The sequence below is a fragment of the Aptenodytes patagonicus genome, chromosome 1 (assembly GCF_965638725.1).
Source record: "Aptenodytes patagonicus chromosome 1, bAptPat1.pri.cur, whole genome shotgun sequence".
Classification (NCBI taxonomy): domain Eukaryota; kingdom Metazoa; phylum Chordata; class Aves; order Sphenisciformes; family Spheniscidae; genus Aptenodytes; species Aptenodytes patagonicus.
This window is the reverse complement of record NC_134949.1, coordinates 16,335,106-16,407,194: the sequence shown is the minus strand read 5'-3', so window position 1 is coordinate 16,407,194 and position 72,089 is coordinate 16,335,106. Positions and strand designations below refer to the sequence as shown.

Below are 72,089 nucleotides of genomic sequence, written 5' to 3'. Positions count from 1 at the left end.
CATGCTGTCTTATCAAATTCATACACATGAAAAAGACAGCTAGTATATCATCTCATTAGTGACTATTGTTTTTGAATGTATGTATTAAATAAACTCTTTTTAGCCACATACAAGCCACAATTTATTCAGTGATTTTGGAATGACACACCACGAAGCCTAAATGTATATGCAAATATATGTATATAATACATACATTCTAATGAGCAAATTTTTTTTTCACATTCATTCATATGATAGTTTGAAAAATGTGGAGATTTTTGCTCATGAAATTTTTTCTATAGTTTTCTCCTTGTCTGGGTCTGTCGTAATTCTATGAACTGTGTGACCCAACAGCTGCTTGTATTCCAGTATCTTCTGGTACAGGAAGGGTATCAGGACTCCCATGAAAACTGGGTTTCATGAGCTGTTGCTGATGGGAATTAAGTCAGCAACATTCACTCGTCAGCAATAATCACTCCACTTTATTTAATAAACACTAAACTCTTCATCATTAATGTATACAGTGCTTCCAGGTTTCTACTTGGCAAAGTCAAACCTCTGTTTGTGTTTTCCATATGGTGCCTCAAGCTTATGCTTTGACCTTAGGCTTTTCCGTAGTCAGCTTTTGAAAGATCTTCACTACATATGACACTAAACTTCTAAAAACTGTTACATATTGATTTTTAAGGACTTTCTAGAAGTAGTTTTTTCTCTGACTGGCTTCTCATTTCAACCTACAGGTCTTGGAAAGCAGTCAAACTTATAAAAGGCATTTCAAATGCTTTCCATTTTCTTCCCATCACTCACTGAGACTTTTCATTAAATAACAATGAGGAAAGAAAAGTGTTAAACCACTCTAAACTGGCAGGCAGAAAAGTACAACAGGGGAGTCTTTGCTTCCAATAACTGTGGAAAAGAAAGCAGGCTGCTGAAGGAAATTATCACTTGGTTCATGACAGGATGGGGGAAGGTAATTTCAAAGTTGAGAAGGAAGAAAGGATTGCAAGATGATGTTTGTATAATCAGAATAACACCAGATGAGGAAAGGAAACAGGCTGGTTTAGTACAGACAATGTGGAGAGAAGATGGTAGAGAAACCAGAAAGGACAGGGTGGAGAAGGAAGAGGGATCTCTGGAGTCGAAGCCAAGCAATGGCTCTGCAGGGTTATTTCTGGAGCTGGTGAGCGCATGAGGAAAAGCAGCATCAGGCACCACCAAAGTGAGAAGAAAGGAGATGGGGTTTTTCCATTCACCTTCCAGAAAATGACTGAACTGTAAAGGAGAAAATATAATGGAAAGAAACACATGATTAAGGGATCATATCTGGAGCTGAGCAGAGGATTCAATGGGAATAGAGCTGCTAGCTACACCACTACACTTGATGAAGAAAGAATTTCTTTATGTACTAATGCCTTTTACACACAAAAATTGTACTGTGTTAACTATACCTCTATTAACAAAGCAGTACAGTTTTCCTCTGCTCCTGGCAGCTCAGAGTGTTTGTGTTATATGACAAAAATGTGCTTATACCCATACACTTACTTATCTTTCTTCTGGGCCTAAGGACTGCTGTAGTTTGTACTACTATAACTGCTGTCTACACTAAGATTATTATATCAGGACAAATATTTTTATATAAATATACATGTTGCATTATATCCCATGTAGTACACATACATTAGATCCCCACCAAACCAGCGCTGCTAGAGCAGAAGAAAGCATAAGAAAGAGAACAGGGCTAAAACACATCTCTGGGGAAAACCTCCCCTACGTGATCTTAACAGACTCACGACTCAAATCAGTGGTTTTACACTAAGGATGAACATGCCTTTTATGTCACCGCATTTTAAGAATTTGTTAGTTAACTGAAAGTTGCGATCAGCTGTTCTGCAGTAAAATCTTGCAAATTGACCCCGGCGACTGGAAGTCCCTTCAGGTATTACAGGAAGAATATAAATAATGGAGATGAGGGGGAAAAAAGATCAGAAAATAGCCTTTACAATAATGTAATTTAGTTTAATCATTTATGATAACACTATTCAAATCTAGCACAGTATGAAGAAGAAAATAACTCAAGTCTTAGCAGGACAAGACTTTACTGTGGCTTTGGTTTATTAAACATCTCCTGAGGTGTAGCCAGGTCCTTCAGTGTTTGGCAGGGACTCCGTCCCATGGGTCAGAAACTTGTGCTTCTAAACCTGATCTTTGGGCCTGATTCACTAACACCTTGAAATAAACCCAAAATGCTACTAGATCAGGGTGACTGAATGTTATGCTTTCTTCATGCTATTGCAAAAGACTACAAAATATCTCCAAAGGAACAGAGTAGTAGGCCAACTGTTTTACAGATCTGAACGAAAGCAAGTACGGCTTTTCCCCTTTCTCGTATGGGGAAACTGAGGCAAGAAGGACAAGGGAATCGCAGATGCCCATAGAAGAAATGGTTGTCAGACCCAGTATTAGGGCTGACTCCTGTGACTGTGCAAACACTTTTAGACTACACCTTAATGAGACAAATTATTAATACAAAAGCTGCACAGGAAATTAATTTCTGCTGCCTCTCACCAGAACCAACTGTTGAGACTTGAATGTGTCGCAGTTGCACAATACAAATTTTGCCTTAAGGATACGGTTGCCCAACATGATGGATTTTTCATAATGTCCCTCCCAATAGTATCCTCATCCTTCCTCTGTCCTTCACCCTTCCCCCATCACCACCATGCTTTCAATTTTTGGTTCAGCCTTGTGGAAGATACTGAATGACGGGAGTCCTGTATGCTTATGGTGAGCACAGCATTAGCAGTCACAAGGCAGCCTCCTCTGGGCAGCCTTGACAATCTGCCCTAGATAAGATAGAAAAAAATGAGTTTACATATTTAAACAACAAGCATCAAACCCCTAGCACATTCCAGATTAAATAAATTTTAAGTTCTCCATCTCTGGTAAAATACCCAGATGAAATTAGTTCCATCAAGGCCAGGAAATTTTCCATTTCCCTGCAGAGCCTGCTAATGACTATTAGTAGAGGTTAGTCGGTGACCAGTTTTATGATCCCTCTGTGTAAACATCTTGTCCTCCTGTGTTGTTCTCCCAGGCTTCCTCCCACTTGTCTATGTATTCACTAGTCATGGTGTGCCTAAGCCCCAGATGGTGAGTTAGAGGTTTAGAGGGTTAGAGCTTGCTGTACCGTTTTTTACGATGAAGTCCTATTTCCTAATTGGCGTCCTTAGGCATTACCACAATAAAAACATTAAATAGTAATAACAAAAAAATAAGGATGGAAGGTGGGTGAAGACATGACTAATTACCTAAACAATATTGGGACCACAAGCCACAGGCAGCACGGGAGCTTGGGGAAGAGCGAGTGGGTGGAGAGTCACCTGCATAACAGAGGGTTGGGCGGGTAAAGAATAAGTCTTGCAAGACAAAACTGAGAGTCTTTATTTTGATAACATCATGGAATTTATAAATTAAGGGATGACAGCTGTACATTAAGCATGGCACGAGTTGCTTTACTCTCTATATGTGTGTAGCCTGGCTTGGCACTGTCACACAGACTCATGAAATAAAAAGTGCAGTTGAAATGGTGATGTAACAAGCCAGGAGATGTGAGAAGCAGGAGTTTGCAGAAGGGTTTGCAGAAGGACCACTGCTGTACCATGTGCTGTACCATAGCAGCGGCAGCCAGGGCCACTGTGCCAGGCTCTGCGGCAGGCTGCAAGCCTCCCCTCCCCTTCCCACAAGAAAACATGTGCTTCCAGGTCTGTGCTGGGCTACACGTAGGCAGAGAAGAAGCGTTCACTTATCCGCATAGCAGCCGCAGATGAACAACCATTCCTCACCTTCCCCTGGAAAAATGCAACAAAATGAGCGTTGTTTTGCTTAATATTTATTTGAAGTTGTTTTCATACAGCTGTTTTCATTGTGTATGTATCGCTTGGGAACACTTCGGCCAAAGGATAATACTCAGAACAGTGGCAGGCTGAATCTTATGGAAATTTGCATTTATGGACGGGGAGTGTAGATGTAGTTTGCTCCTGAAATGAAAAAGCACTTCTTTGCACAGCAGGTAATGAACTTCCGGAATTCATTGCCACGGGAGGTTGGGGACGCAGGCTATTAGCCAGCATAAAAAGGAATTAGACAAGATTTGTTAACAATGCCTCTATTAACAGATAACAAAAGGAACAAGGCAGTTCCAATGACTGTGATCTTAGGAGACTGGACCAGAGGAAGAGGCCAGGTACATGTGCTCTCCCAGAACAGCATCTCCAATGACTGTCACTTTTCAGGCTTTGCTATCTGAATCTGCCTGCCCTGTCTTGGGCAACATTGTGCTGGGAGCCTGGAGTACCTTGCAGGGTCTGCTGGGGCCTTCAAAATTTGTCGCTTGATCAGGGTAGATGGCCAGCACCTGTGCAGCTACCGCAGTGCCATCACGGGCATTGGGCAGCAATAGCATTTGTGGCTGTTGGTCTGACCCAGCAGGGCATTTCTTAATGCTCTGATGGGTTAAGTCCTAAGTGGTGCTGTTCTCACCAAAGGGGCCAGCAACCAGCATGGTGGACTTGGAAGGGAGTTGTAAAGAACAAAAAGGAACTGGCTTTAACAAACCATCCACTGAGGCTCAGAAGAATATAAATGGAGGAAGACAGAAGATTCTGTTAATACAGTATGAGTTTGATAATTGTTTGGGATAGCATCAAAAGGGCTCACTCTCCAAAAAGTGCATGAAAATAGATATTTCTTAATTTCAGAGGTGACACTGAAAGGAAGAGTGGACAGCAAACTAGCCATGAGTTTGCAGCTGTCTCTTTTTCCAGCTGAAGGCTCTAACTCCATTTGATTTCTCCTCAAACCATTTCTGAGCCTATTTACTGCCCTTCTCTGGACCTCTTCCAGCTCTGTTACATCTTGCCTGAGATCAGGCAGCTGCACTCAAGATAAGGCTGCACCATGGATTCCTAGCCCAGCACAACCATGTTCTCTGTTTTTCCTAGTCCTTTTGCAAGTAAGTCCTGAGATTGTGTTTGTCTGCTTGACAGGCACTGAGCTGACATTTGTTATCTACCATCTAACATCTCCTTCCTGCATAGTAATAATGAGATATTCTTTTTTCCCCGCAAAATAAAGACCATTTTCTCCTCTGTCTTTGTGCTCTGAATTTCATTTACCACCTGTTATCGCTGAGTCATTCTGTATTAGGAGATTCTTCTAGATCTTTTAATAACTATTAAAGTTGTTATCTCATTGTCTGGCTTTTCATGGAAAACATAGATCTTAGCAAAGATTCTTACGAGACTCTGCTAATAAAAGCATTGACAGATTTGTGGCTGTTTATAGAAAAATAACAGGAATGAGGAAGACCTGTGATGACTGGTAGACTGCTATATAAAGGAAAAGACTTAAAATAACTCATTATATATATATATGTATCTCTGACTAAAAAACAGCCACAGAGCACATAACTAAAGAACAGAAATATATGGAGGGAATGAATGAAGAATGACTTAGGGTGGAACACAGACTGTGATTGAGAAGAAGAATGCAAAAGTGAAGGGAACATAGAGGATCTCAGGAATAAACTTCATGACAGTGACCTATGTACAGATCCAGGAGAATCTCTTTAGGGAAGTAAGAAATCCCGCATCACTGGGACACTGCAAATAGCACTGGGAAAAAAGGACCAGGAGCAACAGCAGTGAGCACTCACAGAAATGGACTGCATGACCTGATATATATCTCTGGGCTTACGGGTGATGACTAATCAACACAGGAAAGCATTCTGGTTTGCTTTACATTTTTGCTTATGAGCTTTCTGTTCTTTGAGTGAAGTCCTACTGTAACAAATGGGGCACAGCGTCATAAAAAAAGCCCACTCCTCTCACTATTGAATAGTAATTTAGTAGAGAAAAGAGCACCACCTAGTGCTAAATGCTATTTGTTGATGCCGAAGTGTATCCATGTGCTCTATCTTCTGCATGTCTTGATTTTAGTGTTTTCCCACAGTTTATCCAGCCACAGAGGAATTAATCCTTAGCAGCAAGGAGCATCCCAGCTCCCGATAAGAGTAGCTGGTTCATCAAGAGCTCAACATCTCTCAGTTTTGTGCACACTAAGGTAATGCCTTAGGCACCTGGTTAACATAATTATGGTTATTTGTCTGATTCATTCAGGCCAGATTCTACTACCTTTACTCACCCAGTGGAGGTATGTGCTTCACAGATAAGCCTCACTGCTTTCAGTGGAGTGAAAATTAATCAACACTTACAGGGCAGGCTTAAGAAACCCACTCCAAATGCTTGCACTTTTAAAAATGGGGGGGATTCATTGCATTTACTTCCGATTCTACACTCATCAAATTTTCAAGCTTTTCTTACAAATGTGAAAGCTGTACACTTTTTTGCTTGTTTGCCTGTTGCCTTTTTTTGGGGGGGTTGTTTTTTTTAGGAGGGAGGTCTTCAAAGAAAACGTTGCTTTCCATGAGAGTTGCCTTCATTATCATGAATATAGATCATGTGTAAACTTAATTATTTTTTCAGCATTTATGGTTAAAATCCACTACTGTTGGCTTTGTTTTCTTCTGATTATCAATCCACATAATGTTAGTGTTCATATTTTTGGTCTTGAAACCTTTCCACTTTGTCTCACAGCATCAAGTTTTCTGTCACAATGTAATTAACATTTCAAAAGAAGGGAAGAAACAGGTAAATCAACTTAGAATGATTCTTCATCAGCTATCATTATGTATTATTTAAATAGCTCCAGACTTGAAGATACATGTAGGATTGGTTATGTGGGTTAATTTACATAAAGATGTCTACAGTAAAATGTCATTTAAATGTCTTACTCCATTTAGATTTGTGAGTTTCCTAAGTGATCTTCAGTGACAGCATGCTACCATGGCTAGATTAAATTTCCCTTATAACAGAACTATTTCTTCTCCCCTTGAAATTATTCAGCACTGCACCTCTCATTTGAACTGGAAGATGATGAAACTCAGCTATCCAAATTCCTTCCACATCCTCTGATTTGCAAAACATAGTTTAGTCCACAGAGCTTTTTATTTCTGTCCTTTATAATCCTTCTACATTTTTACCCTATCAGGCAGTCTTCACAAAGCGTGTTCTTCAACTGAAAAGAAATGCACTGGGTAACCTGCAGCTGTTTCTGCCATGTTGCATCTGTAGCTTCACTGTTGCAACTATCGCCAGCCACTTATGACCATTTCTTACTTGGAATATTATTTTCCTTTCTAAAATATCAGGTGACTTGTTTAGGATGTTTTTCTTTATAGGAATGTTTTGTTGTTTGGTTTCTTTTTTTTTCAGTGAGTGGGATCTTGATTTATTATTACAGATTTATGACCTTTACCAAGAAAACACAGCAGAATTTGTCTGCGTGAGTACATATATCTAAATATATGCACAGGCCATTGAATAAGGGTGGTACAAAGTCTGGGTACTTACAAAATAACCACGGTGCTTGTGTGTGATATGTGATTGGTGTGCATTAACATTTCAAAGGCCACATGACTGCAGGACTCCAATTCCCCCTAAAGCTGCAGGGGTGCAGACCATTACCAGTGTAGCTGCAAAGGCCGCAGTCTGGGGACTGCTGGTGCTCACTTCTGCCACAGACGTGGCAGGACTATGTACAGCACCTGCTAGGGCTCCGTGGGACACCAACATGGAGGTTGACAAAAAAGCCTGATTCAGGACATCTGTAACCATGCTGGTTCCCCATCCTACTGGGCAGGTCTCAACCGCTTTGTGGTGAAGTAAAACTGCTGTACAGCTTCTGCTCTCTCGGTCTTGGGATTAGAGTTGCGTCTGCACCACCTACGGGCCTCAGAAGGCAAAGGGGCTTTCTCCTCCCAGTCTCTTGAAAATATATGTGTACTATCATATGAAGGACACACTCATTATGTCAAGATCCCATGGCTCTGAAGTAAAAACATGACAGCGCACGGATACATGTTCGCCTGAGCATGGATACATAGGACTTATGCCTGTAGCTGTGTGCATCAGTTTCTGGTTCATGGGAACCACCAGCCTGGTACGCTGTACCATATTCCCAAGGATGCACCGCTCCCTCCACAAGCACACACACAAGATATGCAAAGGGACTCCCAAGAGATGATACTGCAGCGATCTAGGAGCTGTGCAGAGCTGAACATCCCCAGCTCGGCTGGGGGATTGCTGAAGACACACTCCTGCCCTGGTGTGTCCAAGAAACACCGACCTCCGTGGCTGCGGCTGCACTGCTTACTGTGGGTCACCCGTGGGTGTCATCAGGACTCTTTAAGGGGCGTAATTTCAAAGTAATGTCATGATATAAAATACTTTGGAAAAGGCTGGCTTTGTTTTTGCATCTTTTCTGTAGTAACAACTGTGGGGAGCGTGGGAGAGTCTGTAGGGAGTGTTACCTCATTGCACGTGGGTTTAATTCTGTCACCGCACTCAGCAATAGAATTTAACATCTATTCATAGCTACACTAGTGACAGTGTAATTAACTAATTAGTAGGGACTAATTGTTAAGAATATGGTATTGCAACTACACTAAATTAAATAGCCTGTGTACTTCTAACTGGGAGAGTTATGAGCCCATGCTTTTTCTTCTTAGGAAACAAACAAACTCCTGAAAATAAAACTAAACCCAGAAATTCAAAGCAAATTTATACTTCGCTATGACTAAACCAGGAACAATAAGATACTCTGGCAACTGCTTAAAGGTCAGGTTTATGGCTTCATGCAAGGAGGAGAGTGTGTAGCCATACGTTCATGGCACCCAGAAGCAGGTAAGATCCCTGCTGGCACCAGGGGCCTGCGGTTCTGCCCTCTCCAGTCTGGCACCTTGGCTTTTTGTTTTAAAAGGAAGCAGAAGTCACCAACCCTACCCTTCAAACTGCGTGGTGCTGGGCTCCCTTTACACCAGCGCAAGGAGAGAGCAAGCCCTGCTCGGGTCCGCCTGGCAGCTGTTCAAGCCTCCTTCGCCTGCTTGCTCCACACTTCAAACCAGAGGTGCTGCCAGGTTCTAGGGAAGAAAACCCCCACCTCTTAAAAAATACAGCTGTGTTAATGCCAGTTTGGGAGGGTTAGGTTCCCCCAGGGGGACCTCTTTCTTTGCCCTGACACTATGCCCACTCTCAGGAAGGTTCGGCAAGGGTGAGGCTAGTTGCAGGCAAGAAACAGGAGTCCAGCTGTGCTTTAAGGATAGCTTTTGCAGGAGCAAACAAATGGCATCTATTTAAAAACTGTTACAGACCAAGGATTTTTTTCCCCAGACTGTCTATTTGTTCCCAGTCATGGTTTTGTTCTGTGTTTTCAGCGAGCATGTAATTACCATGAATTATATAGCAGAACAGGGTGTGTATAAGGCACACCTTGAACAAGCTGGTTCTCATTGGCTTGAGCAATGGCTTGAGAGGTGCTGTTTCCCAAGCACGGCTTCCAAACCCACGGTCTGGGAGGCCTGTGCGGAAAACTGTCTAAAGTTTTAAAGCTTTAAAAAGTGACATATCATACCTCCTGCAACACTGATAGTGCACTCTGTAGCTCTTGGATTAACTAACTATAGCCCCACCTTATAACAAACACAGAAACATTAAAGCTCACAAATTAGAACGGTATTAATGCAGATACAGATATTCACTGTCAATCATTTTTAGCAGACGTCTAATAAACCCTTCTTTTCATGTTCGGGCAGGGAAAAGTACCCATCTTGCAGATTTTGAGCCATCACCGTATTTCAGTTTAGCCCTTAGATTATTCTGTTACAGAAGTCTTTCATGAAGGCATCCTGAAGGCTTCAACACGCAAGGTGATTTTAAAATGATGATGCTGTCAAAAACTAAAGCAAAGAGCAAATCTTTGACTGAAATGCTCAGTAGCAGAACATGCTGGTAGAGTGAGCTCACCTGACTGGAAATCAGTGCTGTTGCTCAAGCCAAAATAAGAGGTAACGCATTATCATTATAGGCACAGGACTAAAATATATAGGGAATATATGTTGATACTTAGTCTTCCTATTTACTTATTTCTGCATAGACCTGCTCAGTCTAATTTCCCAGCTAGGTTGATACAGCAGTGATTTAGAAATTTGACTGAGAACTTGTTACGGTTACTATTTGTGCTCCTTGCTGACAAAGCAAAATGCGGTAAATCCAACCTGCTACCTATGCAGTGGTTTGCTCAGGTGGTAGATGGGGGCAGGACATGAAGAAGCTCCGGGGCTGTATACAGAGGATTTCTAGATCGGTTTCAACTCCAGTATCTTTCACTGCTGGAGTTAAGGTTTTCAGGCTGAAGAGCTGAAGACGGTCTTTCTGGTCTGAATTAGCCTATTTACCTGGTAAAACAGTGACCACATTTTACTGCTTGATGAACTGTGGGACAAAGTCCTACCTCGCTTTCCTTTTTGTTCAAGCTGAAGTGCATGATGTACACACAGGCCTGGAAACGGGAAACATGTCCAACTAACCTGTGAAACTCCCTGCCATGTGATACCATCAGACCAAAACCCCCAGCGACATTCAGAAGAGAGCAAGATCTTGCTGTGTCCTTGTGCGAGGTGCTCCTCGTTTGTACAAGCTTGTACAAACTTCCTTGTTTGATTTTTGGGTGGCAAATACTATGATTTATGTACTATGATACAAACCCCTTTTTAGTAACTAATGAAATCTTGTGAAATATTTTCTGGGAGGACTGAAATTTTCCAGGCTTGACTCAGTTCAAAGGTATACACATAAAAGAAAAAAAATAATCTGTTTTGTTTTGTTTTGTTAGATGACATAGATAAAAACAATTTTTTTTTAATTTTATAAAACATTAGTTTTGCCAGTTCTTGTAATTTTATCAAGAATTTCAAAGATTTGATGTTTTCCATAAAGCCCAAGCTCCTACACACCCATAATTATGCAAGAGTAAAATCCTTCCGGATTAATAAGAAAGTATCCAGCACTCATATTCGCAAAGAAAATAGGAAAATTTAGATTAGACATATCCTGAAGGCTCAGAAATCAGAAACACAAAGATAACAACAATCCAGTATTTGTTGTTTTGTAAAAATATCACTATTTTTAAGCAAAGCTGCTTGAGGTGTGGCGTTAGCAAACATGAAACCTTGCTCCATTCTTCTTCATGTAAGTATCAGAAATGTTTGTCATTGGAAGCAGATTATGCAAGTCGTCCCCAGCATGTAGCACCTAGTTTTGAAGCATGAAGAAACAGGTTTTGAATCGCCAAGGAAATGGTACTGAAATATCTCTCGGTAGGAACAGGCAGGGAAACATTTTGTCACATTCCGTAACTCGTAGGTCCAGCTGGCTGTGGCACGTGCAGCAGCACTCCTCAGAAAACACATTTTCCACGTTTATTTACACAGTATCTGAGGCATGCCTTGACAGCCATGTCAAGGCAGCGTCTACTGGATGGAGAGGGAAGACTATGCCGAAAAGGCACGAACACCATAAAACTTTATCCACATATTTCCCAGGCTGCAGCAACCAGCAGTTTAGGAACATTCCAGTCTTGCCATTGCATTCAGGACACATGTTTGATAATCACCAGGGGACATACCTAAAGATGTACGTGGGTGTAAATCAGTGCTGGCAACGTTGAGTGGTGCTGCATCCACATGAGGCATAACAATAGCTCTCAAAAGTCTTGATTACAGTGGAAATAAAGAGTAATTTCACATCTGAGCGAGCTGGTTGGCGATCCACCAACAGCCTTCACACACTGCTTTGTGTCTCACCCACACAACAGCCACCCAGTTTGACTATTCTCCTACTCTGGGGACGGAGTCTGCTCCTCAGGGCGATGGGGAGCTGGCTGCTGTGGGTACTCGTGTCAGCACATGCCACACACAAAGCATTAGGTGGCCCTTGCAGTCTGTCCCTGTGCCCCACACGCTCATCACGCTTATCGCTGGTCCCAGGTGGGTGGCCTGGGATGAGTGTCTTCTAGCACGGCAGAAGGATGGTGGAAGTGCTGGTGTCCAGGCAGAGAAACCATAGCATGCCAGAAAGGCATTCCTGTGGTCATGGTTGGATGTGGCCAGAGGTTCCTGAAGGCATCTCGTGTCCCATAAGGACCAGGGATTTAAAGATGTTCTACAAACGGGTTGAAAAAGAAGCATTTAAACTATCTTTGGCCCATGCAATGCTGGCTAACATCCTGTGGTCCAGGGGCTTGAAGTCAGCCTGGTTCTAACGATTTGCTAGAGGTGGGCAGCAACTCCCCTGGCTGTGGGCAGGCTCTTCTGGGGCGAGAATGAGATCACTCCACACTGGGAGGAGTGGTTTTCCAGCTGCCCCACCTCACCCTTGCGGTTGATTAGGGAGTGGGTCCCTGGCTGGCAGTCCCAGCACTCTGCTCTAGCTGGGGAGCGGCTCCTTACTCTCATTCTTGGTTGACTTCATGGCAGCCCTTGCACAATCCCTGGAATTACTGCCAGGCATCTCTGTTATGTGAACGCCCCCAGAGCACTTATGTACTCAGCTTGAAACAAACTTCAAAGATGCGCTGCTTCTGGTCTTCAAAAGAAAGTTGCTGCTGCCCCCAGAGGGGAAGCATTCCCTGGCTTCCCTCCTCCCTGGCTTTCTCTTTCCTCTGCCGCACTGCTCGCTTTTCTCTCCCCCGAAGTGCAGCTGCCCTTTCAGCCTCCCAGCCTTTAACATCACCTCATCAGCGTGAGATAGAGACTAATGTATTCCTCCTTCCCCAGTCGTTTTCACCACGGCAGGGGGCTTTAGCAGAGAGGCAGGGTGCATCGGCAAGGTTTCCTTGCCCAGAAGCGCTGCAGAAGGACACCCCACCATTGCTGCTGGCCTCTGCCCTGCTCCTTCACTGGGGCATGGAGGACATGGCGTTTGGGGAAGCCAGGCTGGCAGCTGTGTTTGCAATACAGAACAAACATTTAAGCTGATAGGGGTGCGGGGACTAAGCTGTTTTCTCAGAAAAGCAAATTTTCACCTTTTTTATCACAGTCTCCTAACAGTTGGATTTACACACACACACACACACACACACACACACAGAGAATTCCAGTTCTGTGGAGGTAAGTAAAGAGAAGAAAGCCACAGCTTTTTAAAAAATAAATAAATAAAAAGCAACCTATTTCTACCTTCATGGCCAGAGAGTAAAGCCTGGAAATATGAACCACAGGCAAAGCCAAATGCAAAGCGGTGCCGTGGGTGCATATGCCAGCTAGGTACTGCCAGCGTTGTGTGGCAGCCTCTGTCCTGAGGACCTTCCCCAGCACCTCCTCTTGAGAAAGCCAGCCCGGGGTGTAAGCAATTGTGCTCAAAACTCAGTGAATAAATAGAAGCACAAGCACAAGGGGAAAAAAAACCCTAAAATTTTCCAAAGGATCTGACCCCCTTATTTCACCATGGAAGGATAGGGTTGGGAGCATGTCCCTCTAATCCTGTCTGTCGTCTTCAAATTCTCCGGTCCATGGACAGACAGGTAACGTCAGTGATCCCTGCAGTGGAAACCTGTCTGAAAGTGAGCTCTGACAGTCTCAGATCTGCTTTCTCTGGGAGCCTCTCTGGGCTAACCTCTTCAAAGTGCAGGAGGGAAGCACCATCTGCCTGCTGGATCAGAGGAAGAGTGAATGAGATTTAATTAAGATGATTTTTGCCCTCCAGTCAGGTTGTTTAAAAATTAATTTTAGTTCTCCTACCCCTTCAATTAAACTCGTAAGCTAGAGGGGGCAATGCACCCTGAAATATTGATTCTGCCTCTCAGACGGCAGTGACCTACATTTGTGGGTGCTCAGTCCATGAGAGAATGCCTGGGATTGCTGCTGCTCTGCCGCACTGCGCACAGGAGGAATGATCAAGGTGCTGGTTTGGATTAGAGGCAGAGTTTGACGTGAATCCTTTAACTTCTTTGAAATGCATCATGATTCATTATCTGAGGCAGGATCCCATATCAGGTGCATGAAGAAAGCTTTGTGAGAGGCAAGCTGACGTTGTTTGATCAAAGCTATGCCCTAGGCAACATGAGAGCGCTTCCCAGCCTACTACATCTGCTTTCTGTAAAGGCAGACAGCACCAGTTCAAGTGCTGGAATTGACTGGAAGGAAACTTTGATGTGTTTCATTTTTTTCCCCAATATTTTTTCCCCCTCAACTTATCAGTCACGTCAGTCCTACACAACAAGGAATAACTAAAGGCCAAATTCAGTTCTGCTTTCATCTACACCTGCAAAGCTTACACCATCTTCACTGAAGGCTTCCTAAGTGTGGCAGACGAGTATTCAGCTAGTAAAATGTCAGCCTGACAGAGATAAAGTCATGAAACTCTTGGGAAATGCCGTGGTTACTGAGCCCTGCCCATAGCAGTGCTGAGCAGGATGCAGATCTGCTCCAATTAACTAATGCAGCATGCAAACAATGGAGAAAAGAATTTGGGAAGGAATTTGGGATCTATGAATAATTTCAACTTCAACTCTCACCAATTGTATATTCCACGCTGTATTGCATAGTCAGTCATTCCCAAGAGCTGCTGAGCACCTTAAAATTATATTAATACAAAACAAACCCTTAAGTGCCTTCATAACGTTAAGGGTCATGAATGCAGTTGTTATTTTATGTGTTGTGCCTGAAAGTAATGGCAATTTCTTAGCCCGCTAATAGCAAAAGGAGTTGCAAATGTCATCATCAGAACGCACTCACTATCAATAATCTTTACAGAGGACGCTTGCCAATAAAACTACTCTAGCTATCCTGCAAAGCAAGCAAGCCTGGCTCAGGAGCAAACCTTGGCAATGCAATGCTGATAGGAGTCTGCAAACTCAGCAGTAACATGGGTTCTTGCAAGTTCCTCTCTAATAATCTAATCAGCGTCATTAAGGAAACCTTTTAAGAACAGCTAGAGATGCCTGATGACTCTAAGCTTCACAGATCAAACATTTGTTTTGTTTGGTTTCCCTGACATGCCCTGCATTTTACTGGGAATAAATTTGGCTCCACTACTCAACGTGGTGTTCAACTCGGCATCACCTTTCTTTCCTGCCAGAAGCCCACTGGACTGGAGATTTAGCAGCACTTTCCAAAGAGGATTCCTGAGGCTTAGCATTACACGTGGAACAGGAAATCTGAGCCTATAAGACCGCACAAAAGCTTGTGTATTTGTGCCTGAATCTGGTGCTCAGCCAACTGCAGGAGAAACTGATTGAGGTAAATGAAGCAAGACATAGGTGATGAGCTCTCCCAGCTCTTAAGTGTTCCTGCATGCTGATGAAGTGCATTTGTGATGAAACTCTAAGACCGTAAGGTCTCCACGGCATGCGACAGATCTCTGTTCTCGCCCCCACCCAAGCCCGCTGTGGATGAGGACTCAGCTTCAAGTGCAACAAAGCAAATAGTTTCTGCTCACACGTGCCTTATTCTTCAGGAGAGTGTGCGGACTTGCCTCTTCTGCCTTGACCCACAAGAAATCCAAAAAACCTGAAAAGATCATGACGGTCAGATGGGATTAGAGCACAAACCCAGATTACGGCCAGTTTAAGACCTGTTTGGGCAGGTGGATGCAGACAGCAGAGGTCTCCAGGCTGGCACGGCAGGAGCCTTCTCTGATCTGGAGGCAGCCCAGCGCTGTGTTTAGTGCAGCCCAGTGTCGTGTTCAGCCTGGCACTGGGTAATGCAGGGCAGCTCCTGCGTGAAGAAGTGCCTTTTCGAGGTGGGCAATGTTGGCTAAATGGGCTTTCATGGGTGCCAGGGCAGGGCAGCTTGAGTCTGTCTGTACTCGCCCACCTATGAATGCAGGAAAAGAGCTGGAGAGACTCATCCGTCATGGCTCCAGGTCTTCAGGCCTTTCCTCCCAAACTCACAAGTAGCTTTTCTCTGCAGTGGCTTTCAGCATGCTGGCCAAGTTGTCCATGAAAGGACGAGGCGTTGCAGCCCTGTTGACTCCAGCAGCACTGGAGTTCCCGCTTTCATAATTACCCATCGGCCAGGAGGGGCTGTTTTGGCACCGCCTAACACAAGCCATAGATGCCATCAAACAACGCCCTACGCCAGACAGGCACTTTCTGCTGGAGCACCCCAGCACCCATCAGAAGCAAAACCTGTCCTGGCTTCATTCGAGCCTGAAGTTGTCTACTTCCAACTTCTGCATCTCATTTATGTCTTTTGCAGCAGCGTAAGGCTCTGAATTAGCAAAGTAAACACACACCTTCAAGCATGGCTTTAACAAACAAACCAAAACACTTTGAACATGGCTTTACACGTCATGGCAGGCTAGGCAGGTATTTGATGGTACACCCCTGAACTATGTCCTAGGTAAGAGCATGCTTTGGCCCATCTGATCCAGTTTGTCTTTAAGGTGCCCCTGGGAACTCCAGCCTCCGCTGGAAACTTTGACAGGCAGAACAGGAGTTAAAGCCAAGACAGTGAGAAGATTGTTTTTTAATAAATAATCCTTGGTTGGAGGAGAAGGGGTTTGGGGAGGTTGGAGCCCATGCTGGTGCAATAACCTTGCATTTCCCAGAGGCCCTCAGCGGGGCAGAGGAGCAGCCGCGTTGGTGGTGTCCCATGGGGAGCCGTGCCGCGCAGCCCTCACCGGCATGGCTCCATCCTCGTGGAGCAGCCCAGCGTCGGAGCAGGGCGAGCGGATCACAAGTGATTGACAAAGCCAGATCAGATTGATTAAGGGAACATCTAGCAGGCTCATTTTCAAGAAACAGACATTTTTTAATACCTTTAAAACTGATGATGCCACCAGGGTTTTTTTTCCTGGTTGTTAATTAAAACCTCTCTCAGACAAGCAGTTTTCAGCCCATGACTTGAAAGAGGAATTGAACCTCCCTTCAGGAGTCCCTGGAAGTAAGTCCTTACAAAGGAAGTGCAGTCATTCTCCCAGGCCGGCCTACCTTGCCTCCGCTTTCATCTTGGCATGAAATGCATTAATCACTCTTTTTTTTCACCCATAATAACATAAGCAAGAAGAGTCTAATAAACAGAGTCCTCATCCTCTGATGCTCAGCAATGAGCCATATGGCACATACAGAAGCAAAGATTAGCAATTAGACAGGGGTTGAATTCTCTGTAACGTGATTACGGCATAAAAATAGGCTAGCAAGAGACTGCAACAGCGCCTCCTTGTATGCTCATTTTGCACTAGCAAGGAAATGGGGATTTTCATAATTTTGCTTCTGTGGCTGCCATTTCATACTGGATATAAAGGGATTTTTGATTGAATAGCAGAGCTTAGGCAAGGCATGTCATTATTGAAGAATTGATTATATTTATGGGTTACCTAGAAATACTCCAAAGGACATTATGAAAGGCAGTTGTGTGTTTTTGATGATCGCTTGCTAGGATTAGAAGAGGATTATTCATTTTTCATGAGTATGAGCTGTATAACTTTTAAACCACCCTGGCATTGCAGGCATAAACTGACACTGGGATGTGTTTGCTCAGTGCAGGATGTCCTATTATTATGAGCATACATCTAGCAAAGCCCAGCTTTATCACTACTAGTTGTTGCACTTTAGTACCTTGCGTTAGTACCTTGTTAGCTAGTGATCATTTTAGTTGCGCAGACATTATTTCTTAAGACTTTTCCTAAAGGTTTTTGCTGACTACCTATAAAAAACATTTGCAAGGTCTGGCCGTGAGATGCTCAAGGACTTCTCCTGCTCACCCACAGGTTTACGCAGTGCATTTCCCCGGGAGGAGGGCACCAGCACCCGGATGTCTCAGCGCTGCACCCATCCCGGCGGGGACAGAAAGCAGGCCAAAAGGGTGGGAAGGAAGACTTAGTGCAACCTGTATAATAAGGATAAAGATCTCCAAACACACCGGCACAGGAAACACCAACTGATAGAGGTGTCTCTCATAAATTTCACGTATTTATAGCACAGTGTGGCTATAACTGAGGAGAAGAACATTTTAACTGAGATACAGAGGACAAGAATATTAGAATTAGAGTGCAATTTTTTTGGTTGCTTTAAATATTAAATAGGTTGGGTTTGCTTCAATATCTTGCTTATCATTTATGGTGAGAATAATTTCTACTTCCCAAAGACCCATTTGGGAAAAGCATTATGAATCTGATTTATTTGAAATGCAGCTCTAAAACACAACAAACTCTCTTTCAATGACATTTCAATCTAAGTAACTTTCATGACAATTTTCATGCTAAAATTGATCAATAAATTAACATTTTTGTTTCTGTTGTTGTTTGTGTTATCCTACAAATGCTGTGTCAGGGTGTCGTGGTTTAACCTCAGTCGGCAACTGAGCACCACGCAGCCACTCGCTCACTCCCCCCACCTGGTGGGATGGGGGAGAGAATTGGAAGAGCACAAGTGAGAAAAACTCGTGGGTTGAGATAAAAACAGTTTAATAATTGAAATAAAATAATAATAATAATAATAATAATAATAATAATAACATGATGATAATAATAATATGATAATAATAATAATACACAAAGCAAGTGATGCACAGTACAGTTGCTCACCACCCGCCGACCGATGCCCAGCCAGTCCCCGAGCAGCGGCCCCCCCGGCCAGCTTTCCCCAGTTTATGTACTGAGCATGACGTCACATGGTATGGAATGTCCCTTTGGCCAGTTTGGCTGTGCCCCCTCCCAGCTTCTTGTGCACCTGCAGCCTTCTCAGTCGGTAGAGCATGGAAAACTAAAAAGTCCTTGGCTAGTGTAAGCATTACCTAGCAACAACTAAAACATCGGTGTGTTATCAGCTTTGTTCTCATCCTAAATCCAAAACACAGCACTGTACCAGCTACTAGGAAGGAAATTAACTCTATCCCTGCCGAAACCAGGACACAGGGCCAGCTTGTCTCTATATGTTTGATGACAACAGAAGAAAAGTAATGTGCCATTGCATAATCATTTTATGTCCAAGACAGGTTTCATTATTCCCTTTTTCCAACTCCTGGCTCCTCCCATGGGCTCTCTTGGATTGGTTTTTCCCAGGCCTCATCCCAACCCGGTTTCTCACTGGGGGCTCAGCCCCAGGACCCAGCTGGCTCCTCAGCTCTACATAGGCCACCATCACAATCTCTTTCTCCCTTTTTTAATTACCTGTTTAAAAACAAATTGTTCATACACATCAAACTTGCACTGGGTGGGTGCAGTATTTTTAATACGTCACTGTTACCTTCTCACAGATGGTCTCACTTACATGAGGTTAAAGACACGAATTTAAAAAATACAAAGCAGGTGCTGCAGAATGAGCCATAATCAGAAATAGGGCCATAGAGAGACAGCGTAAGGTGTTCTTCCAGATATTCCCCACTTACTAGAAAATTTCACCTGTGGAAAGTCTTTGAACACCTCTGCTCTGAATATTTCCTGAGTCCTTTTTGCTCCCGTGATACGAGCCTTGCTGTCCTGTCTCTTCTGGGAATACTTAACCCTTGGGCAGAGGCTCAGGGCTCCAGCACTTCACAGCGAACACATGGCACCAGTCCTCTGGTGGCCTGATCAGAAAGCAGGAATGCTCTCCAAAGAGCAGACACCAAAGCATGTCTTACCAAAAAAAGTGAAACTTAGGTGCAACCTCGCAGCTCTCAGCTCACCTCCCCCACTACAATATAACCTGTCTCCTCCTGGTCTGATATATGAGCCCCAGTGTGTCCAACAGCCGCCCAGAGACCCCCAAAAATGCATTTCTCATGGCTCGTGTCCTGGACTTCGCTCTCTGTTGGTGCTCTCCCTCTGAGCGGGTGCAGTAGCTGGAAGGGAGGCACGAGGGACAGGCCTTCAGTCACACATAAGGATCTAGTTCTGAAGTGACCACCATCGCCATGGGCTCCTCAACGGCATAATCCAGGTTCTGTACCACCACACAGTACCTCACCATCCCCTGCCACCCAGCTGGGAAGGGGCTAGACACAAGCCAGCTCTGGGTGCTAAGGAGTCAACTGATGTCCTCATACTCCTGGTAGGCTGAAGGGCTAAAAAGACTGTATTTTTTGTCTTAATCCCCAAGAAAAAAAAACCTCTCATTTTCTAGGCCAACATGGGCACTTGCTTGTAATATTTGTGACATTGATGCTTTATGCATAACTTTTTATCTTACAAAGACCATAATAACAACCTTTGGGAGCGATGCTGCTGAGGCCACCCGATGTTGGGCTAGTGACACCGTCCTCTGGCACATTGCTCAGTGCCCAGCCTCCCTGCAGAATTCCCCAGCAAGTGGTGGCAGCTCTCGTCACCTTCCTGTCATGAATCAGGTCCACGCTGAAGTGGATGGGCATGAGACATGAGAAACCTCACAGCAGCCTTTGACACCAGCCTGATCTAGGAATGAAACGCTGTTTTAACCTGCAAACATGCAACATCCACCCCAAGCTCTCCTGCCCCATCGCAGAAACGAGGGATGGGAAGGGGGTCCCAGAGCACACGCAGGCAGGTCCTGGCTGCTTTGTGAATGATTCATAAGGAACACTGTAAACTCAAAGTAAATGCAACATGTTTTATTTGAGGTTGGAATAAATTACAACTGTAAAGCATAATTTATTGCTTTATAAATTGTCTGCTCTTAAAAGGCATTACTATCAAACATAAACAAAACAAAGACATTCAATTAGCAGTTCAGTTCTCTTAAGCTTCATGAACAGCTCAGTAGGGGGATTTCATTCTATATACGATTGAAATCTCTGATCACAGGCTCGTAAACTTGACTTTGACATGCATTATCATCATTTAGACATATTGAGGGGACTATAGATGTGTTCATTTGCTTTAGGATATAATTTTTATTGCAATTTTCCCTAAAATATCCCATTGAATACCCAGTCCTTCATTCCTCACTCAAATACAAATCCCACTGGTTTCAAAAAACTCCTTTAAAAGATATGTGGGGTTTTCTACCCCTGCAGAAGGAGGGCTTCCAAGTCTAAAACAGCAATGAGTCTGGTCCCAAAACTAAGTGGAGAACAAACTCCTCCTAGGTTAAAATACTGAAATCCCATGCACAAAAAACGTGTCCTCCCATTCTGAAGATTCTTGCAAAAAATCCCGACATTATCTGAAGGAACTGATGTGGACAATTCATATTTTTATTGTACAGTTACTCCATGCCTGAGACTGGTATGAATTCTGCTCAGCACCTGTGCTCCTCTAGGATGTAGATCCAGGCAAGTCCAGTCTGCCCTGAGTCCTGGGGGATGAGAGGGTGCTCACAGGAGGCTAGGGGCACTGAGCACTTTGCAGTATCCAGCCCTGAATGCATAGATGCTGTGACACAACAGGCTGGATCTGGCTAGCTCCAGCTAGATGACAGGCAGAAGGAAAGCCAAAAATTCTCTTCCTCGGCCTCCCGGGGAGTCACAGCTCCTGAACGCCAGAAAGGGAATGAACATTGATGAGCAGCTCTCATTGCACCACGAAAAAGGATTCCACCAGGGCATCCTGCCCTGCTCTGCTCTTCTCGCACTGCAAGGGCCAAGTGCTCCCCGTGCCTCGGCTCCAGAACAGTCTCCCTGAGCTATTCCCTGGCAGGGAGCGTGCACCTCTGCTCGTGCTTTCACGGCTGGCTCCGAAGCAGCACAAAATGAGCTGGCTTATGCCTGTATTACACCAGAGGTAAAACTCACCAGAAAAAGAACTGGAGACTCCCGTCTCAATTAGCCCTTGGAACAACTCGGAAAGTTTGCAGAGAAAATCTCCAGGGCAGCCTCTCCTCCAGCCACAAAACTAACTTTAAAAATAAAGAGCCACCAGTATAGAAAATCCTTCTAAAACTGGCTCGGTATTACTCAGAAAGTTCCTATTTAGAGAAGGCGTTTTTCTCATACCAGCCTCTGATGTTCTTGTCATGCCTACAAGAATGTAAATAGCCGAGTGAGATGCTGGGATATTTTATGCTATATTACTGAATGGGAATGGTTAAGTCTATTACTGGATCCAAGAAATATATATCGAACTTCAAGGAAAATACTATTACCTTGATCCTGGTGCGATTTCAGTTTTCATTAAAATTTCATCAGTATCTTTTGTAAGTTTTACGCATAATCTCATTTAAAAAAACCAGCAAACAAACTTTCTTCTTCTAAACACAGTTTCCTCAGAAGATGTGTTTCTGTTGTGCTGTGAGGGATGGCCACCTTCGATCTCTGCAAGGCGGTACAGCAGATTTCAGGCGCTGCACTTGCCCATAATGGCTCCCAACAAGTCAAGTGCCGTGGCAGAGCTTTGGTGGGAGGCTGGGAGCATGCAGGGCCATATCTGGACCTGTGCCGAATTGGGCCAATTGTTCAGAGCACTTTTCAGTGTCCTCCTCATTCAGGGACCAGACAACCCCGGTTTAGCTCCCAGCCACATGGTAAAGCGCTTAACAGCGGGGTGGGGATCACTAATGCCCCTTCCTCGACCTCAGCTCCTGCCTTAGGAGAGGCTTGTGGAAAGGTGGCTTTGTGGCTGCTTTGCACTAGCAGATGGATACGCTGCAGCTGGGACAAGGGCATGCATATGGGGTGTGCCTGATTCATCACCATTTTAGAGAAACATAACTCAGAAACATGCAAGCCTTTAAAATCATCAGTCATCTCATTTACGCTCACTGAGAACAGATTCTTGGCCGACTTCTTTTTCTCCTTAGCATTTTTGAATTTTTCTTTGAAGATGAGAAGGAGGAAAGCTAGCCTTCAGGGAGAGGGACAAGCAGAGACACTTGCAAATTAAAATGCATGCACATGTCATCCACCACAGCAGTGACCTCCAGTCTGCACTTTACAATACATCTTATTATCTTGAACCTTAATTTCTCATCCCTTTCAAAGGTTCCCAAGAGCATTCCTTTCTGTGTCAGTGAGATGTCCCAGGGGACTCTACAGAGAAAACTAGTTAGAGTAACAAACTGTTGTCACCAGGACAAGTTACAGGGTTACATTCAAGCCACAGACTCTGGAGGAGCAGGACAGGGAGCAGACTTATTTCATTTTCTGGTGCAAGTGCCATACCAAGCAGCAAGATGAGCACACAGTGAGAAGGAAGATGGGCTAATGGTTAGTGCACTGGACTGGGATTTGGCAGATGGAGTTAATTCACCTTCTCCTTGCTCTTGAAGCAATCAGAAAACGGGAACAGTTTATATTAACTTCAGGGTGCTCAAACATTCCCAGTTCAGCAAATACCCCCAAAATATTTCTCCTCTCTCAACAGTTCTTAGCAGCTTATGCATTGCCCCTCTCAGACTAAGCACACCAGACAGAAATCTTCTAAGGAATCACACTTCTAGGAAAAAAAGAACCAACAAACTTTAGGATTGCTACATCTCGGCTAAGGCTCATTTACCCATCTGCAAAGCCTCTTACCCCTCCTGACCTTCACTCCCAAGCTGCCCATTTGCTGTGCACTTGCAGTCAGAGAGAGCAGATCAGGAGCTCTTAAATCCATTCACGTCTTTATTTCTAATTCACGGGGTTTTGCCTCCGGCAAGGCACTCAGGCCAGCAGTGTCTTAGGGGTCTCTGTTTAAAGCACCTTCTGACTTACTGAGGACCAGGTTCCTACCAAACTGAAAAGCAGATGGGACAATCAGTGAGTGCATCTGAAAGCAAAGCTGTTAACTGGTGCGTTTGCTCACAGGGAGGGCAGTGTTCAGCCACTCTACCAAAATATGGCAGGCATATTAATTAGTGGTTACAAAATGCTCTAACTTTTCACAGACCTTTGTAAGTGCTGAGCATTTTAATTGGCAGGACAGCCATGCCTGAGAATTCAGTGTATTGTTAGAAACTGACATTTTCCTCTCCTACAGTCCTTCCCGTCACAAAGCATCTCATGGAACAAACAAGTGTCTGTATTGTGATTTTACCAACAGAGGAACTGGGTCAGAGATGGATGCCAGCTGGACCAGACCCATGGAGCAGATGAATGACTTAGTCAAGTGAAAATTAAGTCATTTCATGCCAGGCCCAGTGCTCCATCCCCCCCCACCAGAGGTTACTAAATAGGGAACAAAAATAATCCCCGAAAGGAACTGATGTATCATGAAGGGTAAAGAGCCTCTGAAGCGATGCATAATAGCATAAAGTACAGCACAAGTATATTACATTATTTAGCTCTATCCCTGCTTCTCTGTCGCGAGGGCAGTGGGTTGCTTAGACAGTTGTCTTCTGGTCAGCCTATTACGTTATTTGCTACAGAGATGCAGGTAAAGGTGTGTATGCGATTCAGTAGTAGAACGGGAGTTTGGTTTTACATAGGCTGAAAGAATGTTTCTTATACCCAAATGAGATTTTTGCATGCATCTGCATACTCACCCAGATGCTGCCTCTGCTGTGCTCCATGCCTGAGTTTCATGCCATGTTTGCTCTGCGTAGCAGGCATATCATACGCACACAGTGACCTGGTACAAGAGCACATTCTGCAGGCCAAGTCTTAGGCAAAAATTCACCAACAAATCCTAAGTGTGTTGGTAGTTTTTTGCAGTGAATCAGGCTTTCACTAAGAATTAACATAAGCTGCTATGACTAATCTTATACTCTGTGCACTTGCTTATTTTCTTTTCACCGTTCAACCACTTTCTTCCTTAATACTAAAATGCTAAAGTCTTACATAGCATTCAGAGCATTATTTTCTGCTGGCTGTTTTTCTCTATGCTCTAAGCCTCTATCACAATGCATGCAAAGGATAATGGCTGAATTTGTAATGCTTTTAACTAAAAAAATACTTTTAAAAACATAAAACATAAATTATTTATTCCTCTTTGTCCATTGTTTTAAGCACTGAGTCTTCTCCCAAGATTTTACACAGTTCATTCAGTCTCTGCTGCATTTTAGGAATTCCTGCAAGTTGGGATTCCAGTCTCTGTTTTTCCTCACTCAGTGATAAACGGATAGCGGTGTCCAACTGCTCGAAACGCCAGCCGCCTTCTCCGTCAAACTGCAGCAAGTGAGTGTGGTACTTCCTGCAGTACAAATTAAAACGTTAGTAATGGCTCAGGGAACAGATGGTTCATTTCTGCACGCAAATTTGGATGTCTGTGTCTCTTTCCAATGGTGCCTCTCAGGAAGTTGAGAATTGTCCCGTTTTGGATCACTGGGTAAGACTTTTTCTCAGTGACTCATAATCCCAGGACACTCTTTCATAAGGGATTTGGGTATCTCAAAGCCTGTCACCAGGACCTCCCTAGGCCATCTAGTGAAATTCAGCAGTGAGGTGCCAGCTGTAAGCTATCAGCACCGGTGTGGGCTCCCCAGCTGGGGCGGTCATTGCCTCAAGCAGCCTGCACGGCCGGGCTCTCCGAGGCCCTCACCTGCAGTGATGCTGGCAGGAGCCGGCAGCAGGGCTGTGGAGGGTCCCCTCATCATCTGCTGTCCCTGGCCAAGGTGGTGGCCTCCCTCTTTCTGCCTCCCTCTTAGAAACATTGTCTGGAGTTGCCTTCACTGCAACTCCACCAGACTCCTTTTCCTCCAGGAGCTCAAACAGCAGCAGCAGACAAGGCTCCCTTCTCCCCCAGGAATGCTAGTCCCAGTTTATTTTATTTACTTTGCTTTCTGAGAGACATTTTACCTCCTTAGCAGAAAATACATTCAGGCAGGCATGTTGCACCTGATGCTACTGATAAAACTCTAGTTTGTTCAAATTACACCTCAGTTTGTTCCCCTGCATCTTATAAGGCTGGCTAAAGAAACCTCCAGTCCTAAAACATGGTTCAGCTTGTAAGGGGCCAAAATAAAAAAGTCTGTGTAGGAGTCACAGATATTCCAGTGAGTATCAGGGTGTGTGCACCAAAAATATTCAAAGGCGTACATGTGGAGTTTGTCAAGACCTGACAAGACATTTATCAGGAGGTGCAAGAGGAAGAGCAGAGAGTTCCCTCAGAGCTGCTGGTGAAACTGTGTAATTTATCACTATAAATTATAGAAGATGAGACGCATCATAAAACAGTGATTATAAATCCCATCCAGGGAATGTGACAGTTTAATAAACTCAGTAGCTTATGACATGGGACTCAAAAAAGATTCAACTCCAGGCTTGTATTCACCACTTCTTGCGTATTATTCTTTGTGACACCAAATGCTTAACCTATCCTTCTATTTTTCCCCCACCAAAACCCCAAAAAATCAGAAGCTAAGATAGCTAATTGAGACGTCCAATGTTTGTGGTCTAGGAAAGTAGCTAATATTGTGATTAAAAGAGCAAATATTTCCTGGTATAATCTCGAGGAGGAGAAAACAGCATGTGAACCCAGTTTTTGTCTATGCAGTGCAGTCCCTGTGGAAGCATATCTATCTTAAAGGCATTTGATGCTTCTCTCTAAATACTCAGCACTGCTGTTTACTTCTCCAGAACCCCACAAATCACCAGATTTCTGATAATTTCAGTAATACTGTGGAGGTTACAAGAACAATCCCAAACCTTCCTGAATAGCACTAGTACTAGGAAACAAGAAATGTCGGTAGGAAACTGAACTCAAAGATCTTTCTCACAAGTTCTTTTGCATAACTTCCCTCTGCATCCTCATTATTTATAGATGAGATGCTCTCAAATACCTGTTTTCCTGAGCAGTGGTTTTAAAATAATGCCAAACTTTACAAAATTTAAATACTACTTTTCTTTTTAAATTTAAATTATTTTAAAACCAAATGTCTATGTGACTTTTTTTTCCTATCAATCAGAATACCCATTTTTTCATAACATTTAGGTCCTGATCCAACAAAAGCCGTTTCCACTGTCACCATCTACACAGAGGAAGGAGAAATGCTGGGAAAACTGTTCTTTTTCAGAGAAGCAGACACTGACACAATTTCTTTCCTTTGAGGCAACAGACTGGTAATGCATTTTTTGTCATCAGTTTAAAAAAAGCAAACAGTCTGACAGTAGAGATCAAGGACTTCAGAACAAATAGTCTCTGCTTACACCTTCTTGATCTCCTGTTGCCCTTTAAAGTATTTAATTGTTTTATGTATTCAGTAACTACATTTATTTCCTTTGAGGGACTCTTCCATACTTAGTACTCCCTCACTAGAATGATGTTTCTCAGAATTCCAATATTTCTTTTTTTAGTAGACAACCAAATTTTGAAAGCTCACAAACCCTGCAGATAGAGGACACAACAGAAGTTAAAACACCAGATGTATTATTCCTGTGGAAGAACAAAGAGTAGTTTAACCACTTGCCATGTTTCCCATCTTCTCCCTGCCCCGGTAAACTTCCTCAGGACAGCTCATGTATCTTGTCACATTTACAGAATAATCTGGTGATATCTGTTGTGGCTGTGGTGTGGAGGACTAATTAATTGCCTCTTAGACACCTGCATGATGCAGTAATAGTTAATAACTGGAACACATTTTAAAAAAAAAAAGAGGGAGGAATAAATATGTGTCAAAGAATGAAAAAAATCAGTGCTAAATGCATTTACATCACTATTATTGTAGACAAGTTATCTTAGAAAGTGCAGTAGATCTTGATTAAACAACTGCCCTAGTACGAAGAATAAAGGCCAATCCACCGCCTGTCAGAAAGGTAAAAGCAAGGACCATGATAAATCCCTGCACATACTTACCAAAGAGAAGGTCTGTGTGTTATAGAAAGCAGGGATATCCCAGCAGCTTTTGCAGCTTGGAATATCTTTCCTTCAACATCAATGCTTACAGCACTCGTGCATTCGTCCAGCAATGCATATTTCGGCCTTTCAAAAGCAGATAAAGAACATTACTCTTCTACGTTTTGGACAGTATTCCCATGTACGATGTTTAATTGACAGAACAGAAAGGACAGAGCTATTTTTGCCAGACAGCTGTCTCTCATCTACAGCTGGAAGCTGGCTAGCAACAACATAAAGTTTCCATGCATTATTCAGGTGCAGAGCCAGCTTCCAGGAAAAATGGGGTTTATTTCCTGGTCCATCTGAGTACACAGTGATCTAACTTCTGTGTTTTAGTTTGACCTAGTATTATCCTGTCCTGTCATCAAGTCATGCAGTAGCTACAGCCCACTCAGAAACTTTCTATCCACTGCTACGTATGGCCTGGGCTGCCTTTGTGTGCTTGCAGTCTCCAAAACAAAAAAGTTTCGGAGCTTGGCTTTCAAACTCCCGTAGCCTCTGCAACAGTCCATCAGACTTCTGCAATATGTGTAGGACAGATGCAGGGAAGATGTTTGTGCCTGAGGTGTTAAAGAAAGGAATATCTGGAAAATGTAATGCTATGTTGCCAAAAGCAAAGCTTAAGTAAGAAGCATTGCCCAAACCAGAAGCAGAGCTTGTATGAATAAATGACAAGGTCTGCGGTCCTATGCAACCGTCTAGCAGTATTGCATATTGCATTGTCCTGGAGATTATAGTCTACTACTGCTCAAACTATTACAGCAAACCTGCAAAACTCTTCCTCATTTTCAGATGCTACTTAAAGAACAAATCAAAATGCCTACTTATGGTAAAACATCCGAGCCATGCCCATCCTTTGTTTTTCTCCTCCTGATAAGACATCTTTCCAATCCATGACGGCATCCCAGCCTTTCAAAAAAATGCAAAGAAAACGCGTCAGGGCACTGTAAGTTTATAAAGGAAATGCAGCTTCACTTGCAATATCTCTGCAATCTGCAACCAAAATCATAAAGAGCATTCCCATTGCAGAAGAGACAGCTCAGGGTTCTGGATCACATCTTCTGAAATACCTTAATGCCTTTCCACTGGCACTCAATTGGAAAAATGTCCCAAATATCATGTCAATTTTGAAAGTGGAATTTAACCTTCTTGGTCATGTAGGTATTGTCAAAAAACTTTACTTACCATCTCTTTGAAAAAACATCTTTTACCTGTGCATAACTAATCATTTTATTCTGTCGTGTTTGTTTTATAGAACAATTTGTTATTCCTTCTTGAAAAGTGTGAGTGGAAATTTAAAAACAAATTCAAAGAAATAAAGTGTAAAAAGCATAAAGAGCAGCGCCGGACTCCACTCACTACTGTAGGTAAAGAATAACTGTCAGCAAACTCAACAGAAACACAGATGCAGACACAGGGATGCATTCCGTGTGCACAGACAAGCAGCTAACATACAAAACTGCATACAGACGGGAGGATTTTCTATACAAACTTCCCACTACCTTGTATTTAGAAATGACCCACAGCTGTTATAACACTGGGTATCCTTATTTAATATTCTGCACGGCCTCTAACTGATTTTTTTCCTTATCACTTTCAGATACATGCAACGGGAGCATGATGCATTTTGTCTGTGATCTTATGGTGGACTGGTGTTTCTGTGAGTACTCTGGCATGATTCATTCCCACTAATGAAAAACTTCAAATACTAAATTACCCTACTGAAAATAAGTTTTCAATCAAACAATCCAGATGCATAGAGTAGCAAAATAGATGAGTTTTGAAACGGGAGAGTGTGGATGTAGAGAAAATCTGATAAGACATTTCTCTCAATAGATCATCTATTCATGAGACAGGCAGCTGGAGGGAGGAAGAGAACATTTTTCCAAATCAGCCCTGAAGCACTGTGACTAAAAAATTAACAACACAACCAAAAACCCTTTTCTGCCACTGCCCAACTGAAAATAAACATTTGCCAGAAAAGACTATAAGCAAGGTCAAGCAAGGAGGGTGGGCTGTGTCATTTCTGATACCTGAACAAAGGTGAGATAAGTGGGGCTTGTGAAGGTGCAGGAGGCTGGGGAGTGCTCTGCCCATGCTTGGTGCTACACCAGGGCGTGGTAGGTCTGAACAAAACCTCAGTGAAGCATCTGGTGAGAGGTTGTGTGACTGAAAACAGGAATTGATAATGCTAGAGACTGAATTCCAAGAATTTTCTCTACATAAAATCGTAAAATATAATTTCATGATTTTTTAATATATGTGTATATAGTTAGATTTAAAAACCAGAAATACATCACCTTTAGTGATCCTATTGTTTTTCCTTAGTTTCCTTTCATTCTTGTTTAAGGATCCCAGTGGGCACTCCCCCAGGTGATACATTGTGATACAATGCTTTCTATCAGCAGGCTCCTAGCAAAGATGGAGTTGTGTAATGATTAACCGAATCACCATTCGGATGAACTCTGGTAAAGGGAACAGGTACACAGAGGCTGCTGCTGAGCAGTCCTGGTGCTGCGACCACACAGAGAGCTGGAGTGCTGTTCCACTGACACCCTCAGCTTCCAAAAAAGACTGTAAAACACCCAGAGCACTCCTTTTTGGCAAAGGGTTCTAGGAGCAAGAGATGGGAATGGTCCTTCATGAAAGCCATAGAAACCACTATGCTTCTGAAGACAACGTTCAGGCTGCTGCTTATATTCTGTTATTTTTAAGCTGAGAATATAGACGAGCTTCAGGGATCTGGATCTGAGCTAGGGTGTGGGTGGGTGTGCATGTGTGCACATGTGCCTGGGGAAGCAGTGCCTGCGTTCATACAGTTTCTTCCAGATCAGCGAGTTTATAAAGACTTATTAAAAGACAAAAAGGGAATGAAGTTCAAGAAGCAGCATTATCTTGTCAGCAAAATCATTCTATTATTTCCTCTAAAGGTGTAAGATTTAGTCTCCGTTTACCAGGATACAATGGTCATCTCTGCGGTCACTTCAACTTATATTCTAACTGAATATTAGAAGTGCGTCTTGTCTCTTCCTGCCCAGCTCCCTCCCTGAACTTTCCTATTTGCCACTTGGAATGTCTCAAACAACAGATAAGGAAGGATCCATTTTAATATTATCCCTTTTAAAAATTATTTTCTAACGTCTGAACACTTAGGCATTGTAACTCACAATAAACTGACTCCCTACTGTGCATTAACAATAATGCACCTACTTGTTTCTCTTTTCTTCCTGCTGACATGGCACAGGTCAGTTAAGGTCGTTAGTGTTCTGAAAATATCAGCCAAGTCAATGGCTTACGTCACCCATAGCTACATCCACTTTACAAATGAAGAAATGAAATGGCTTGTCCATGAATGCAGCACAAATCTCTCAGTAGGTACAAACATAATCCTGGCTTTCAGAGTCCAAATTCCTTGCCCAGCTTCTTCTTACACGCAGCCTTTGATTGCACATGGTATGATGTAGATGTGATGAGCACTGGATGTCACAGAAATGCCTTTTGCAACCAGTAAGACAAAGAGCATGTGTAATGTGCTGGGGCAGAGTAACAGCAGTAGAAATACATACAGCTGTCAGCAGAAACTAGTGATAGCCTCACGATAGCAGCACTTAATTTTCTTGCATGACTTCTTTTATAGTTCCTTTTACCTCCATTTTCTGAAGGAAAAAGCAAGCTAAATTTGACAACTAAAAAAGGGTTACATCTGGGGTCTGTAGTGCTGTGTATCCTTCATCCTTGTGAATTCTCACACTTACATGCAAGACAGAGCATTCAGCTGCCATAAAAAGATATGCTTACGAAGTTCCTTTTCCAGATCTACATTCCAATGCACCTCATCAGACATGGACTGGAGTGTTACAGCTTCATGACAAAAAAAAGGCTACCGCAGCAAACTACAGCCAGAGAGTCTACCCCTGGTGAGTTTTTGAACATGGAGGCCTTTTGCATAGCGTATGCACCCAGGCAGCTGTCAAAACGGAATAGAGCCCGGGTGCTGTGCAGGATGAATATGCTGGGGCAATCCTTAGCTGAGGAAGGAACAAAGAGATCATCAATTGCGTGAGCCCCAGCTCAGCATGACACTGCAGGGATTTGTCTCTGGATTTCAGAGCCACTGGAAAAGCCGGCAGAGCACTCCAGAGTTCCTGCTGGTACCAGTAACAAAAGCAAATCCAGGGCTAAACTGATCAGATGAAAAAAATCTCGGAGAGAAGAAATGTGCTTGTCTGTGTGTTTATATGTGGCCTAGCACAAAGGTTCCCTGGACAAGACCCAAAGATATGACAAATGTGCAAAATAATGAGGAATAATTATAATCTGGGGTGCTGAGAAACCATAAACAGGTTGAACTTGTTCAGTAATGTCATCAGCCCCAACCTGACAGGTTCGGTCATGCATTCAGTGTGCTGCTACACGTACTCATGGCTCCTCTCATGTGACAGGCTATCGGCAGCCTAAGGCTGCATCACGACTGACACTTGCTAAATATACACAGATTTTCAAAGCAGGTCAAAAAGGAACCACTTTATGTATATCTACTGCACATCTCCATGCTATTACCCACGATTTCTGGACATGCCTTTTCACCACCCGTGCTGAATACAATCTTCTTTGCTACCCTCATTTTGTATGAAATTGTTGTTCTGGTAGAGGTAGCAACGTTGCAGGTGTTGGTGGGTGCACCCTATTGATAATATAAAGGTAAGTAACAAAATGGCATTCCTCTAATATCCAGAAGGTGAGAAAAACATCGTGTGGGCCTCAGTGGGAAGGAAATTCTGCCCCAAGCCGCAAGGGGGGCTACTGTCAACAGCAATTGCACTGGGTTCTTCTAGGGCTTGGGCTCAGGGACATCTGGAATGGTGGTAGTGGGGAGGGGGATTGTTGTTTTGATGGTTTTGATGTATTCTGTTGCTACCGACTGAAAAAAGTTTCATGAGGGTAACAGAAGCTAAATGCCAAACTGGGCTACTTATTCTTGTAACCATTCTATTTACTCCTAACTGGGTCAAACCTGATTGCTAGAAAAAGAGAGGAATTTCTGCCATTGGCAGCAACAAGAACAACGTCAGGCTCTTGTGGGCTACTTTACACTTGGAATCTGGTGACCCTTGTACTGATGCAATGTGGAAGTAATTCAGCTAAAGACAATAAAGTTATGCCAGGGCAAATAAATTGAGTCAGAGTTGCGCACTTCTGGCTCCATGTGGCTTTTTCATAATTGCCCACAGGGAGCAGAACACAAAACTGCAAAGCATCATATTATACACACATGACATTCGTGGTCAGTTAAAGCACAACAGGGTCATGCCCTAAGGAGCCTACTGTCTGGTAGAGGCTTAATACTGCAGGGGATAGGTGAAAGGGGAAGACACAGAGGTAAGGCTCTGAAGGAGAAGAGGATCTACAGAAAAAAAAATTGAAGAATTATATTAGATTTCTATAACTTAATGATTGACAGATAGTTAGCTCATTCTTAGAACAGTTTATGGAAACGGTTCAAAATAACATGGACATATCCCATATATCCACAAGAATCTGAATAACTAAAAATGGTTTCATTGATTTTTTTGTTTCAGATGTACATTTTCAAAAAGTGTATATAATATATATAGAAACTTGCTGGCAATTTTTCAGCAAAACTTTTTTCTATTGGAAAATGCCAGTGTTTGTCAACCATCAAAGGAGTTTGCAAAAAGGAAAAAGACAGTTTGGGGCAAATTCCTTGTTCTACAAGCTTTATGTGGGATTTTTCATTATTTTGCAAAGAAGAAAGTTCCATTTTTAATAGAAATCATTTTAGTTTAAAAATCTGAGTTTAAGTAAAAGAATAAAATAAAAATTGGAATTAAAAAAAATAATTCAGCTATACATAAACAAAAATTTCAATTGTTCACTTTCAACAAGTATTTCTTTGGCTTGCTGGTTCAAAAAACAGAATATGAGTCTTTGTCCCAGACTGGGGGAGCTCTAAAGAATATGTAAGCATATGAAATCCATGTAACGTGTCAAATCATATGTCACGGATTTCCTCTCTGCTACTACCTTGGCACTTGTCTCCTGCAAATGCCCAAGGAAAAAAGGGAACAAGTAAGTGTATTATGGTCCTAAAAACTTCCTGGTATGTGGTAATCTCTCCCCCTGTTTTCCGGCTTTGCCCACTTCTGTCATTTTAGATTGCAAAGTACCTAAGGCACTTTTTTTAAACGTTTGTTTGTGCAGACTTTTGCACAGTGTGCCCTCATCCTAAGTGGAGTTTCAATAGAGCACCAGTGAACATCAACAGTGTCCTCTAGACTTTTTTATAGATTGTGTGTGTCTCGCATGCGCAGTCAGACAGGCAGAAGAGCAAGAATGGGGTCAGCAATAAATACTTTCTGGCAAAGAAAGTAGAGCGAGACTGATCCAAACCTGGGGTTTCAGTTTGGCAATACAGAACACTGACCCTAGCCAACGGCATCTCGTGCGGGGAGCACAGTAACTGCCCCATCATCAGTTACATGCTCCAGCTGCAGGGCTATAAACCACAACAATGTGCATTCAGAGACTGCTGGGGATATGCTTTTGGCCGCTGAGGGTCATGTGTTGTTCAGTACATCTACAAGTACCAGCAGGCTATGAATGCACACTCCACAGTGGCTTCTTGCCACTGACAATTTAACTGCTCCTCCTTTTCCAGCTCCCCATTCCAACACATCTGCTTGTTCTTCTGTAATCTGGGCACTTCACTTAGTGAAGTAAGTGACTCAGGAATACTAACAGGAATAGTTATAATGTCAGTGTAGGGAGTAGAGGCCTTCTCTGCAATTATTCCGGTCACTGAGTTTAGCTCTCTGCCCACTTTTTCAATCCTTGTGTCATAATATCAGATCTGAATAATAATATGAATCAGAATGATGGCAGATTCTTATTTTCTGTTGCAGCTTGAGGGCCAACAGTCATTACTACATTCTTAACAAAGAAACATTAACCCGTGGAAAGGTAAGAGTCTATCAACAGGATTGTGAAGTGGAGAAGTATCTGTAGGTATTCAATTGCTGCTGTAAATGGTTACTACTCCCCACTCTAAAATGTGCAGAAAAGACACCAGATGAGTGTCCATGCATACCTCAAAAATAAAATACACCTTCTGCCTTTTGAACTGAGCAACAGGCTGCCATCCAGGAATGGGAATTTAGACATTGCCTTGGGATTCCCAATGGCTGAAGCACTACTCTCTATTGTCAGAATGATCCTGAGAGACATGAAGCACACACGTTACAAGGCAATGCACCCAAAGTACCCTCTCAAAAAGGAGCACTGACAGCTGGCAGAGAGAGGCAGGGTACATCCAGCGCTCCCGACGTCAGCTCCTTAGAGGGGTTTGAAGATCCTCCTTCTTCTCTCTAAATGTTACCAACTTTGTCCTGTCTGTTTTAAAAGCATAATGATGGGGAGGAAATTCAAACTAGAGATTAGTGGCTGGTGGGAACAAAAGGATGAAAGTTATTGCTATGCTTGGGAAAAAAAGCTATGAAATGCTCCAGTTCCTTAGACGCAACAGAAACCTTTAGCATCTTGACATTTACTGTGCCAGTGTATTTACACTGTCCCCTACTCTTAGGACAAACAACGTTGAAAACACATGGCAACTTAAACAGCAAGTGGTAGATGGCAACACTCTACTGCCAGCCAGTGTCATTTGATTATTTTTAACTTGTTCAACCTGGTGGTGTGGTATCAGACACCCTTTCTCATGGCACATAGTCCTGCTGATCCCAGAAACCAGGGAGGTGAAAGCAGACCTGACTCTCTTTTCATTCAGTGACATTACAAGGTTTTAAGACAGGTTACGTTTTCTAAGAAAATGAAGGAAGGTCAGTGATCTCGCAATACCATGAAAAGACTGGCCATTACAAGAGAACAAGGATGTTCAGCTTGGGCACAGATTTACTGGGGAGGAGAGGAGCACTTAGCTCTTCTCCCTCCATTAGCATCAGAAGCAACAACCATGTGGTTGTGCAGCTCCCACAACCACAAAAGGTCTGGATCCAGTTTTGCCAGTTCAGTAAATAAAGGTCAGTCACACTAAGACACACATGCAAGGAACAGATTTTGTAAAGCTTTTTACAAAGATATGCAGTTTACCTCCTTCTCTTTGAACTATGTGGTACAGATGAACCATATGCAGGATACACTCCAGATCTTGATCTTGGTAGCCTTTCTCGTGCATGTCATCCACTGAGTCTGGATAGATGACTTGATCACGTAGCGTTCCAATGGACATGTAGGGCCTGAGAAATAATACAGAGAAACCGGTAATCTGGAGCTGGCTCCAAGCGAGTGCATCTTGCTGATGCTCTATGAGCAGAGTATAATGCTTTAAACACCACGTTGCTAAAACTGGATTTATCTGTGGGTGCATTGTGGGTGAATGTTTTTCTAAACTTACCCTAGGGACAATGTATTATTTCCACAACAGCTTATTACAGGGTAGCAACAGGGGTAGTATTAGCATGAAAACAAAATGACAGATCAGGCAGAATAAACATCCACTTCATAGCCCATTCTGAATGCTTTCATTTGGAATCAGGGAAACTCTACGCTGTATTCAAGATTTGGTATGCTTAGAGATTTAGAAATCGAATTAGACACTCATATGTTAAAAGCAAACTGGAACAAAAATGTTGCAGCTCAAACTGTGAAAGACTTCCATGGAGAAGATGGCAAGAGATGCGCAAGTAAGGCAGGAGAGCATTGAAAGCCTCCTTTGCACAATGCTATTCTGGACTGCAGAATTGGGCCTTGGTGTAACTTAGCTGGCTCTAGAAGCCAGTGTAGCACTTCTGAATTGCAAGAAGGCATACGTTAGAGAAGTTGATCAGCTTAAACCTCCCAGCATCAGCCTCCCTTTGCCAAACACAAGGCTGAGCTGTATGTGAAGCAGCTTCTGAATCACCACATTCCCAGACCAGTTAATACCATCCATCTTAATAAAATAAGCTGTCTCCACTTTGGAGCCAGCGTCCTCAATCACGGCCATGTCCCTGGAATGGCTACGGACAGTCTCCACAATGTCCTGAGCTGTGCCCAGCCTCTGGTACAGCCCAGGCCTCAAAAATCCTCCTAGTCTCTAAACAAAGTCAGCTCAAAGAACAGTTTTACAGCTCTCTAAAAGATACCAGGCCATTCAGGCTAGGATAGCAAAGACAATCTAAGACACATCTATTTGACCATCTCTTTTGCTGCTCTTGTTCTAAGGATTTCTTGCGAAGGACAAATATCCATCCTGTCCCACAGACACTGCTGATAGCTCTTGGAAGCTGGAAACACCCCGGGAATGATCTGTGAGATTCTGAGTTTGGAAGGGAAGGCCAGAGCTGAAGAACAGTCAGGCTCCAGACTCTGTCCTGCTTTCTGTGCCAAGAGTTACACTAACTCCCTCTGGGTTAATCTGCCAAAACAATGCTAATCTTATTAAAGCTGTGGTGCCAGGGGATGATGACAGAGAGGAGCAGTTAAAATCAGGCCAGCAACAAGGAGGCTTCCAGGCAGCTTGCTCTTGCCACTGAGAACTGCTTCCAACAACTTCACAGCGCATTGATGAGGGGTCAGTTTTCTTCCCTGAAGAGCTCTGGACCTGCGAGGTGGAAAGGTCTCAGCCACGCAGAGGCTTTCCCTGACAGAGATGTGTAATACCTTAGCTTATTTCTTCCCTTCCCTTGGAGGTGTCCCTGCAGAAGGGGTGGATCTACCCATTGTTATTCTGAGAGTCCCTAAAATACACCACAGAGTAATTTGAAGGAATTAATAATGCAACAGATGTAGAATTACAGAACTAAAGCTGCAACATGAACTGAAAGTCATATTCAAGCTGGCATCAGCTGCATTGGTTTTAGCACTGCAGACATCCATGGTGAACTGTCTGTACCCACCCATAGTTAAACTACTTTCACCACCAGCTGGATGAGGGTGGGAAGGGCAGGGGATCTGAACTGCTCACAAATATTTGGTCATCTCCCTGCTGTGGGCAGGCACCCACATGAAGCAAAACCAGAACCGCAAGTCAAATACAAGCATTGCTGCTCCTCTTTGCTTATTGTTCTGCTTTGTGCTTATTGTGGGAAGAGTGCTGCTCTGGGTTGCTGCATGAACACTAGCATCAAGTGCAGTAAACCATTTACATTAATGGGGATATTGCAAAATCTCAACTCTAAAAATTATGTAACTTCATGAAGTAATGATATATTACATTTCCATAGTTCTCTCCATCTAAAATCCCAAAGGGCTTTGCTCCTTGCATATATACTTCTTGCATACTTCTTTACGAACCTGATCTCTTTCTATGACCAGGTGACCCTGTGGGAAAGGCTGTGGATGTGGCCTACCTGGACTTCAGTAAGGCCTTTGACACTGTCTCCCACAGCATTCTCCTAGAGAAGCTGGCGGCTCACGGCTTAGACAGGTGGACTCTGCGCTGGGTCAAAAACTGGCTGGACGGCCGGGCCCAGAGAGTTGTGGTGAATGGAGTTACATCCAGCTGGCGGCCGGTCACGAGCGGTGTTCCCCAGGGCTCAGTACTGGGGCCGGTCTTGTTCAATATCTTTACCAATGATCTGGATGAGGGGATCGAGTGCACCCTCGGTAAGTTTGCAGACGACACCAAGTTGGGCGGGAGTGTTGATCTGCTCGAGGGTAGGAAGGCTCTGCAGAGGGACCTGGACAGGCTGGATCGATGGGCTGAGGCCAATTGTATGAGGTTCAACAAGGCCAAGTGCCGGGTCCTGCACTTCGGCCACAACAACCCCATGCAGCGCTACAGGCTTGGGGAAGAGTGGCTGGAAAGCTGCCTGTCGGAAAAGGACCTGGGGGTGCTGGTCGACAGCCGGCTGAACATGAGCCGGCAGTGTGCCCAGGCGGCCAAGAAGGCCAATGGCATCCTGGCCTGTATCAGAAATAGTGTGGCCAGTAGGAGTAGGGAAGTGATCGTGCCCCTGTACTCGGCACTGGGGAGGCCACACCTCGAATACTGTGTTCAGTTTTGGGCCCCTCACTACAAGAAGGACGTCGAGGTGTTAGAGCGTGTCCAGAGAAGGGCAACGAGGCTGGTGAGGGGTCTGGAGAGCAAGTCTGATGAGGAGCGGCTGAGGGAACTGGGGTTGTTTAGCCTGGAGAAAAGGAGGCCGAGGGGAGACCTTACTGCTCTCTACAACTACCTGGAAGGAGGTTGTAGCGAGGTGGGTGTCGGTCTCTTCTTCCAAGTAACAAGCGATAGGACGAGAGGAAATGGCCTCAAGTTGCGCCAGGGGAGGTTTAGATTGGACATGAGGAAAAATTTCTTTACTGAAAGAGTGGTTAAACATTGGCACAGGCTGCCCAGGGAAGCGGTTGAGTCCCCATCCCTGGAGGTATTTAAAAGACGAGTAGATGAGGCACTTAGGGACATGGTTTAGTGGGCATGGTGGTGTTGGGTTGACAGTTGGACTCGATGATCTTAGAGGTCTTTTCCAACCTTAATGATTCTATGATTCTATGTAGAAATCACTTCACTTGCTCCAGACTGCTGTCATCTCTGGGACAGAAGAAAGCAACTCCACCTGGGCTCAGAAAAGTTGAGATCAGGTTGCGCATAACACTGTATAATTTAGGTGAAGCTGCAGGTAAGGGCAAGGAGGACAAGAGTTACCTATCATATAATTTGTCTGGGGTTTAATACCTTACTCTTGTGAATTATGATCCTGTAATGACTAGCAGCTCTGAGGTTTAACCTACAGCACAACCTGGAAGGCAATCCTCAAAAGCACCGTGCCAGGACCCTTGTTGCCATGCTGTTCATTGAGTCACCAGCACCGCTTCCTGGTACAACTGGATTTTCCTTGTGGTTTCCCATCTAAACACACCAGTACTACCAAGCACGCCTCTCCCCACCTAGTTTGTAAAAATTAAAGAAAAGCCCAGCCTTCAGTGGAATAGCAAACTCCATCAATTACTGACTAACTAGCAGAGAGGAAGAATGGCTTATGGTTACGGGTCTGTCCCGGGAGGTGGGAGAGCATGTTCTGCTTCCCCCATCCTATAGGGAGCCACTCATGTCCCCGAGGGGACACTTCATCTTGCTTGGCATGAGATATCTCGTTTGGGGCTCCAACTCTTGACAACAAAGAGAGGCACCTCTGTGGTTGGTTTATCCCATTTATTCTAGGGTGGGGATGGATTGCCTCCTGGGGGTGTCTTGTCCCTCAATGGGGGACAGAGCCCAGACAACTATCTTAGATAACTAACTGCTAAAGTGCTAAAGTTAGATGACATCTCATCTAACTCATACTCTCATAATCTCATACTAAACCAGATTTTTCTATCCGTATCTTGAAGACAATAACCTCCTTACCTACCATGGATGCCACAAAGTTAAACACACTAAAACCTGTTAAACATCAGATGTTATTGTAATTGAGGTTACATGTGTGTGATAGCTAGACATTAAGTAGTCAGAAGTATGGGTAACTGGATACAGCAACAGTGAAATTTTGGCTTTGCAGTAAGCTCCTTGTTAAAATACTGTTTTCATTAAATTTTTAGCAGTTCAAACAACAAAAGCAGTCTTTTTGTCCTGAAGTAATACTCGCGTTTAACTGGACTTAATTGATTTCTGATGGAGTTTTTCCTTTCAGCCAGAGTGTCTGGATTCCAGTCTCAAATAAAGCACTCTCACCGACTCCAAAAGCAGCTCCTCTGTTGTGCAGAGGTCATGTCTTTGATGGTAATAGCTCTGCAATTGTTTTCTTTCTCTGCTCTCTGGAAAAAGATTCCTACACTGTTTTTGAGAGACAGGATTTAAGATCAGTAATCCTTTTTTAAAGCTTTGGTATCAAACCTCCAGAGAGCTAAGAAGACTTACTGATTCTTGTCTGGTTTTCTGGAATTTCAAGGCACTTCTTGGAAGAGGCACTTTCAGTTCTCATAAACTGATCTTTTTTCAGTCAGTTTGATGGTTTTATTGCATCACCAATTTCTGTTTGGTGCACTTAGCGCTTCACTTTGCAGAGTGGTAACTTCATTCTGCTAGTAACAAGCCATCGTCCCTAAGGCTTACGGCTTCCCACTTGCAGTGCAGGCTTTAAAGAACAATGATATCAAGACGTGCTGCAGTCTGAAGCCTGTGGTATGGACAATTCCCCAGTGCCCTATTGACACATGACATTGTGTACAATGTTGGCAAAATATTAGAGAAATCATATGGGGAGGAAGGGCAAGTGTTGCCGATGATATGATCGGCAGGGGCCGATCATAGGGGCAGGGAGAAGGGGGCAGGTGCTACAAAACATATTGGAGTGCATACCGGTCACTTGTCTTTCCAAACAGAGGACTCACACAGCTGGAGCTGTTAGGCATAAAGAGAGAGGTATAATGCCAATTCAAAGGGATTGTAGATTAACACTGCACACTGTAACCAGGCAGTGCTAACATCTAGTAATTCTCTGATGTCTTGAAGAGCAGAGGGCTTCACTCTTTTGGGTAGCAAGTTAAGGAAGATGACGTGCTTAGATGTCAAGAAATCTCTGTTCCAAAATCAGAACAAGCCATATCCACTTGAAATGTGTACAAATACTTCCTGAATGTGTTCAAAGGTGTTTTCATCTTCCATGCAAAATAAACTGTGCTGACAGAATTGATAACCTGTTCTGACATCCATAATATTATTTTAAAGAATTATAGCAACTAATCAATACGCACTTTGAGAGTCTATAAAGCAATCTGAATGGTCAGAGTCTTAATTTTAAGCACCTTGGAATAAGAAAGGGATGAAAAATATATCTTAATTAAGTGGCTGGCATCAGAAGTTAAGGGATATTAGTCCAATGTATGTGCCCAAGGAACTGCTTCCAGGTACAGTTGGAAGCTCACGTCGCCTTCCTTGGCACAGGCTGTGAATAACACTTCCTCTGTGGAAGGTAAAGTCTAAAAACATGTGGCTTGTGATTCTGGAAACCATCTGTGTGTCACTGACTGAGCAATCAGGACCTGACTTGCCATTTGCTGTCCAAGTGTGTTTGCAGTTATTATTGCACTATTATTCTCACAGATATGCAAAGTTACGTGGGAAAATTATGTGTAATGCAACCATAAACTCTTGACTGACCCATCTTTTAAGTTTCTGTCTCTGGCTGACAAGATGCCTCTCTAATATATCCAAGTAGGAGAGAGAAAGGGGAACACTACGTGGGATTCTCCTTTTCAGATAAATTGCACCTTGAATTTTCAAAGGAGATTGGGATGGCTTCAGAGTGCAATTCAGAGTGCTTGCTTTGACATCTAAAATAAAATGTATTCCAAATTTAGGCACCTCTATTCAAGAAGATGATACTGGAGCCCAAGCTCCAGCCATGGAGGTATCTTCCTAGGAAACTTGGAAGATCTTAAGGAGTCAGTGCTTGCGCTGAAGAATCTCCAGTCCAGAAAGCCAAGGGCACAGTTCACACAGCTGTGCTCAAATGCTGTCTAATTCCCCAGAAGGTGCAGTACAGCATGGAATATGAAAGCAACAGTTTTAAGTCCAGCACAAAACACTGCAGCTACTAGAGATTCAAGATGAGGGGCTGTATGACAAGCTACTGTTTAGCAAATCTCTTCCAAGAACTGGGTTCAGGCTAAGTTCTTCTCAGCTTGCAGGGCATCAGATTCCCATTTTTCTAGGCTAGCATCCAGGCTAAAGAGGATTCAAAGGGAGGGCACCTTCTAATCTTCCCACTGAAGCAAGGAAACTGCTGCTAAGAGGCAGGAATCATGTGTCTGAAGAGACAGTTACTGGAAAGAGACTAATTACATACTATACCAGTAAGAGTCCTCAACTGGAAGGAAGGAGCCTTTAGTATCAATCCTTGTGCCATATATTATTTATGTTATTCCTTTTTTTCCCAATGTTCTTTAAGATAAAATGCAGTAACTATCCTAATCCTTCAGTAGCATTGTAAAAACATATTAAAGGGGGTTCTAATCTTATTTAGGTGCCTGCTCTCAGGAGCGGGCTTGTTATAGATAAAATGGTTTAACGTTTAGCTCTCAGTTTGACACCTAAACTTCAGTAAGAGGCAGGAGTTCAGATATACATTTATATTTAGAGATTCCTATGGATTAACTCTAGGTGGCTCCCTTTACCTACCACACAAGTTTTTTGGATAATTTTCAAAAAGCCCTAAATCCCTGCCTGACTATCTACGGAATCCACCTATATTTAGAACTTTCCATCACCTTGCTGGTGCCAATATCCTAATTTTTAGGTGCTGTTATACCTCGGCTGGAACCACCTCAGCAGAACTCCAGCTCTTGCCACGCTCCTGATTTAGGTCAATAGTAAAAACTCCACGGTTTTCAACAGCAGCAAAGCTTGATCAACAGTGATGCTCAAGAAATGCCAACCTCCACTAAGTAAAGTGATCTGGATTCCTAATCGTTCTTTGATGACATTAATAAAATAAACAGCAAAAAACTAATGATGGCACCACCACTACAACTTTGAGAAAATAAAGTGTCTTGAATGAATGTGAATTAAGTTCTTTTTAAGTAGTGTTGCATCCACTACTCTCACACAGAAGGTGGTATCACCAAAGAGTTAAAAAATAATAAATAATATAATATTTAGCAAAATGTTAAAAAAAGCAACAGCCTCAGTTTATTGCATTGTATCTAGTTCAAGGGATTTTAGGGCCAGCTAAAGTTTCAGCAACCCTTCTAAAGATATAAATAATTGATCTCTCTTTAAAATAACCTACACTGAACTCTCCTCTCCACTAATACAGAACTAGCCATGAACATCCTCTAAATATTTCAGATAGATCAGTTACCAGAGTGGAATGTAATCAGCTTATAGCCATTAACATAGTTAACAGGAAATAAAATGTACAGTATGAAAGACCAAATTTTCAAAGCATGTAATTAGAATCTGATATCAAAGGCTGAAAAAATCACACTAATCACTGTGGCTTTCTTTGCAAAGAAGCTATGCACATCTCTGCAAGAAAATAATCTGGCAGGAAATAATAAGCAGAAAGGTAAAAGAAGCCTTTAATTTAAAGCGCTATTCATGCTCAGGTATCATCTCATCTCATGATTTACTTATTCACCATTACCAAGGTCACTTACAATATAACTAGAACTGGTCAGATGGCATAAAAGTTTAAGGTGAACAATTCACAAAATTATCCAGTTCGGTCTATTTGTATCTTGTGATAGGCAGAGACAACAGAAAGAACACAAGAACACAGGTATAATTAAAAACAAAACCCAGACAATTTCTACAAAATACGAGCAGCTAATGCAATCTGAAATAATTATACCTCCTGCAATGAATCAAATCAACCGGCCAGACAAATGAAGGAAAAATACGCTCCTTTTCTTAAACATCCAATTTTTGTAGGCCTGGTCTTTTCATACCTCTGGCAGTCCTGATGATAAAAGGACTATTTGGATGGATGATCATGAAGATCAATGGATTGAAGAAAGAACAATGAGCTGTTCTGGACAAGAGTCTAGCCTGCCAGTCCCACCAGGCATACCCCAGCCTAAGAGGTGTTTCTGATTTTCATCACAGCAATGTAACACAATGAGCAAGGCAGTTTCCCTCTTTTAGAAAGATCCCAAATTATTCATGGTTTTGCAGATGAGAAGTGACACCTTACTTCACAGAGAAGAGGAAGTGTGGACAGTGAAGCCTCTAGAGCAGAGGCTGTTCTGGGTTTCTACAATGCTTAGTTGTCCATGGCAACATTTTTTGCATGCACTGGGATATGAATATGCAAGTAATACCAAAGCAATAGCGTGTCACCAGTGAGACACCCTGCCAACAAGTGGGAATTCACACACTGCACTGACTTCCCTCTCTAATACTCTGTGAAACACTTCGCGTTACACAGGACAGAACATGACAGCGCAGAATACAGAGATGCACCATGTATATGGATACATGGAACATTATTATAGCCATTTTATAAGCATTATAGGTACCTGAAGTGGCCACAAGGGAGCTGGAGTAATCTCTAGCAGAAACTAAAATTGATAGGGTATAATTAATGCAAAATGCTAGGCAGATAAACAAGTCTGGAAAAGCCTTTCCTCTTGGGAAAGACATGCTCCCATCTAAGCTAGGCTAGTGCACACATGCTGAACTGCAGAAAGAAACCCACCTGCTACATGCTCCCATGAGACCATGACATAATTAATGTCTCAAAAACAAAGAAGTGAAAATCCGGTGTTCTGGGGACTACTCAGCATTATTTGCAGAAGAGACTTATTTCACCTAAAAGTTACTCATCCAAGTCTGAGTTAGTCACCCCAGGCTCTCTTTGTAGTCAGTGGAGTCCTCTAGTGAACTGGTACCTCCAGTAGGTCTCATGTGTCTTAGATGTTTGTTCTAGGACACAAGATAAACAGCTGCAGTGGTCTGAACTGGAAGACTATTGTGCATTGAGGAGATAGCGATCCACATAACAGTTGACCTGAGTGCACACAGGCCTGTGCTATACTTTGTTGCACCGTGTTGGGCTGTGCTGCACGTACAAATTGGCCTTCAGGCCTGTGCTGTGCTGCACTTATCACTTGGCTGCAGGATAAACTTTGCTGGCTAATCATAACGGAGGAGCCTGCAGGCAGCTCCCACTTGGCATCAGCAATTACACCACCTGTGTGTCCTTGTCTTTATCTTGAAGTGAAGCAGCATAGTCTCATGCTAACATCCTTTTGCTTGACAGTAGAAATGATAAATGGAATTGTTTACTTCTAAGAAAATCCTATCAGAGCACTAAAGACCATAATGCCAACAAACCTTAGCATGGATGGGATCAAGTGCAGCATGCCATGCTGTGACTACAGGTTCATCTGATGCTGCGCAACGCTGGGTTCCTAGCAGCTGATGGGATGTAAGCGCCACAAAGATGATGAAGGGACTGGAGCATCTCTCCTATGAGGGAAGGCTGAGGGAGCTGGGACTGTTCAGCCTGGAGAAGAGAAGGCTCAGGGGCATCTCATCAATGTACATAAATACCTGAAGGGAGGGTGCAAAGAAGGTGGAGCCAGGCTTTTCTCAGTGGTGCCCAGTGACCAGAGGCAATGGGCACAAACTGAAACACAGGAGGTTCCCTCTGAACATCAGAAAACACTTTTTCACTGTGAGGGTGATCAAGCACTGGAACAAGTTGCCCAGAGAGGTTGTGGAGTCTCAATCCTTGGAGATACTCAAAAGCTGTCTGGACATGGTCCTGGGCAAACAGCTCTAGGTGGCCCTGCTTGAGCACAGGGGTTGGACCAGATGACCTCCAAAGGTCCCTTCCAACCTCAACCGTTCTGTGATTTTGTGATTACGCTATCAACTTATTCCTCATCTCTAATAAAAGGAATTTTAATTAATGCATTACAGAGTTCAAATACCTTTCTTACTGGGATTGACAATGAACACTTTCATTGGTGCATGGCAACAATGAATCACCCTCTGGAGGTAGACAGTTCACTCATTATAAAGCTCACACAAGGATGTCTAACTTTTAGCTACCTAAATGAACATAGACAAATTCTACCTTTGGTGCATGTGTTGACAGTTTATTGTCTTAACTTGTTGGGGGTGGGGGTTGAACACTTGCATACAAAAATAGTTAATAGTCTTCTCTCTGGAAGGTGGGTAGTTACTAGTAAATACTGCATTGCCTCCAAGAAACGCAGGACAGAATCACCATGCAGAATAAAACATTTACCTTGGAAACCAGAGTGAGTTGGAGGAGGGACAGAAGGTGAGATCCTCAGCCTGCAGGCAGGCAAACACGGGACTAGACCATAAGAAATGTGTCTGAGTGAGCAGACCATGGAGAGGCTGGGAGAGGGCTGAAGGTTCAGTTCATCTTCGAGCTGGGACACAGTTTTGGAGCCCAGGACACAGGGGCAGGCAAAAGGCAGAGCCTATAGTGCATGGGAAGGACTACCACCTTCTCCTCAAGAGGGAGGTGTTGGCTATGTCTACTATGTGGATATTTAAAAGCATAGGGCACTGTAATGAGAGTTTCTGATTGAAAACTGTAGTAAGAAGGAGGAGAAAGGACTTCTTCCCAGGGAAGATGATACAGTTGTTATTAGAGCTTTCAGTTGTCCTCCCTGCACAAAAGCCAGCACCCTTTCAGTCTTTTCATATTGCTGTGGTTTAACCCTCAGCTTTTTATGTCAGCCAGATTTTGTAGTTTATTTTTCCCAGCGTTATGTAGCCAAGTTGCTTCTCATAATTTGATATGCATAAGGCATTTGAAGCATGTTTTTTGACATTCCTAGGTAAAATATTATTGAAATAGTAAACATTTGCCATTCTGTTCATCTGTCAGATATCCTTTGTTGCACAGCTGCAATGTAGAGCTATAAGCTGGAGGTAACTGCTCAAGCTGGACACAGTAATGGCACTTCTCTGCAGAAACTAGGTCATGTAAATGCAACCACCAGATTACTCCCTAACATGCAAGTTTGTCCATACTACTGCTAAGTTACACAGCGATCTCAGTTAACCTGTAGGTGAATTTGTTCCCACTGCTATCAGAACTAAATTTTAAAGGCAAGTGAGCTGTTTGTCTGAGCAAAATGAACCTAGCACAGATTAAATAGATTGTCAGTTGTTTTGCTGGATGGATCCTACAAATACCAGCCACGTACTCAGTTCTTATAATCTCTTTAGTGACTTCATATTTATAAAATGTTTGTCAAGCTTAACCTGACAATGTACTTAAAAAAAATTTCAAAGCCTAGTTTTCCCAGCTTTTAAATGAAATTCCATGAACAGTCTGGCACATACATAGATGCCTGGAAAGGTGGTACAGGCAACACGTAATTATTGGTGCTGAATGAGGACTTTTGATATTCAAAATCCCATCAAAAGAAGCAAGTGGAGGGTGGAAGCATTGCAGACTCATCATGCTGGCAAGAACATGGTATCCAAAATACATTACAAAACACAGAGCAGCTGATTGCCAGAGATCCAAGTAGAAAAATCCTGTAACTGGGCGTCCTTGCAAACAAAAACTTAGCTCTTCTGTAACGTTGAGAAAAACATCTCAAAAGAATGTAAATGGAGGAAGTTCTGCATATTAGTGACACCTACTTTTGTGCAGGAGCCAAAACAAGATTTATGTGCCTAGTATTGAAGCAATATTCAAAATAGGAGGGATGCTGCTTTGATTACAAGAATGGATTTCACGTTTTAGTTGCATACGTATCATGGTATTTAATCAGCCATGCAGCTGACAGCACTTCAACATTATAACTCTGTGTATCTGTGACTTGGTGGGAATGCAGTGAGTTACTGAATGGATCCTAATCCTCTGAATGTTCGAGTTCTTTTATGCATCACAAATAAAAGGGACTTGGCTTGCACCAAGTGACCACATTGTGCTTTAAGTGAGCCATCTCCATGAGGCTGGAGAATGAAGTCTCTCCATCCATCTATACAGAAGGCGGTAATAATAGAACCTGTTTCAACTGAAACTGTTATCAACTATCACCAGTAGATAAGAGATGATACTGAAACCTCTGTATCAAATCAAGCCTGGACTTCCCTGGAGATTCAAACTTGTCAACAAGGGTCTTAATTTTTATCAAGTGTGGTACTGGCTTCTGTGCTTCAGACAACTGCCCACTAGGAAAGGCACTAGTCTCCATATGGAGTACAAGTTGAGTATGCATCAACACAACTCAATTCCTCACCCACATTTAGTCCTCTTGGTATCTCCCATAGCCACAGCTTGCTCCAGACAGGCCCCCATCTGAAGGGATTGAGGGACCAAAACCCTAGAGCATGCTGAAGTCCTTCACAAACATCAGTTCAGCTGCAGCCTTTAAGACCAGTGTTGGATTTATGTAAATACATGTTAAATCTAAACTAAACCCCAATGCAGCAAGCTGACTAAAGCCTTCAGTCTGGGATTTCTGCAACTCTTTGCAGAAAACACTTGTAAGCTGTGCTTTAATTAGCTGACTCTTGTGTCTGGCCAGTAAGGAAGGCACTTTGCATGGCTTGAGAGGGAGTAGCAGCTAATCCATAAAGCCATTTTCCACCTCTGACTATTAGTGTAGGTGAATCTTGTTCACAATGTGCTACCAAGAGGTACTGTCATTACTTGTGATCAGTCAGCGCGTAGACCTAATTAAAAACCTTCAAACTTTACAGCTGTGAGTGAGCCTTCAGTGGAAACGGAGAGGTCTCCCAGTGATCCTGGCAGGCAAAGCTTCAGCTAACCTACAGGGCAGCAAGACAAGAACTTTTCTGTTCTAGATGAGACAAGACAGGACTTCCTTCAGTCAGGAAGGACAAGTGCAAGCATTTCTATATGAGTGCCAGTAAGATGAAGTGGGAAAAGCTGTGTCCTAGCTGAGGGGATAGCCTAACAGCCCTCTCAGATGCAAGGCCACAATTTTTAATGAACAGCAGAATACTGAGTTAACCTGTCTTGAATTGATTCATCTCAAAAAAGAAAAAAGAAGATACAAAGTAGCAGCCAATTTGTTAAAGCAAACCTATATCAAAATAGTATGCATAACTGAAGTATGTTATGTTACGTTTCATGTTAATGCCATCTACCACAGACCTTTTTCTCATCTGTCAGATAAGTGGTGAACTTTGGAAATATACTTAAAAGGAGCACCATGACCTGGATAACAGTAAGTATGACAGATTGATGCAGTGTGCAAGGGAGTAGATACCTATATAGGTATGCATAGGCATATTTGCACAGCACTTCATTTGGGCTACTTCTCTAGCAGACCACATGCTAACGAGAAAGTAGTTGTGCTGGTTTTGGCTGGGATAGAGTTAATTTTCTTCATAGTAGCTAGTATGGGGCTATGTTTTAGATTTGTGCTGAAAACAGCATTGATAACTCAGGGATGTTTTCGTTGTTGCTGAGCAGTGCTTACACAGAGTCAAGGCCTTTTCTGCTTCTCACCCCACCCCACCAGCGAGTAGGCTGGGGGTGCACAAGAAGTTGGGAGGGAACACAGCCGGGACAGCTGACGCCAGCTGACCAAAGGGATATCCCATACCATATGACACCATGCTCAGCATATAAAGCTGGATGAAGAAGAAGAAGGAAGGGAGAGACATTTGCAGTGATGGCGTTTGTCTTCCCAAGTAACCGTTACGCGTGATGGAGCCCTGCTTTCCTGGAGATGGCTGAACACCTGCCTGCCGATGGGAGGGAGTGAATGAATTCTTTGTTTTGCTTTGCTTGCGTGCGTGGCTTTTGCTTTACTTATTAAACTGTCTTTATCTCAACCCACAAGTTTTCTCACTTTTACTCTTCCAATTCTCTCCCTCATCCCACTGTGAGGGGAGTGAGCGAGCGGCTGTGTGGTGCTTAGTTGCTGGCTGGGGTTAAACCACGACAGGTAATCAAGAATTGTCTTAGGACTAACAACCATATTTTAATGACAGTGGCCACTACTAACTACCTCCATGCTTAAGATAATATTTGAATCACGCTATAATCTTCAAATTTTCATGTGCTTATAATGTAAAAATTACTTTTATTTTATCACTTTATTATTTATATTACTTAGAACTGAAATATTCTTGCTTGGTTTCATCCACATGATGAATGTCCTTGGACTACTTCAGGCAAATCACATCAGACATTTGGATTACTCAATAGAGCTAAGAAGAGGAAATGTATCCTTGTAGCTGATGCAATTTTGTTTAGGAGCCAAGAATATTTTTTAAATACAGAAGGAAAAACACCAGACAGGAAAAGACTTGTAAAGGAACCCCAGATAAAATACCAGAAACAGAGTAGACGTATGCAAAAACAAACAGCTTAGGAGGGCCAGATAAACCTTTAAACTGTTATGTTCCATACTGTCTTAGCATTAATAAGAAGACAGCAAGATATAAGTATATAAATCTTAAACGATGAAGAACAAACAACATTTGATACTAGTGCATCTTTGTTTGCCTCCATTTTAGCATCTGACAAGCCTGAGGTTGAAGAAAAGAAATATTAGAGATCTACTTGAATGAGCAATAGAAAGAGAGAGAGAATACAGAATTGGACTGTCACTGTGACCACCAAGAAAGTGGTCAGGGTTGGTCTTCTACTAGAATGACACACAGAATTACAGAGAAACTATGCATACTACCGGAGAAACATGCCTCTCTCACAAAAATACCCAAATTACAGTAGAAGCAAGCTGGAGAGAAAAAACAGTAACAATGGACCAGAAGAAAGAAGTACAGTGGATTAAGAATTACTCCGAGCTCTACGAATGTGAATCAGTGAATTCAATGCTATGCTATGAATAATATGAGACATTCCTCCATGCAAATAAGACAATAAGACACAGCTGGCAGAAAATGATTAATAATTTGTATCAATAACCCAGTGGTGATTACAGCTTTACTGCAGCTTTATGGTGCAGAGACATTGAGGAATATTCCTGTGGTGTTGTCAAGGTAACCTGCAAGCATGTAGGTGTGCAATTCTGCTGGCATTTATATCAAACGAGGGAGAATTAATGAAATGAGAGACAACATGTGCAGAATCTGTGTTTCCTTACAACTGAAAAAGCTGAGAGCAAGAAGAGCTGGAGTAAATGTTAGGAGGAATTGTATGCTAGAGCTCTCTAATTGTGCAGAGATGGAGTCTCCTCCCATGTTTAAGACCAACAGAGTGGGAACAGGGCACAGTCTTGAGAAATCAGGCTTCATATACACTGCTGATATACTCTGAAAGGACTGACTGCTTCTTTAATTCCCTAAGTGCTACATATACATCTTGTGGTCATATCTTTAGCACCAGTACTCATGCTACCCACTACATATTTCTATTAATTATTATTTAAAATTATATTTCTAAATTCTGATTTGAATCATGATTCCTTACCAACTAAAGCACCCACAAGCATTTATTTTTTCATTCATGCTACTTTCTTGACCAGTTAATTAAAAGAGGAATGCAAAGAGGTCATTAACACAAATGAATTTTACTTCGCAAATGAGGGACAGAGAAGTAGAAGAAGGGGTAAGAGCACACACTCTGCCAGTTACTGAGGCTCCAATGAGATGTGACAACTTGTTGAGCTGTGACCAGTTCCTATCACTGATCCATCCATGAAAACAAGCTGCTTTTGGCACCAATATGATGCCGGACTGCTTAAAGCCTCTTAAAGCCTCCCTCTCTTCTGCCCACCCTCCTCTTTTACAGGCCTGTCATGGACAGCGGCAGAGCCACACTCACAGAAATCCCTGGGCTTCTCTCTCCCTGTCCCCCAAAAGGGCAGTTTGTCCCATCAGCATCCACCAGAACTGTGACTGATTAAGGACAAATTCTGCATGGCCTGGCCCTATATAAAAAAATCTCGCAATGATTCACAGAGGTAAAATCTAAAAAAAGCAGTATAATGATGCTCAGCATTCTAAAAAGATAAAAAGATAGGGACTCTTAAGGCTCTGTTTTAAAGCCTACATACTTCTAAGTAAAGCTAACTACAAAGTGTTTGCAGTGCTGATGAAATTTGGAATATACAATGAGATAATTCTCTTTTTAATAAATCATACTTTTGTGTGTAGCTTTTGAACTCGGCAAAGACACATGATTTCCCACGCATTTCTGGAATACTACGCTGGAACATTACAAACAGAGATGAAAAAATAATATTTTCAGTGAGCTTCTATTTACTGTGGAGTATTTTGTTACTTAGTAGTCACTGTATTCTCCACCATTCACCACGTGCAGATGAGGTTCCTACATTTGACTCAAAGATGCAAAGAGAGCTGATGCAGAATTAAATTCAGCCACAGGCACGCAGGAGTAAGCTCTTACCATATAACTGTGTCCACTCATGGAGAGCCGTCTCCCATGTTCTTAGACCAGAGACATAATGTATACACTTAAACACAGTGATGTCACTCTCATTCACTGCTCTGACAGACATCCACCAATTCAAGAGCCTTCTGCTATACCACAGTTTTCACCAACCCACCAAACGAAAGAGTGAGGTAGGTTGAATCCAGGTGATACCATCTTACCACCTCCCAGATCCTCTCAGTCCGGAACATAAATTTTCCCTGAAGTTATGCTGAAATATATACATGATGAAATGTAGGCAGGGCATTATCTTTTCCAGTCTGAACTTTTAGAATTATGTCTAAAAAAATAAACAAACAGAAGGTAATCCTGACCAAGCAGCAATGTGCACAGGGTTCATAAGCAAAATGGTTGCACCAGCAGGACTTTCCAAAACAAGCTGCTTTAATTTTGGGACTTCAGAACAATTTACAAATCACTACAGAAATTCTAAATGTATTCTAGAGCCAGGGGACAGACAAAAAACCCAACTGAATGTGTAATTTATTTAGGCCATAAAGAAATGAACTGTTAAAACACTCAAAAGTGGAATACAGGCAGAAAAAAAATGCCTGGACCACATAAGGCAATCCACACAAAAGCCCTAAAAATCCAGCAGATCTGTTGCAAATCTGGTCCAGAAATGTATAAACTTCAATTTAAAACTGAATCTCCTTCAAGTCATTCTTAGTGTCTCTGGTATTCATCTAAGACTCTGTAAGCCCAAAGAACAAATACATTGGGCAAAAAAGCAACTCAAAATCCTCAAGGACATCCTAACAAACAAATCTGATTGATTTCTGCCCTCTATCAACCCCTTCAGCCACATTCACCCACAAATCCCTACAAGACTCAGTCTCACAGTCTCTTTCCAAATACAAGACACTTATGAGTGTCAGGCCACGCTTCCGAGCCTACAGAATCCATACTGACACAGCTGAACTGTCTGCCAAAGTAGACTTCAAAATCTTCAGCCACAGTCAAGGTGTAGCACTTTTGCAGAAGATCCCTCCCTGTCACTCACTGTTGCCCCATTTACCCAGACACTGCTCTGTCCCTTGGGAAGGAAATACCTCTGTACTGCCTAAAAAAACCTCCAGGAGTGCAGAGCTCACACAGAGCCACAGAGCCGAGCCATGGCAACGTCACTTAGATGTCCCAAAGACATCACAGCAGCACCCTTTCTCCTGGCGGATGCTATTAGGATGGACTGCATATGATTGATACCTCCAGGGTACACTGCAAAGATGATATGCCAATCCCTACACGGCTTCGGTCACAGAGGGCTGCAAAAACGCTGGTTGAATCTCTGTTTCTGACCAAAAGTTTTGAAATGTTCTGAAGAAGAGGTCTGCTGGACAAACTCACCCAGCACTGCAAAGTTAGGGGAAACAGCTAACAAAGAACCGTGTTTATTGAAATGAAACCCCAGCAGATGTTATTCAATCCCCTCAACCAGCACCTCGGCGAATCTGCCTGAACGCAATGTGAGTCTGTTTGCTTTCACAGAATAAAGGGGACATAAGTAAAGCGGAAGGGCTGTAGGCAAGCTAGCCTCAGATGTTGATCTGAGAATGGGCTGGGATCACACAGAGGACAGAAGTGGCTGAAACTCAAGATTCTCTGCAAGAAAAAAAATTCAGAATAGCTTTTGTTCTGCCTAAGAATAAAACTGATTTTAAGAACATCCCGCACAATGGGAATTCTGAAATATTGTTTTGAAAAACATTTAATAAAGCATTTTGCTCCAAATTCCTGAATGAAACCCTCAAGTGGCTCAGAAAAATGACAATGGCTAGCAATAAATTATACATATATTTGAAAAAATTATAGATAAATGTTCTTTGTTACCTGCTGCAAGGAAAATCTACTCATCAGTTAATATTTTCCATTCAGCTTAATAGCTTGTACTTTTTAAACAAGACTACAAACTGTACCATGAATACTTCTTTTGCCCGTGGGAAGAAATGAACTACAGAAAGCAATCAAACATTCTCAGTGTTTGATTTTGCTTTTGCAAAACAACCTAGTTAGAAGTCTCTAAGGAGATATTCTAGAATCAATTGCATTAAATTATGTTCTGAGAGTCCAACAGCAAGTCAGAATACAAACGAAGCACAAAAAAAGCCATGTTTCCCTTAGTGAAATGAGAACATATCATAAAAAAGGCAATTTGCAGTTAATATTGGATTGGATTCTGGTTTTGTAGTGTAAAATTTGAAGTTTTGAAAATTATTTTGAACAAGTCAACATTTAGGAACCAAAACACTCTCACTTGTTTTGATCTTTGGTTTTAAAGTGAAATCAGAATTAAGATCTATCAGGTCTATTTCAAATTCCTTTCAGATTCTAGTCTGTTCCCGTGATCCCAATCATTCAGGACTTTAGCCATCAAGGGAGCATAGGCTCCATCACGAGGGTATGTGAGCCCTTTCCAGTGGCTGAAGATTTGCATCACCAACGAGAAGGGATCTTTTTTTTTAGCACTCTCCACACAGCTGAGGTTGTGCTTTCCACCTTTTACCTTGGCTGGACATACCACAGATTGAAAATGAGAGAGGCAGGGTCAAAATACATGTAACCAGATAAAAGGTATCACCTTTAGCAAAACACATACCTTTGTGGTATATAAAACATGTGCTGTGGAGGAGGTTTGTAAAGAACTCCTTCATACACAGGCCACAAACCACTTAAAATTCTGAAAAGCGAACTCTTTCCGCAGCCATTGGGTCCAGTGATCAAAAGATTCATCCCCTCCTGGACCTACAATAGCAATGAAAATGCAAAGATGTTACTATGCAGTATATATGGCACAAGACAGTGTAAGACCCCTAGAGGGAGTTACATGAGCATTTATATCAAATTATCAACCCATTTCATTAATTACCTGCACATACTTATGCAACTATTCTGGAAACAGTGGCATTAGATAAAATATGTGGGCTGAAATAATGAAAATAATTTCTATAATGTCTGAGTATTTCTATAAACTACACTGACTATATCACAATGTCAATACACCACAGTCAGAATCAACTATTCTAATGCAGATTAGATCCAAAGGTGTTAACGGCATACAGAGCAGTGCTATGCCCATCAGTGATACTAATTTAAGCTATGGGAGCCCGATCAAATGATTTGGAAAATTTAATTCACATTGCCCTTTCCTGCTTAATTACCAGTGTTATTTTGGGTGTGATGCACTTGGTTTTCTTCACTTGAATATTACCCTGTGTATATATGAGTGTATAATTATGCATAATCACAATGTCATTGTCTATGCTTTACATAAATATATTGACTACATTATATTTTCTGTTGGTTTTGTCTCTTGAGTCAAATGAATAAATATAACTGTCTCCTTGACCATAAAGTTGTAATTTTACAAATCTGAAATCCCTATACTGAAGCCATTGCAAGTTTTGCCATAGCTAGGACCCTGTCCTCCTAGTTGCTAATTCCTATACCAACAGAGGTGGCAAGAGGAACACTCTAGCTAAATTAAAGAACCCACTGGAATTTTTCACGTTAGTGTTCTGATAACTTCAACTATTTTTTAAAATAGCAACACCTGCACTGGAACTTAAGATCAGGATATATATGGGAGTAATTCAGTAAAGGTTATTCATTAAAATTGTGAACAGGTCCTGAGTGGTATCTGGAATAGCTTTTTAAAAACAATACAAGTTTTTAATGAGTAAAGACTCCACAGTTGGGCTTGTGAACTATGCTGTGAACTATTAGTTAGTACTGCTCTTTGTGGTGATCAAGCAAACCTACAGACTCAATTTTTTCACTGTTTCTGTATAGTCAGACTTTTAAAGGAGCCTATGTGAGTAAAGCATCCCAATTTCATTGAAATTAAGTAAAGATGGATGCAGACTCCCATATACACCTTTGAAAATCTCAGGTTGGTTTTTCACCTGGTAACAGCACCAGAAATCCTCTCTTCTCTTTCTTCGAGCAGGATAAACTTATGTCTGCCTCTATTGAGCTACTATGCCTACCTTTCTGGACTTCCCCTTTTATCCATATGCTCCTCCAAGTACTTAACATAAGGTACATGAATTTTGTGCTGTTTATGTTAATGTGATGGCAACAATCAGAAGGTTCTTGCATATCATCTTACTTTGAAGTTTAGTCTGGAAACCACCACATCGCCATTCGGAGTAATAATAGGAACATTTTCACAAATAATTCCATGATCAACATCAATAACTTTCCCTAGAAAGAAAAAAAATAATTAGAGTTTGTGAAACCTTCCATTAAGCCATGATATGTGACAGTCTGTGCATGGCTGAGAAGTATAAATTGGTGAGTTTCAAACAACTCTTTTATGTGCTCCAGGTTCCCCTAGTGGAAAATCTGGATAATAACTCTTAGCTAGTCAGAAAGACACTGTCAGCAGTAGCCAAGAGTGTGCAATGAATCCTAAATTTGATCATAAATATAATGTACAATATGCATCATAAATATATAACGCACTATAAAGACATGTTTATTCACATCCTACCTGTATTTACTGTATTTTGTTTTAAATAGGTCAATATCAACCAGTAAAAAAGTTCAAGGACAGCCTTAGCCATAGGCAGACCAGTTTACCTTCTCTTGAGGATTTAATTAGAAAATAGAATCTACTTTCACTACCAGCTCTGAAACAGTTCAGTCTCCTCCAGCAACGACGGCAAAGGAGAAAACTTTTAATGGCTTGCTTCCATCTCTTTTTGAAGCCACAGACACTGTAAACATGTCTTGTATTTGCGGAAACCCATATAATATTTCACTCCAGTAGCTACACTTACTATTTGGATTTCTAGAAAATTTAAATATACAATCTCAATCGGACATTTGGATACCCTGTAACACAAGGACTTTGAAATAAATTCTTCCAGAAACAGTAAAAAAATGAAACCAACTCTAACTCCTCAGTTAATGGGCTTCTCTAACAGAACCCAAACAGCTGGGCTCCTAGACAAATATCAGAAATTACAGACAAGATGCAAAGGAAAGAGATTCCTCTTTGTATTAGAAGGCTGCTCATTTTATAACTTAGACTAATCTGAACAAAGAAAAATGGAGCTAAGGAAAAGTTGAGTTTATTACAAAAGGATCTGGTAGCATTTCCTTCAGTTAAGGTTAGTTTTACATTTTCCATGAAGAGGCTCTTTGTTCAATTGGTTCCAACTTTGCCAAACTATAACAACCTGGGCAAAAATTTCTGTGCCATGTATCAGCCCAAGCATTCTTTTTTTCCTAAAATAAGTCTTATTTAAAACAGTTCTGTGGTGTCCAACATGAGATTATGGAAACCGAAAGTGTTTAAAGCTGTTAAAAAAAAATGATTGCAGCCTTCTCATCACACTAGGGCTCTATTGCCTTCAGACTCCTACAAAGGCACTCGATATGCAACTGTGAGATCAACCACACCACACCAGGCATGTGTTTTTTGATGGGTTCACAAAAATGCTAACAAATTTGGCCAAGACATACTTTTGTGAGAAAGGGTCATACCAGTCACTCCAACGACATGAATACTTGTGAAGGACTTGGAATTTATCTGACTATGTCTCCACGGAAAATTATCCTTCACAATCTCAAGCAAATTCTGCAAAATTCATTCATGTTTTTGAAGCACTTGGATACAGTGGAGAAATTCTAGTTAAAATAAATCTACAATAAAAAATAGTAAGCTAAGTAAGTATTAAGTAAACTTAATTCTCATTTCCTAACTTCACAGTGTTTGATTGCAACTTTAGCGTGCTTTTAAAGCATATTTATGTGTAATCAGAAATACAATTTGACAGTATTTGTACAAGATGTATAAAATTCTATTTCAACTCAAAAATTCTGAATTATTAGATACACTATGTGTAAGGCAATATTATTATCTGTTAAAAATATTCTAATAGTTTTCATATTTTCACAATGCTCTTACTGACAACAGTAAACGCAAGGCACAAAACAGACATCCCTTAGTTATATAAACTTATATTGGATGATTCAAAAGGAAATAAGTAGTATGTGTTCAAAGAGCCTTTGGGGAAGCTGAATATTAAGATTTTTCTTTTCTAACAATGCAGACACATATATGTGTCTGAGCACGTGTACTTTTACCCACGTACAAATCCACTCTGCAGGGATTTCTGAAGTATCAAGACCAAAAGAAAGGAGGAAAAACAGTATTACAATGGGACTTGTCATAAAAAGTGTGGAGCCTGTGGCCTGGATTCATCTGGCCTAAATTCTACTTAAGTCCTTGTGCACAATGCTTGGTATTGGCTAGCTGCCTCTGAGAGCCTACAACCACTCAGGAGCAAATGCTAGACACCACGACTTAGGAGGAATTCAGGCTGGATGAAATGTGTGGCTGTAGTGGAATCAAATCTTGGGAAAAGGCTGCAGAGAAAAAAGGAGTGTGGTATAAGTATACTAGACCAAAAGAGAACGTGACCAGCATGCTTGCATACCTGAACTGTATTTAGTTTTGTTTTTAAAACACAGTTATCTAAAAAGAGCCCTGTACTGGGTTTACATGGCAAGGTTTTGGTAGCAGGAGGGCTACAGGGGTGCCTTCGTGAGAAGCTGCTAGAAGCTTCCCCCATGTCTGATAGCGCCAATGCCAGCCGGCTCCAAGACGGACCTGCCACTGGCCAAGGCTGAGCCCATCAGGGACGGTGGTAGTGCCTCTGTGACAATGTATTTAAGAAGGAGAAAAAAAAAAAACTGCGCAACAAACTGCAGCCGGAGAGAGGAGTGAGAATATGTGAGAGAAACAACTCTGCAGACACCAAGGTCAGGGAAGAAGGAGGGGGAGGACGTGCTCCAGGCGCCAGAGCAGAGACTCTCCTGCAGCCTGTGGTGAAGACCATGGTGAGGCAGGCTGTCCCCCTGCAGCCCATGGAGGTTAACGGTGGAGCAGATATCCACCTGCAGCCCGTGGAGGACCCCACGCCAGAGCAGGTGGATGCGGCCGAAGGAGGCTGTGACCCCGTGGGAAGCCCACACTGGAGCAGGCTCCTGGCAGGAGCTGTGGACCCGTGGAGAGAGGAGCCCACGCTGGAGCAGGTTTGCTGGCAGGACTTGTGACCCACGCTGGAGCAGTCTGTTCCTGAAGGACTGCACCCCATGGAAGGGACCCACGGTAGAGCAGTTCATGAAGAAGTGCAGCCCGTGGGAAGGACTCACGTTGGAGAAGTTCATGGAGGACTGTCTCCCATGGGAGGGACCCCATGCTGGAGCAGGGGAAGAGGGTGAGGAGTCCTCTCCCTGAGGAGGAAGGAGCGGCAGAGACAATGTGTGATGAACTGACCACAACCCCCATTCCCCGTCCCCCTGCACTGCTGCGGGGGAGGAGGTAGAGAATTCGGAAGTAAAGTTAAGCCCGGGAAAAAAGGGAGGGGTGGGGGAAGTTGCTTTAAGATTTAGTTTTTATTTCTCATTACCCTACTCTGATTTGGTTGGCAATAACAAAACTAATTTCCCCAAGTCAAGCCTGTTTTGCCCGTGACGGTAATTGGTGAATGCTCTCTCCCTGTCCTTATCTCGACCCACGAGCCTTTTGTTATATTTCCTCTCCCCTGTCCTGCTGAGGAGGGGAGTGATAGAGCGGCTTTGGTGGGCACCTGGCATCCAGCCAGGGTCAACCCACCACAAGCCCCCAAATTACTTTGTTGCTCCAGGAACTACAAACTTTTTCTCTTGTACATGACAAAATATAACAGTTATAAAATGCCATTTCTTTTAACGTCAGCCAAATACTACCAAGATCTAGAAGATTAAGACATCAGCTATTTCCACAGCTATCCACTATGCTGTATCAGACTGTTTGTTATGAAGAACCTTGTCAGAGGACCTTTGAGAAATCTGTGCTGAGGGGCAGCACTGTTGAAATTGTTGGAAGAAGTTCTTTCATAAAGAGCACTTCGGTGCCTTCAACTCTACCGAGGTTTAAGTTTTCAGAAGCCAAAGGGAGGGAATGAGGCTTTTCAATACCACAGAGGGGAGAGGCAGAAGGGGTCTGTTGGGAAAATTGGGAAAAGCCCATTGCAAAAGCTGCCTTTAATTACCTCAGAGAGAAGCTGGATGCAAGAGGAAGGGAGAGGTGGCACATAATGGGGCACAATAAGAAATGGATGTACACAGAAAATGCTTTGGGGAGGGTGGAGACAGAAAGATAGTGGCACCAGAAAGATACAGGATAGGGACGGGAGGGATAAGGTATATATTGATCAGATCATTTGGGAGGTGAAGGGAAGGGTAAAGTTGTCAGCCCACTTTCAAGTGGGCAAGTTGCAAGTTCCCACTAAATTATGAAAAAATGAGCACAGGCTGATTTTTAGTCGCTAAAAACAAAGTAGTATTCTCATCAAAAACTATTGAACCAATCTGTCTTTCCCTCCTATCCCAAACAAAATAATGCGGTGTTTGAAGATGAAAATGTTACAGTCTCAGTTTTCTGAAAAAAATTAAGTGTCTGAGGAAAGCAGGCACTGTCCATGTAAGAATAATAACACCACCACCACCACCAATAATAGTATAGTTGAAATGCCTTTTTCATTGAACGTTTTCACAGAAAACATTTGAGCAATTTTGTGTATTAGAAAAGCACTGCATAAGCACAGAGTTACAAAATAGCAGGAGGTTAAAATGGAAGACAACATGGTCTCAGCCTCTAAAGGCTGATTTGTTGTGGAAACAAAACCTCTGTTCGCTTCCTGTCCCACTGCACTGGCCCCACACACAGGGAAATACATACAAATATGAATTAATTACCTTTGATTTCTAAGGGCCCATCGATGTGTAATTCTGCTTTATCTTCATTCTTGCTGTTGTTTTCAGACCCTTGAATAACAGCAGTTCTTTTGTAGATGCCTCTCCTCACCTCATCAAAGACTGAAAACATGTTGTAGACACGGGCGGTGTAGCCTGCTAGCTCAGTAACCTGCGAAACAACAAATGCTTCATTTCAGTTATACTTCACAAATTCTATAAATGAAATGTTTGGCCAAAGATTCATGAAAAACGTTCCCAGCTATTCTGAGTCAGTGCTTCTCAAATGCTATTCTGGAAGGATCAATGATGCGTCTTTCGATGCCTATCAATTTTCATTCCTTGTGATTCTGTGCTAACCCATATGCTACCCACAGCTCCTACCAGCCAGCAGACAGAGGCAGTTTGAGGGGGACAGATTTCAGCCAATGTAAGCTATGATAGCTCCAGTAAATGAGGAGGTTGCACAGACTGCTCTTTTCCATGGATCAGTAGAGTCTTCAACCAGCAGAGAATAGCTATTAGCATATCTGAAAATAGAGAGCCTATAATACAAGAGAAAAACAAAATCTCTGCATTTGCCAGCAAAATAACGGTCCACAGAAGTGAGAAAAATTGGCATCTATAATTATTTATGTTTACTCCCCTGTATTCCCAAAACCTCCTGTGGGAAAGGTGTGCTTTTCTGTGTAAAACAGGCAGCACCAGGGCATCCTAATCTAAAATACGGTGCAAAAAAAGAAATTACTCTTCTGTCAACTGCATGCTAGAGTACCAGAGCTAGAGCTAAATCTGAGACCTTGGATTAGAACTGGACATTTTTAAGATGTTGAGGTCTCTTAAAAGGCTTTCTCCTTTTTTTTTTGTCCTTTTGTCACAATTTCCACCTGGTGAAGACAGAAATAACAGATCTCAGGACCTGATAACTTCCTACTCATGGGCAGCGACAGCACCAAGAGCTCCAAAAGAACTGCCTCCATCTGCTGGCAGCAAAGAATTAAACCCAGGCACGTTATTCTAAATGTATTATTAGATGGTTTCAAAAGGATGAATTTTCATACTAAATGCAGAGAGCAAGACAAGAATAGCAAGAAAATGAGTTCAAGTTATAAAATCATGAGCTTGCTGTGGTTAAACACATACACCCCATGATTGAGTACACCTGCTATGGGTGTACATAATTCCAACATAAAATCCCCTATAAATTTCACTATTTGTGCCAGATTCAGAAGTGAGTGCTAGCTCTGGCCACATGGCCATCACTCCACTGGAGGTTAACAAGTATACAACGTCTCGAAAAACTCAGTTTAAAAAGAGTAATCACTCAATGTTTCAACTCCATCAGCTGTACATTGTTTTGCACTATTGGTAATTGCACTAACAGCTGTGAAAAGCATTGGGCTAACAGCACTTGAGGCAGTAGGTAGCACACAGGAGCTGTAACACACTGGACTTTATAGCAATTTCAGCAGGAGCTCGTGCCAGGACTGAGTGCTCTGCACAGCATCAGCAGTGGCATATGATGGAGAGCATCCTGCACATGATGAACAAAACTTGTACCAACCGTGCCCCAGAAGAAACGTAACTTGTAGTAAGTTTCTAAACCATGACCGTAGGGATTGACTTGTTTTGTCAATCTAAATACTACCATCTAAACTATTGACCTGCAAAGAAAAGTTGAGCCCACCTCATCTGCATGCTGAATTACATTGACTGGAAGGAGGCGGCTTTGGTGGATCAGGTGGGCAAGAACTAGAACTTCACTACCACTTGAAGTGGATTGAAGTACGCTGTCCTTTGGAAACCGCCTGAATCACGAAATGGGAACGACAGTGTGCTTAAAGTACTGCAGTGCCTCTTGAAGAGAAGTATAAATGTAAAATTAAGATGGAAATTCATGGTCTTTGATCTCATGTTGTCTGGATTAAAATCTCACCATGTTATAAACAAAGTGAGTTTGTTCTGTTGTTCCTACTATTTAGTGGGTATTTTTGTTTCCAAAAATAAAACCACAATGTTTGTAAGTCCCCATGTACATGATATAAATGACTTAAATGTTGAAAATAAAATAGAAATGACATCAGTGTATAATAGGTTATCTGGCAATATCTTTAGATACAGAGGCCAAGCAGGGGAACAGCTAAAGGAGCATAGGTCAAAATCACAGTCCATTAGAAGAACTCCTTCTGAAAAAAGCACAGACTCTGTCTTTGCCAGAGTCCATATCTGAAGGCGCCAAACTACCCCTCCTCCTCCTCCAATTTACAAACCTGTAGCTATTACGGCTGGATTCCAACTAATGGAACCCATAGTCTTTGATTAGCTAGCTTTGATTAGCCTAGCTAATGAGTGCCTCCTTGCACTGCACTGGGAAAAGAGGTCCCCACCAAAGGGACAAGCAAAAACCAATTAACAAATGCAGAACCAACATTCAGAAGGAAATGTTGAGGAGAATAACAGTGCTGCCTCACTTTTCTTTTGCTTAACAGCTGGCACCTAGAGAAACCCCCAAGACAGACCACAGACGAAAGCCCAACTTTACTGGAATTTGGGTAAGGACCTGAAAGAACATCTCTGATCTTCCAGACGAACATCCCATACTTCTAGACTATCTGCTGTCCCAAGGTGGATTTTTTTCCTGCTAAAATGTCTCTACTTTGCAAAATTACTTACAATTTAACAGGTTCACAAGATACAGAAAACAGCCTACAGTTTAGGTGGCCAGGAAATAAGTATTCAGTCCCTTTGTGTTTCATACAAAACACGACACCTCCAACAGAAGAGTCCCAATACATCGGAGGCAGACAGCCTGTGCTCCAAAGAGAGGAGGAATTTGAACCTTTACCACTCACATTCCAGGAACTTCTATTGCTTTCTGATGGCACCTGAACACAGGTATTAAAAATGGCATTTACATGTTGCACCATACTGGCAGCTGTGCACTTTAGACTCTTTCTGGACTTAACTCTAAAGATCAAACTATCAGTTCAAAGACCTCCATGGATTTAGTTGCAATAGAATTTCCCTTTAAAAATTGCACCTTTTTTTTTTTACATTTTATATTAAATGTAAATTATGTTTTACTTTTTTTTCTCTTCTGTTTCATGTATGACAGATGTACAGTACCTCTTTGTACGAAGACATAATCCTTTCAATAGCATCTGCTCCAGAGATCAGCAAGTTTCGGGATGTAGTAAAAGCTTCTGTTCTTTCACTAACCATTGCCTGTTTCTGGCCATCTTCCAAATCTAAAATTAAAAACGTTTTCTGTTAAAATATTCTTCTGAAAACTATCTCTACAAATTAAATTATGATTAGAATGTGAGCCATTATAGAGCAGCTTTTAAATAAAGAAAAATTTAACTCTACGAAGACAACCTTTCAAAAAGAATTGGTGAATGTAACTAGCATAGACAGCTTGGTAACAAAGAATAAGTGGGAGTATATGGAATTCATCTTCTTATGCAAAACATCCTATTCTTTTATACTATTTGTCTACCTAGATCATTTTCCTTTTAATATATCATTATTCAAACTAATTTTTTCAAAATATGAAAAAAGTGAAACCTAAGCAATGATCTGAAACAGATTTTTAATAGCACTTTTACTACTTTTGCAATAATTCATTTTCAGCCTTACTTATTTACTGACTTCATGTAAAAGGAAACATTCATATTGATGGAAATTTGGCAACATGATTATATTTCTATAAGAAAGCAATAAGCTCTTATTCTCAAAGGCATGGTTTAAGTAGGATACCTCTCTCTCACAACACAGTTTCTCTCTTCATCTGACCCCAGAACAAAGTTGTGATGCTTTGTTTATGACACTGCATCCTATTAGCAAGAAAACTCTTGCTCCAAAGAAAGGAGTTGTCTCATAAGAACATGTCAGCAGCAACAGGCAAGGAGAAAACAGCAGCAGAAATTATAGAAGATACATGAGAAATAAATATGTTTACAATTAACATATCCATATATACTCTTGCTACCATGTGACCTACAGATTTATACAGCATAGTCAACTTGCAATGTTTGCTTTTTGAAGGAATCAAGATTTAAAAATGAATGGCTGAATATTTTAAGACTGAATGTTGTTTCAGCGTTAATAGTTGCATCTACAAAAAAGAAGACAACAATGCGTAGTAAACCATTCTTAAAGGTTTTTCACATACAAGACTTAGAATGAAAGGTCCCAAGGGTTTTCTGCATCACATAACTTTACGTATATCTTTATATAATGCTTAAGTCTGTTGCAGAATGGGAATATTATTTTTTTTTAAAGTTTGTGAAGTTTTTTTAAAGTTTCTTTTTTAAGCTAAGCTGCTGCTAGGCATCGGGCATCCAGTGTGGCAACTCCTGTATTAGCAATTGTTATTAACGTCCTCTGTGATGTTTGCACAGTGCTTTTGGTCAAGAAAATCTAGGAGGAATTCCCTGCAGGGGTGGTGTGACTGTACATTTGATGGGCTAAGTCAAGCAATGCAAGAGCATAGCAAACAATATTTTTTTACTTGGTAAGTAACTGTCTCACCTCCTGGACAGGATTAGATTCTAGAAATCTGGTGTCTAGAAATCTACATGCAGTACCAAAGCCAGATGTATCTTTCTGTCTTTATTAGTTAAATCTACATGTTATTTTGTTTTCATTTACACATCCTTAAAGGTATCCATACAGAATTACATCTGAATCACTGAAATACACTATGGATAATTTAGGAAAAACTTTTTTTAAATTCTTACATCATAATTTTGCAGATATATATATATACACACACCATCTATATGTTACTCTTTCTGGCCTCAGATGTTTTTAATAACAATTTTAATTAATTGAGATACAAGTTCAAATTTTTTAGCTTAAATTATACAACATCAGTACACTGTCAACTAGCTGTATGTAATCTAGCCACCTGAGACACAAGAGGCATGCTTTTTTAAAAAAAATGACAGAAGACCTCTTGCAAAGGGAGAGATTACAAAACTCTTGCTCGTGTAGTTCTCACTTATTTAAAAAAGTCATTTCCACTCCAAGAAGAATAAACTTAGGGGATACAGAGAATTCAGTTAATTCATTAGTAAAAACTAAATTGAAATTTGTTTCTTACTTCTCAGAGAACGAATTTTGGCTGATCTTGTTGGGATTACAGCCCATGCAGCCCATGTTACGTAGAACCACCAAAATTAAATCATTTAGGAATCAGCTATGGTTTAGCTACACTAACGCAGCATTCCTCCTGGATGTAAATGCAGAATTCATTGACTGCTGCTTCCAGCACCCAGGCTAGCTCATCTAGCAAGAGTTTAGAGATCTCTACAAACCACTGCATTGGCCATTTTAGGCATACTTCTAGAGGTATTTGAAAAATTAAAATTATAGAGAATTTATGAGCATTTCACCATTCCAAAACACAAGCTCTTATATTATTGCCTAACCCACCAAGATTACTTTTCTTCAATTTTTCATCCAAAACATTTTTCATATGGCTGGCCTCCTGTGTTTGAAGGAGTGGTGGGTTGTAACAGGGCAGACAGACTGTCTCTGTTTCATACAGAATCTAACATTTCCCTTTTCATCTTCATTTACGTAATTGATAGTCATACTTGTTTTATAAACAAAGATAAGTGTTCACCGTGTCTAGAGAAATCAAAGTCTTGCTTCCAAAATTAGTTACTTTCCAGAAACTGTTGAGAGACACGACATTTAGAACACTCATTGTTTAATACAAAAAGAATGAGAAATGTTATCAAATGGGAATCTTTGGAATCTTTGCCAGTTAATTTCTTCCCTGAAATACATAACAGAATTAGCAAATTTCAGTCAGAAATATCACCATCATAGAAGATCCTTTTTTCTTTTTATTGCAGGATTTTTTTTTTTTACTTTTTTTTCCCCTTAAGAAGTGTACAAAATCTACTGCTTTATACCTTTAGTCTCAGGTCTGGTCATGGTACAGTTTTGTGCATATCCCTGATTCTGGTGATTTATCCTAAAGTAATAAATCCACCATCTGTTCCTTCAGATATAAACAGACTTGCATCTGACCTGCTGAGGCACAAAACACTGTTTTCCCAAGCAGGCCAATGGTAAGTTCAGGTCTGCTTGATTCTTTGAATATCTGTTATACTTCGAACTGGTCTTGACAGTGTTGATCTGTCAGTATTATGCTTGTGATCCATCATTATGATATGCCTCAGGTCTCCATAATAAACCCCGTGCTTTAACGTTTTATGTTGCTGGTGGCAAATATTCTTCCGCTTTACAACATGAGCCATCACTGTGTCTTTCTCTTCTCCCACATTTGAAAAGTATTTATCAAAAGAATACTCATGAGTAACAGGAATGTTATTTAGTTTAGCATGATTACGAGTCTTTTTTTTATTCATGCTGTAATACCAAGGAGATATTTACAATGTGTGGTTAAACGATCTTTATCTTGAATGTACTCATTCCCGTCTCAGCAGAAAGACTCATCACTTTTTCTGTTGTGCTGATAACCTTCACTGTGAGGTGAAATGGCTTTGTATAAACTCTTCTGTTTGAAAAGGACCTCCCGATATTTTTGAAGCTGTTACGAGGATGCCAGCCAGGGTCCTGATATAGTGCCCTCCTGAGCCACGTGATGGGCAGCGGCTCAGACAGCTGAACACCCAGCCCTGTGCCGACACAATTGCAAGTAAGCTAAACCATGTGGGGGCTGCACGAAGTCATCCTACAGGTCGAACCAAGCTTGTCCAGTTGGACAGCCCTGATTTGGAATATAACTACCAAGACCTGCACGGAAAAGAATTCACCGATTCCTGATTAAATGTACCCAACTTAGAACTGATCCTTCCGCGGACATTGTAGGATCTGTGCTTAAAGAATCCTATGGAATTTGAAATATATTCTATGGTTCTAACTGCGCATAAGGAAGCCTGTTGAGGCAAACTTCCCCACTTGTCTTTCACTACCCCTCCTTAATTACATTTCTTTCTGCTCTCTTTTTTTTTTAATAGCATCTGCAATGACAACACTACTTGAGTCTCGTTTCACTTCCTGGAAAGTTGTGATAGGATGTCAAAAATGATACCATCCAAGCCTGGAATCTGAATGTCACCTTCTCTTCTCCCAGGGAGTCAGGGAAAGACAGTGGTTCCTAACAGGTCAACACATAAGAGAATAATTACCTATAATTACACTATGGTTTATGGAAGGAGGAGATAAGCACTCTAGGAAAGTTAATAGTATCATTTTGTAAATTAGCAGGAGATGCTGCAAAAATCAGCCTGCCATCCCAACAGTGGCTAATGAAAAAGGACTACAATTATCATTATAATCTCATGTGACACGAGGATCTTCTAAGTCCTGAATTCATGCTGTTTATCAGGCTTATGTTCAAAGTTGGATCTTTTGCATTGCTCTTTCCTCAGCTGACTTGCTATGCTTGAAAGTTACGCACAAGACGCGGACGTTGTAATAAAGTCTGTGAATAATAAATAAATATGAATGGCATTCAGGTGAAGTACAATCTTTTGAGGACGTAACTTTAAAGAAACATTTAGAAATTAAGTAAAAAATGGTATTACCACCATCTGCAAATCCCGTTGCGGTGATGATGGGCACAGCGACCATAATCATACCGCAGCTACTCCAGACATACTTCATCAGGAACTGCTCTATCATGATGTACCATAAACGTTTGGACAAAATGAGATTCATTTGATCTGCCAAAGCCTTGTAGCTTTTTTGCAGTTGTTTCATTTCTACCTACAGTTTAAAAAAAAAAAACATTTATACAATGCAACAAAGATGCACATGTCATACAAGATACATTCACATATGTGCATGAAATAATCGGGTACCCAGAGCTGTGACTTCTGAGTCACATCTGCTGCATGGCCTGACAGCGAAAGTGCACAGCTTTATTGAAGTCAGTGGACCTGGTTCGTATTTACACCATCGTCCCTCAATAGCACATTGGCAGGTTTTCAGCTTTTTTAAGATCTCCAATATAGACAAGAACAACATACAAGGCAGTCACAACAGCTGATTCCAACAACCAAAATAAGATCGATTCCACATCCTTTTAATGAAGTGGCAGCTGTAGAGTTTCACAGCAACTGAAACTCCTCATACTGGAAAGCATTTGGGGATCAATTATCTCCAATGACTTAAAGTTGCAGAGCTGACCCCTGAAATGCAATGCTGCTTGGTTTTGCAAGCAGTCTGGAGGAAGAGCGAACCATCCCAAGAGGTTTAACAAGTCAAAGACAGTTAGTTGCAAGTCAATATGATATAAAGCATCCAGTTCAAGCCAGTATATGTGGGAATTGAAAAAATGTTTAATTTAGCTGCACTTAAAACATTACTATAGGCAGCTTTTGAGAACAATTGCTTCTACCAAAAGAAACCATTTACATTATATAATCATTGCCTGGACTGAAAGAGTAATTCTTCAGGCTGGTTTCCAGCTTTCATTTTCACCTTACATGAAACAACTTGTTTTTCCAAATCGTGTTTGAAAGGTGTTACAGCCAAAATTCACTTCTAATAAAAATATGAAGAGTTCCTTAATAAGATGGCTTTAAAACAAGCCATTAGTTTATGTAACTGTGACTGCTGAAGTACTGTACTTAAGCTATTTTAAGACTCTGATGACTACATCTTTGCTTAGCTATGTAAAAGAGTGTCAAAGGCTGTAGTGCTCTCTGTGCTATCACAGAGTTCTCCCCTAGACTTTCTGCTGTGCCCTGGTTGCTATTTCTGCGGCATTAAATCTGGTAGTTCATAAACACGGGTGAAAAAAATAAGCCTGGAAAAGTTAAGCAAAATGGACTGGGGCGGGGGGGGGGACGACAGAGATTAGCTTTCTAGAAAAGCATAGGATGCAGCTGCAAAACAGGAACATTGTCAGAGCACAAGGGAACTACCGTCCACTCTCCCAAGATACCGCCTGTGAGACTGCATTTTCCTAGGAAACGGGAAGTGCTAGCTGTAAACAGGTTTAAATGTCAGAGGGACCCAAAGTGCTGGGGGAGGGCAGCAGGGGAAGCGTGGGTTGGCTCCGGCACTGCAGGAGCAACCCCAACACCCTCTGATTTCTCTCCTCCTTACCTTGTGCCCTCGGTAAAAGGCAATCTCTTCCACATTGGCAATGACGCGTGAATGCATGAAGCGCAGATAGCCCTTCTTGTGCGCCTCCTCAGCCACCAGCTTGCCAAACTTGGGAGAGCAGGCTTTGAGCACGCGAGCCGTAGCGTAGACGACGAGCCCAGCCAGGAGAGTGGGCCCGATGGGGTTAGCCCCCCGCGACCGTGCTGTGCGGATGAGGGTGTAGGAGGTGAGCACGACATCCAGGATGGGCTTGGTGAGATTGGAGTAGAGATGTGCCACGGACTGTGAGAACATCATGATGTCCTCGGTGAGCGACTGGTCAGGGTTGGCTAGCCGCCCGTCCATGCTGATCACTCTGTAGTAAGTCTGGTTGGCAAAGTAGGTCTCATAGGCGTGATCCACCAGGCGCGTGCGGAAGGCGAGGGCCAGCTTGCACTCCAGGTACCGTATGGTGCTGTTCACGAAAGTGGCCGGGATTGCAATCATCAGCCATTTGATTAATTTCAAGACAAAGCTCCTGGGCTTTTTTTCCACGATGCTTTTCACAATCTTCCCATCGAGGGCGGCCACATAGATGGAGAGGAAAGTCCTGGAAACCAGAGCGACCGAGTGGAGGCAGAGCAAGCCCAGCTCGGCGCTCACCAGCTTTGGGAAGAACAGCTTGCGAAGTTCCAGCAGCTGCTTGAAAAATTCCGCGTTCACCGCCGGGGAGGCTCTGCCCCGGCTGCCGGCGCGGTGCGGCGCCTCCTGGCCCTCTTCAGCCCGGCCGGCATCCTGCCAGCCGCCTTTGCAGCCCGCCCGCCTCATGCGCCTGCGGATGATGGGATAGAGGATTTTGATCCCGTACGCCGCAGCCAGCAGGCACGCAGCCCTCTTCGCGGCGCTCGCCCTGCTCCATTGCACCCGCCGGGCCGCCGCATGCAGCATGTGGGTCATCCTGCCCCGCCAGAGGCACCGCTTCGCGCCGGTCCTAGCGGGGGCGGCTCACGCCGCGGGTCCTAGCGGGAAGGTCGGCCCCGCCGGGTCTTCATCGGGCCGCCGGGGGCCCCGGCTCCCCGCCGGCCGCCCTGCCGTGACAGATGCCGAATGAGCCCTGCCTCCAAAGGGTGATGGTTGCCTTCAAAGCGCGGCGCGTTGCACAACGCAGCCCGGCGCCGCGCAGCCCGCCCCGCCGACCACCATTGGCTGCGCGGGGCGACGCGGGGCGGCACCGGCAGCGGTCCGGCTCCCCCGCACCGCGGCCCCGGCCCCGGCCGCAGCCGCTCGCTCGGGGCCCGGCCGCGGCAGCAGCAGCGCGGGTCCTCCGGCACTTGGCCCCGGGTTGACAGCGGGTCCCCCGCAGCTCGGCCCCAGCTGCACCGTCGATCCCCCGGAGCTCGGCCCGGCTGCGCGGCGGGTCCCCGGAGCTCGGCCCGGTAGCGCCCCGGCTCGCCTCAGGCTGCGGCCGGCCCTTTCCTTCCGCCTGCCCTGCGGAGAAGGCACCGCCTCCGGCTCCGGCCCCGCCAGCGGCGCGGGAGGGGGGTGGGGGGGTGGGACGGGACTGGGGACGGCGACGGCCGGGAGAGCTCGGGCCTTGCGGCAGCCCCGCCGGCGGCGGGCCACCGCGTCACCCCCGGCGCCCGCCCGAGCCCTCCCTCGGGGCGGGGGGGCTGTAACGGTGGCGCGGGGGGGGGCGCCCGGGGCGGGGCGGCCGGCGCGACGCGGGCGAGGGCAGCGCGCAGTCGGGGCCGGTGGCTGAGGGACGGCCTCGGGTCGGAAATCTGGCCGGGCGGCTGCGGGAGGGACCCGGGCAGCACGGCGTCTCCGGGCCAGCGCTGTGAAAACACGCGGAATTTATTTCCTGTCCTCTCGTCGAAAGGAAACC

The 72,089-nt window shown here is 42.8% G+C and overlaps 1 protein-coding gene across 2 annotated transcripts; it reads right to left on the bottom strand.

The window, feature by feature from the left end:
* Positions 1–20,422: 20,422 nt before the first annotated feature.
* On the bottom strand, positions 20,423–71,366 carry ABCD2 (ATP binding cassette subfamily D member 2). 2 transcript variants are annotated; one of them, XM_076328884.1, is made up of 10 exons: positions 70,226–71,366; positions 68,698–68,878; positions 64,256–64,377; positions 61,133–61,301; positions 56,490–56,584; positions 54,978–55,123; positions 35,652–35,797; positions 28,349–28,433; positions 27,483–27,608; positions 20,423–24,881 (listed from the first exon to the last, which is right to left on the bottom strand). In XM_076328884.1, the coding sequence occupies exons 1-10, from the start codon at positions 71,159–71,161 to the stop codon at positions 24,671–24,673; spliced, it is 2,217 nt and encodes a 738-aa protein (XP_076184999.1). In that variant the 5' UTR covers positions 71,162–71,366; the 3' UTR covers positions 20,423–24,670. The 2 variants fall into 2 exon arrangements, with proteins under 2 accessions (XP_076184999.1, XP_076185005.1); XM_076328890.1 differs by having other exon boundaries at positions 68,701–68,878.
* Positions 71,367–72,089: the final 723 nt, after the last annotated feature.

Bases quoted from the DNA above. Each gene is read 5' to 3' on its own strand.
- ABCD2 (XM_076328884.1), bottom strand. From the start codon at position 71,161: ATGACCCACATGCTGCATGCGGCGGCCCGGCGGGTGCAATGGAGCAGG. The intron at 35,798-54,977 runs GTATGTGTTTTG...ATTATTTCTCAG, and splicing joins ATGTTTTATATACCACAAAG to GCCCTACATGTCCATTGGAA. The intron at 24,882-27,482 runs GTAAGTATGTGC...TTTGTACTGCAG, and splicing joins ACACACAGACCTTCTCTTTG to GAAGTACCACACTCACTTGC.